The sequence below is a fragment of the Protopterus annectens genome, chromosome 10.part0 (genome assembly GCF_019279795.1).
Source record: "Protopterus annectens isolate FY-2018-M chromosome 10.part0, PAN1.0, whole genome shotgun sequence".
In the NCBI taxonomy this organism is placed as follows: Eukaryota; Metazoa; Chordata; order Ceratodontiformes; family Protopteridae; genus Protopterus; species Protopterus annectens.
Window position 1 is genome coordinate 1,366,757,715 of NC_056744.1, and position 72,089 is coordinate 1,366,829,803.

Genomic DNA, 72,089 nt, shown 5'->3' on the forward strand with positions numbered 1-72,089 from the left:
ACAACACTGTGACAACAATTGCCCATAGGTCATGGCCATTCACATCATCACATACACAGATGGCTGACATTTGTCTGTGTGGTATGGGCTACAATGCGGGTGGGGTACAACACATTAACCCTGGTTTACTGTAGCTGACACCGTGTGATATGCACATGTCACTGTAGCACCTTTGGTAGTTGTGAGTCTGTCAACAGGCCACTAGTAGAACACTCCTGTGACATACACAGGCATCTGTAGCCAAACATCCATACTGTCTTGTACATCTGTACTGCTAACATCTACATTGATAATGGTTCATGGACTTGTAGACCATACCCGGCAGTGTTCTGATGCGGTGCCACCAATCATGACTGTTGTCAACACTTGTGGGTTGATATTATACAACACCCTATCTGTAATGTATGGGCATGCTCAGCACTTGTTCAGATCTTCTTGGCACATTATGAGCTACTGCTTAGTTTAGCACCCATTTCACACCAGTCCTCACAGGTACACTGTCTGTCCATACATTTCCAGCTTGATAACTGTACAACAGCTGTCGTACACACATCACTCACATACCTCGTGAGACATGGTGGTTTCTACGGCCTGTCCACCTGTCATGTACCACTTATATACAAGCATGTCCAACTGGCATGTACCAGTGCTATTGCCTGTCACTATGATGACTATGTTGTACATGTGGCAATAGAGCTATTCTCATGTACACAGTCAATGCACACCTCCCAACATACAACAGTACAGCCTGTGGGGGATGCACATATGCAGCCCTGGTGGGGGTTATACTGTCACCAACCCTGACTGCACCTGACAGTCATGTGGGGTTGTGCAACACTGGCAACGCACCCCTCACATCACATAATCCCACATGATCTCCACCACAGGCCACACATACGGAGACACCTTGTACAGTACCCCTCCATACTCTGTGTGGGCACCGATGATAGCCCACATCACCAAACACAACCACACCAACCTATAGCCCACAGACATGTGTGCCCATCACATACAGCCAATAGGGTGTCATAACATATACAACACATCTGTCTTAGGTGACTGTCAGCAGTCGCACTGCTGTTCCACTCAGCAGGCTACACAAGGCAATAGTCACTTACATCCTGCTGTCCAGTAACTGGTTCTGCAACATAACCTATGCACACATGCCACAAGTCAGCAGGTATGATGTGACTCCCCTTCCATGTTTGTGTGACTGAAGTTGTCACTCAGGGCACAGACTACATGTGCAGGGACATGCAATAGCCTACCAGTGTTGTCGCCCTGATGGTGTGGTCCACGCCCTGGGAAGCATTTTGCAGTCATCCGGACCTGTTACCACTATACTATGAAAGACTGTGTCACTCCCAACAGTTGTCCATGCTTCTGCTGTCATTCCACAGGCATCTAGTATACGTCCACTTTGACAGACCCGGACAAACAACATGATGCTGTGGCACAGTTGACCTGCACCTGTCAGCCCTGGGAGTACGGATCACATGTTGGACTCTTGCTGCTTTTATACTGTCTGCCTTGTACAGTGCCCAATAACAGTCACCACCAGAATGGGAACTGGCTAGCGAAGCATGTGGTCATGTCACACAATGCTTGACATCATCCTCCATGACGCACGCAGGCAAGGCACACCTGATACTGCACCACTGCAATATCTCTGCAGTGACTGGGACCTGCCTCTTGGCTCTGCAGAGCACACCTGCAATGACTGGTTATAGACAGACCGTACCTCTCAGGCATGTACCTGGACTGGCACACCCACAGCTGAGGTGTCGCCATATTCCACTATGTTGTACACACATCCCAGCTGGTTACTTCGCACAATACATCACAGGTGCTCCACGTGCATATAACTGTGTCTGGAACTACTGCTGCTACTAATGTGAGACTGACAGTAACCCACACTTAACTGTGATAGCCGCACATGTACTGACACATTAGGCATACACTGTGCGTGAGTCATAACCTCCGCTCAGCTGGTTCGACCCATACACCACCTCCAAGACCAACAATATCCTTGACATGGACACTACCAACATGTGACTGCTGTTCCACACCTGCGGTTATCCCCTCATTGGTGGAGTCCGAACATCTGCTACCCACCCTTGTTAGCCACATACCGGCACCACACACTTCATGGCATACACAGTAGATGAATACTACAACACCAACTACAGATGTCGTATGACAGCGGTAGTTGTTGTCGTGACACACGTGCAGGTGGACAATGCACATGCAAATGCTGAGACATACCCCAGTGCACTTCAATAGCATGTACATGACAATGTGGTTCATGCTCTTCCACACAGAGCCATGATGCTACACACCAGAATACAGATGACATTCTGGGGGTGCGGTCCCACGGACATACTTTACAACAACAGGTGGGGGCTGTTACACAGTGGTGTACATTCCCATGGGTGGGGTCACTCACTGGTCAGCCTCGGTAGGGCCACAGGATCCCTCATCACATACTCCATAACTAGCTACGTACACATTACTGCGACACATTCCGAGATGTACCACAAGGCATTATGGTGGTATGTCAGTAGTCGTATACAATACCCACATCTTCTCACACATACAACTGTCACTCTGGAACATGACAGTAACCGGTGATGTTGGCAACATGCTGTCTGATGGCTTAATTGCTAACATTACACCCTCTCATTCCCTGTAGGGCCACATTCCTTGCAGGTATATTGCAGTGTACCTGCAGTCACACCTACACAGTACAGACCTGCACTCTATATGTCCTAGGACACAGGCCCCTTGTCACCCTGCAATATCCCAGGCTGTGATGTCCATAGAACTCTGAACAGCATGTCTCCCCACTGGGACACCATATTCAGTAATAGCCTTGTACCAGACATTGTGGCCCCTGACTGGCACACAGCAACAGTAACACTCCACAGAGGTGGCGCCACACTGCACGACTGGGACTATTGCCCTACACACCTCACTGGACTGTTATGCACGGCTATAGGGCACATCATCATGGACATCATTCGCTGAGTCTTTGTTGTGCTCCAGTCCTTTGATGCCAGCTGGGTTGGTCTTGTTGGGGTCACAGCATGCCTCCTACACCTGTTGAACACCTTTCCTACAGTCGCCAGAGTAGTTGATGACGACACGGGTGTCCACACAGCCTGCATTGTCCTCTCGCTGCCATTCAGCACCGTTCTCCATTCTGGTATTGACTACATACACATCCACCTGCACATCACAACATATGTCTCCAGATGTTATGCAATGTGGCTAATGGATGGGACACACACACTGAGGGTGGCATACCATATCACATACTGCAATCCAGTTACACTTGGCTTACCACAGTCCTCAGTCATGGGGCCCTCATGTTCGGTATATGCTTCCCTGAGGTACATGCTACCACTGAGGGGACTTCCCTGCCTAGCTTTACAGACGACTGCATACCCAGCACCATTGTTGCTCCACCAGCTGATACAGACCCCATCCATATGGGTGTCACTGTGACAGATACCGATATGAACATCATGGCCTCTACCTGCATGACACTTGGTGTGAACATCACCTTTGCAGTACACCATCCACCCACTGGTTATCACATAGGTGTTAGTCCCCTGCATACATGTTGCATTGTACATGTTTGTAAGACACATGTATGTCGCACACACTCCTATGATTACCACATTGCCACTGTGGCATGGATATCCTTCTACATGTTCACACATGTCTGTACTGGGTGTGTAGCTGGTACATAGGCACCCATTGTACCTCTGAACACTGGACGTATACACACATCCATGGGTACAACACCCCACGTAGGGTGTACCTTACACAACAGCTTTACATAACCCAACATTAAAACGCCATGGTGTTTATTGAGTTACAACTGTTAATGTATGCGGCTTATGTATAGACACCACATCTGTACACATTTGCAGACTACATATTCAGGGGTGACGTCTGCTGCAAAGACAGGGCCCATGTCTGCAAATATGTTTATGGATATACTCCGCATACACGACATACACAATAGCCACTATGACCATGATGCTCATGGATATGTGCACACACGCGACAGTGTGTGGCATGTGCTTGGGGGTTGTATTCCCAGACCGGACACTCACCATACTTTGGGACATGATTCCTATGTACATCACGCATGGACAGTCAGTAGCAGTGTTCATGTGATACCTCGCTTGGTGGATGGTGGACACATGTATGCCAGGGATCAATGCAGTGGCTGTACTGTGCAGTGATGCAGGTTACACATGGCTCTTCTGTTCACAGGACACTACCCTGGAGAGGTGCCACTGGTGTGCACACTGTAGTTGTTGTTACACTTTGACTTGCCAGACTGCATGGTACCCCACTATGAACCTGTGCAGCTATTACATGTCCTTTGTGCATGGTTACTGGTATAGCCCTTCCAGTTAGATTGGCTGTCATGGTATTACAATGTCCTGTGACTACGGGCCACATGTATACTGTTATTGTACACACCAATCATGTTCATGTTTGTCTGTCACATCTCTTCTGCTATTCTAGTATGGGAGTAATGTTTGCGTCCTTTGCAAATGCACAGAGTGGAGTACATAGTTATTTCATCATAACTGTTTATACAGATCTTAATTACATACTACTCACATCACTATATGATACCTTTGTTATGCATCATATGCCTGTTCTCCTGTGTAACATATCTGATGTATTAATCTACTGTACTATACATTACACATGTTTTACATGGCATCCCATAATTCAACCATTACTTGCACAGAGGGTCCATCTTAAACATGTCATTGACGTTATATGCCCATACACATGCGTACTGTTACAGTATATCTACATATACTATCCCCTGCTATGGCATGTACTTATTGGACATACCCTGCCACTGACGGAGGGTCGTATGACATTGTTCTGTTTAATGCCGTCATGTTGCATCCCTTGTGGTGTCTGTGCTGTTTACCATGTGGCCCACTGCTGGACGCACATCTTCTACAAGCATTAGTACGATCAGCGAGACATCACTACATAAATACCATTCCCCACTTTATGCATGGCGGACACTTTTAATTACTGCAAACCAGGCTATGCATACACTGACATTACATAATACAGAACATACTATACATACAGTTAGTGTTATACATACCTTGATATCGTTCTGGTGTTTCGTCTCTATCTCGCTCTTCTGTATCACTCTTTCAACTGTTATACGGTATGAGCATACAGTTTGCATATCTGGCAAGTCATCCTTATATACGTCTATATCTGCAACATGTGGTTTACTGCCGTCAATTGGTGGTCCGGTGTGACTAATTACATGCACTTCAGCTGTGTAGCTACTCCATTCACCAATTACGTGGCAGCAGTGGGGTATAACTGAATTCTCCACCTGGGCATTGGCCATTTGCCTTGCCTTCGGGGAGACGGCCTGTATTATGTTTTGTTGTGTGTAATTGCAACTGCTTTGTGTAGAGCCAAGTCTATTTTGGGGTCATGTCCCCCGTGGATTGTGTGTGACGGCTTGAGTATGTGGTTCTACCTGTGACTGTACCTGTCATCCCACCCGTCTGATAAAGGACTATTGCAAAAACCTGTAACATCGCCATTTGTTTCGTTATACGACGGACAGAATTTCGCATGGTGCCTTTAAATGTCTCTCACAAGGTATGTCAATGGTTCAGCAGATGTAATTGACTAACTAGATGTTTGGGCTGTGGTTACAGTCTGTATTGCTATTGTTTACAGTGTGGGGGATGTAGGTGGGTGTACATAGCATATACGGTTTTGTGGGGCTTGCATTTCTACGTAGTCTATATATATGTGTGTGGGCCCCTTCCCTATTTACAGTGCTATCGCTTAATAGACTTCTGTTATGGGAATGTACTTTGGACCGTTGTTAATTGGTTTCTATATGGTATGCAGGTGCGGTTGATACTTCCACACCTCCAGATGTATGGCGATATGTGCAGGGATATTTGTAAATGAACGCTATCCCGTGTATGTCTGTCCCAGATATTTGCAGTCATTGCAGTGATGTTGATGTCAGACCCTCTGTCACATGGCTTGCCACCTTGTCATATGGCCATAGTTGGACACTGCAGGTCACACAGTGGTGTTTACAGGCTGACATATGGCCACGGTCAGTACACAGGATAGCACATACTTTTATCCTCATTACATACCTATTGTTCTTGGTCCTTCACTACTTATCGGTTTGCATGTAACATTTCCGTTTCTTGCATACAGGCATGAATATTTCCTTCAACTATTGCATATTATGTGGGACATAGCCCTTTCTAATGTTTCATGTCAGGACACACCTGCCCAGGAGGGGCTGTCCCTCCCAATGTGGGACAGGTGTTTACCGCATGCCTACGGCTAGCTATACCCGCACCTACCGTAATCATCTACCTCCGAGTTGCCACCTACAGACACACTATGCGGACACACACACACACACTTTAGTCACACAGGAACACACATGACACCCTCAACACACACATACACAAGCTACATCACTCACAACCACAGTTGTACATGGTACCTACGTGGACCACACCGCCGACAGCGGTGACTACATGTCCTTACTATTGTCCTATTGCTCACGGTTCTACTGTTCCAGTACTGTGTTCTTTCTGTCTTTCATCCTCCTGATTACACGTGTCGGTGTGTGACACGTTCCATAGTTGGCGGTATCCTGTTTATTTGTACCTCAAAGGTGTTTAGAATGTCGTCGACCTATCTATATATTTGCAGATGCCAGTGACCCCTTGTATATCGACATATATCACACTATCGCCCTTTCTATCTGTATTATATATGTGTAGATATATATATATATATATATATATATATATATATATATATATATATATATATATATATATATACACACATATCTCGGACAGGGGTGGTGACAGGCACGCTATGCCTTTCATTGTGTGTTTGTCAGTGTATACTGTGTTTCCTGGACTCCGCACGTTTATGTCTGTACCTGTCACATTACACACCTGCCATAGGTTAAGATTACCTCCCATTCCACTTTGCGAGGGACAGTCCCTCTTTGTGCAGTTGTGTCCTGCGAAATATTTGTGAACATAGCAAATGCCCTGCGACTTTGGGACAAACATATTCCCTATAGTTTATGTCATAGTTGCATGACACACTTATACTGTATCTGACCCGCCTACATGTTACAGGACACGGAACACATACCTGCGACCATTACTAGACTAAGCTTTTTATCTATGCAAAACACTGTTGTTCTGGTTTTTGTCCTGGCCGGGTGTGTGTCGTCCTGCTGACATCTGGCGTATGTCCCACATTGGTCATTTGAACTGTGGCAACCCTACCATACGTACATCTTGCCTAGCAATAGTGTTGGGTGATTGTGTACATGACTGCCTATTCCACTCCTGGCAGTGGTTGTTTTACCCTTCAGAGCAGGCGCTATTTGTTCAGGGGTGACTAATGCTGGTGTCACCTGTTCTGCACATCATTGACCATGATCTGCGAAGTGGTCGGTGACACTTAGCCCTGTTTTGTGCATATCCGTATAGTCGTATTTAAACATCGCTTACCATCTGTGGGCACAGCTTATTCCCGCTAACGTGTGCTACACATATTCTGATGACCTGCATCCGGAATGCATTACCCATGCCGTCGGGATTATGTTACATCCCTTGCGGGATGTGGGACCGGGAACATGCACGACAGTCACTGCATGTACCACTTGGACATCTGGGGGTTGTACACGAATTATGTCAATTTGTATGTGCAGTACACTACAGCAGTTACTCCACACTACACTCACATGGATGACTCCATTAATTTACAACTTGATGGGTCCAGTTAATGGTATGTCCATGTGATGTTTACTGGCTGTACTCCGGCACTGGGTATGTATATCACAATTAGGTACACCTGATAATTTGCTACACTTTCATACGACCGTGGATGCAGCATGCTGGGGTGACTAATGCCTGTCATGGGTACATCCCCTGCCTTGACAAAACATCCATGATTACATTTTGTGGAGCCCCTCAGTAACGCAGCGGGTAATCCATAATGACTGTGTGTAGGACAGTGCTTACACACATGTGCTCTCATGATTGCCTCTGCTCCAGTACGCGACAGTTGCTTACTCGATGTTGTGGCGACAGGTGTCACTGTTTGCCCCGTTTGGTGTTTTGCCTCAGACAATCGGGCGTGTACCTACCGATGTACCTGGGAACCTATACACACAGCTCCGACAGATGCTGATGGGCGCATCTACAGTTCAGGTGTTGACAGTTCCGTGTTCCCATGGCTGTTGCATGTACAATGTTTGAGGGCCGCCTATGTAGAATTCCACAGTGGGCCACCTATACATCACAATTTACAGGTAGTCATGTTTGTGTGCCATCCATGTTACTGTGTGTGCAGGTGGGGAGGGGTGTCAGTCCGTGGGAGCCTACACTGTCAGGATATACACTATACGTTCCCTCTTTGCCAAGGTGTAGGCATATAGGGCATGCATCCATCTGCCTACTGGGGCTGGCACAGTGTGTCCGTGGTCTGGATCCCTCTGTGCCTGTGTTGGCCTTGGCACTTGTGTGTGGGCTGTGAGGCCCTCCTCCATTTTGACCCTGCTGCAGCTGTTTCCACAGGATCATATTATGTAGCATGGCACATACTATGAAGATGTGGGCACACGTGCCTGGAGAGTACTGCAAGGCTCCACCAGATGTGTCCAGTCACCGGAACCATGATTTCAGCATCCCAAACACATGCTTTATGATGATTCTGGTTTGTGCGTGTGCCTCATTATGGCGTTCTTGCATTGGTGTGTGTGCATTTCTGATGGGGATCATCATCCATGGCTCCTTTGCATAGCCAGCATCCCCCACAAGGTGACCTTGTGGGATGTCCCCCCTGACAAATACCTGATACAGCTGTGAGACATGCCAGATATTGGAGTCGTGGTAGGTTCCAGGGCTGCCAGCACACACGTCAATGATAATGCCCTGGGCATTGCACACAACCTGGCAGTTGATGGAGTGGAATCCCTTGCGGTTTATGTAGTGCCTACCATACTCACCAGGTGGTGACTTAATTTGTATGTGCGTGCAGTCTATCGCACCCAGTACTTCTGGGTAGTTTGCCACACGGTGGAAGTTTCGCCTATTGCTGGCCAACTCCTCCTGAGTTCGGGGGAAGTGTATATGCTCATTGGCATGTGGTAACATGGCATCCAGGAACTGGTGTAGTACCCTGGATGCCGATGCCTGTGAGATCCCCATTACATCTCCAGTTGGCCTTTGAAAGGTACCTGTGGCTAGTATTCGCAAGCTTACACATACCTTCGTGTCCACTGGGATGGGTTCCCCTCTGTTGTTTCTGGTTTTCAGGCATGGCTGGCACAGCTCTACTATTTGCTGTAAGATGTCCCTGTCCACCCTGTAATGCTCTACTATCTCCAGATCATGTAGCCCCTGGTAGGTTACCCTTGGTCTGAACAGTCTTCTCCTCCTCCGAGGCCTACGGTGGTTGTCGGCATCATCCTCTACAACACCGTTGGTCTGTAACACATGCTGATGAATCACAGCTATGGCAGCTCCCAACATGTACATTTTAAAAGTTCCCCATCTATTTACACCTATGGTGCGGTGTTTGGGAATACTCAGGTGTGTGTTGGGTGCTTTCACACTTTATACTGTTTTGCTGTGAACACTGATGATGTCATAGGGTGTGTATGTACGATCGTGGCTACAGGGTATCTTCTGTGTTTTATTTACAAAACCACTATTGTGCTGCCTTTGGTGTTGCATTACATTTGGATGCCGTGAATTACCTCCTGCCCTTCCATTTACATTTGTGCACATTACACCTACCATTTGCCGGCATGCATCCAGCTGCCTGCTTTCATTTGTACTTTACTAGACCTGGCTTATCTTGCGTAATGTGTGCTATTGCTGATCTACTGTGGGTTTGCTTTGCTCTGCTGTGACAGTTCTCCTATCTTTGCATTCCAGGTCCTTCCCACCTTTCTTTGCAATCCTACGCCTCCCCTATCCTGTTTTGCAGGTTTCTGCATGCAGGCTTGTCTACTGCCGTCCATTGGCCGCTGTGAGTTGATTGGTGCTAATTGCTCATTAGTACGCCAATTACCCTGCTTTGGCATTTCCTTCTTTTATTCCCCTGGCCTTCCTGTTTGTGCTATTGTTCACAGCACGTGCATCCACTTAACGGGTTTTGGGCACGAGTTCATCCCCGTACACATGTGCTTTCGGGCACTATGTGTGCTCTCAGCTAAATGGTTCTATACCCTCCTCCCCACCCCTGTCCTTCAGCTTTGTTTAGCAATGGCCAGGCCAGATTTGCATTGCTCCAATGTGCTTACTGATACGGTGGCACACCCCTCTGCTGATGTCATGTATCACCTTTGATACACTCCTCGCTGTTATAGCGCTGCACCGTCAGGTACATCCTGCGGGACATTTGCGATTCAGTATTACCTGCCTCATTTGCATGGCATTGGCTACTAATTCATAGTTACAGCGCCGAACACTGTTGCGGGCCCCTGTCAACCCTTGCGCCTTTCTTGTGGTGTGCCATGCCAACCATTGCATATTATGGTGCAATCCTAATTTGTCTTTCATTGCGATTTTCTGCCATTTTTATATATTTCCTTTGTATTCCTGTTTGCACACACATGCCCTGCGGTTGTACTGTGCGTTACTGTGGACATGACATTAAATGTTGTTTTTTAGGTGTTGTGCATCTTTTCTTGTGCCATTGGCTGTGTATTTGTCCATTGGCATATGTTAACTTTGTAATACATGCGTATGGTCTGCTTCCATAACTCCGATGTTCTGTTTGGGAAAATGTAAACCATGTTTTTTGGTTTACATTTCCATGGGCTTGCGCTACGCCTGCAGCACTTTGTGAATCTCTGTATGCCTTCATTAGCATGGTGCGACACTGCACATGGGGTGATTTGCATACCTATGCCGAGGGCTGCGTAGCTCTGGCATACGCCGTTAGTGCACGTGGGATTGGTTCGTACCTGAATCGCTCGGCAGACATATTTGGCATTATGCCGTCTACGCTATGCCTGCACCTGGCGCAAGCTTCATGAATCCGGGGGTATATATTTAATTTAAAAAAGAGCAAATGTAATATGTATGTTAGATAAACATAGCCTAAATCACCCTAAATCTCAGCAGTAATGGTGTCCTGAATAACAACAAACAAAAAGCAACAAACTTTAATTAAATCACTGCTTTTTGTGAATTTAACCCTGAAATTAGACACCTTTGGTCAAAAATATTCATAACCTAGAAAACTCTAAAAGCCCTACATGCTCTTTCTGTACTGAAATACTAAGGAATTCTTAGAAATTCAGTTAAAAAAACAGTATTTCACAGGGTAATTAACCAGGTGCCCAACAAGGGGAAATTGCCATTTTCCCTACTGTAGTGCAATCCTGGAGTTGGTATATTTAGTTAGGAGGTGTGGGGGGTACAGCCCCCCACATTGGGTGTGTGTGGAGCATAATCCCCACCTGGGTGGGTTTGAGTTAGTGCAGTGTGTTTTATTATTGGATGGTGGCCAGTTGGATACTTACCCTGTGAACTCTTTCCGCATTCTGGTTATTCGTGAAAGTGAAGTTTCGGCAATGTCATCTCATTCATTTTGTTTTGAGTAATGTGGTCTTTAATTCTTTTGAAGTAGACTCACACACATTACATCCAAGCTGCTGCCACTCTGTTAGCTCCCTATAATTCATTCACCGCCCTGAAAGCAGCATGCAGTCTGATAGCTCTGATAGACAATTACAAGCAGAAGTTCATCACAGTAATTCTATTATTTATTTGATATCTATTGATACTGTTGGACAATTTCTGCTTAAACTAAAAACAATTTCTCGAGCTTCTGACAATATCCCTCCAGAATATACACAACTTTCTGAAAAAATGTTGCCTACCCAATTGCTATACTAATAAACGGATTTATGAAAGAATAACGCAAGCCAGCCTTATGGATGCAAACTTGCATTATTCTGATCTACAAAAGAAGCCATAACAGTGTTTCAAACTACAGACCAATACCTAATCTGTTCCCATCTCTAAGATATTTGAAAAGTGCATAATAAGCAGTCCTTACAAAAGCTATTCTGCTCACTCAAAATCATCTCTTCCTACACTTCTATCCTTTTTAAAAATATTCTATATGCATCCAAGACAAGCTTTCCTTACTGCCGCAATCTTCTTAGACATCTTTAAAAACATTAATGTTTAACCAAAGGTATTCTAAAAATGAGGCTTCCTGACTTAAACCTCAGTTGCTGTACACTGAACTGGTTAAAAAGTTACCTGTCTGGGTACTCTCAGTCTATTGAATAGAAAGAGACCTAATCCTCATTTATGATAAATACTGTATGAGATCCACAGGGATTCATCTGGAGACCATGACTGATCAATATCGTCATCAAAAACATGTACAAGGGTCCTAAAAAGGGCACTATCATCCAGAATGTTGACAACGCTAAGTCAGTCTTTTCTACTAAATCAGCCTCCAAACTAAACCCTCATTTAAGGTAATAATAAAAAATCTAAAACCTTACCTGACATACCTTGCCTTTACCCCCAAATACTACTTTTTAAACAAATTTTTTTTTTTACTTTAAACAATACCCTTTCTGCTCAGAATGAGACTTATCTCATTTAACTAAAGGTGCAGTCTTAGAAGAAAAACCTCTAATGCCCTTGTCTTCTAACCCCAACTACGAGAATTCATTCTACTGATCACATTTTCTTTGTTCTTCACCCTTAACTTTGGAAATCACTACCACACCACCTTACTGACTTCACAGATACAAATACGTTGGACCTCAGTTCAAAAATGACCTCTTTGAAAATTTTAAATGCAAATTTCAATATTCAGACCAGATCACCTAGCTTTATATTCCTCCTATTACTTGTTTCAATGTCAGAGTATCTGAAACCTGACACACTGAAAAAGTTAGTTCATTTGTGCAAATTGCTCGCAAGAAGACGAACATGTTTTAAGAATGGCATAGTATACTTCAGAGATTAAGCCTAATATGTCAGACATAACTGCACCTCTTAAACAATTGTTGCTTGGGAAAATAATTAGAACTAAGAAAAATATTTTAAATGCTGAAGAAGCTGGTTGCATATGATGTGAATAAGCCAGGGGTGTTGTAAGTAGATGCCATTCATAATCACACTGATGCAGTAATAAACTACCAAAGGGATCTGGCTGACTAAGTTTGCAGATGACTGCAAGTTAGGAGTGGTCATTGAATCTCCAAGTAATTAACCATCCTGCAGCAAAGTTTGTCTCAAATAAATAACTAGTTCCAAAATCATGGATTGAAATTAAACAACAAAAAAATGCATTGTTGTGTCATTTGGGAAGTCATCTAGCCCAAGGAACTATTACATTGACAATATGACCCTAAGAGTTGACCCAGTGGGGATGACATTGCCCCACTTTACTCAGCCCTCATTGAAAATAATGCCACCTTTAACATATATCTGTCCAGATGGTTACACTTTAAAATCTCAAAATACTGAAATGTCAAATTTCAGTATTTCGAGACTATAAAGCTGAAAGTGCAGTTATGCAAAACTGCATAATAGTGAATGCAGAAATGTTGCATTTGCCATGTGTTCACATACATAACGTGCAGTGCGGTTTGTGTATTTAGCTGGGGTTTGAGGTAAGTGGTGTTTTTGTAAGGGTATTGAGTAGGGATTTTAGTGTGTGTGCGTGTGTATAGTGGTGAGTTTTATGTGTTTATGTGTTTATTGCAACCTTGGAGTTAGTATATATAAGTGGGGGGGTGGGGGCACAGCCCCCCACATGGGGGGTGCAAGGGGGCTTGCACCCCTTTTTTTAGGAAGACTGTGTGTGTGTTAGTTTTGTTGTGTTTGTGTGTGTTGGTTTATTTTTTTGTAGTGTCGGCAGGTAGGTATATTTGTGTTTGTGTGGTGTAGTGTTTTGTTTGAGTTATGTTTGTGGTTTGAATGTTCGCAGTTTTCATGCTTCAGGTTTTTGATTTTTCGGGTTTATAGTCTCAAGATACTGAAATTCGATATTTCAGTATTTCGAGGTTATAAAGTGAATCCATCCAGACATATGCAACAACTGTAACACACACACAGATACCTTACAAAAAGGATATAAGGCCTAAACAACACGTCCTACATGGGCTGACTTAAAGCCCTGTCACTCTTTTTATTTATTTTATCTTACATTTGTTGACCGGGCTAGTCTAACTGGATACATGTGCATTTTCAGTAGAGGCCCAGGGAGAAAAGCTCCGAGGAAGCACAAAAATATAATCACATATACAAAGATTAATTTCATGTTAAAGACTAGGAATAATCGAGTTCCATGGAGATAAGCTCTGAGGAAGCATGAATATAATAACATATACAAGATTAAATTCATGTTAAACATTGCTAGAAAAAAGACAAGGAATAATCTCAGTGGTCGTTTGTTCTTATCCTAGTGTTAAGTTAAAAACACAACATGAATACAGCTGTAGTTGCAATATAGCATTTAAAGGATAGCAGCTGAGTTAGATAAGTTATTAGTAGGCAGGTTGGCATAAAGAAGGACAACAAAAGTATGAGGTGCAATATTCAGAATATGTGTTAAAAACAGGTTTAATTAAAGAAGTTTTGAGGAGAAAATAAGAAAAGATCTAGAAAGGAATAAGTGTGTTGTTTGTAAGAAAAGGAACAAGAATATAGAAAAGAGGAGCGTAGGTAGATCCAAGGAAGAAAGGTAATATATCAGTCAGGTTTAGTACAAGGGTATAACCAGTGTGTTCTGAGAAAAGGTTTCAGTTTGTTTTTGAAGAGTGATAATGAGGGAACAGAGGGAAGTTCAGTAGGAAGACGGTTCCAGGATTTTCCAGCAGTATTACAGAAGAGAGTCTCCAGCCCTGTTGTTAGATTTACAAATATTTACCAGCAGTCTTTGTGACGAACGTAAGGTCTTAAGATTGTTGTAGGGGACAATGAGGGTAGATAGTATAGGGGTATCTGTAGGATGGTAAAGGGTTTCGTGGACAATGGTAAGTTGGTGGAATTTAAGCTGATTTTGTAATTCAAGCCATCCTAGTTGCTTTAGGTTGATACAGTGGTGGGTTCTGAAAGGGTTTCCAGTGGCAAATCTGGCTATGCTATTGTAGGCACTTTCCATTTTATTAAGGTTGATTTTAGAGAGGTTAGTGTATATGGGTGAGGCATAGAAGAGAGTAGAAATTAGGTGAGTATGAGCAATAGTTGTTCTTGCTGCAGGAGAGAGAAAGGGTTTGATTCTGTAGAGAGAGCCCAGTTTTCTGTTAACAGATTTTACGGTATTATTAATATGGGTATCAAAGTTAAGGTTGTTATCTATGGTGATACCAAGTAGTTTGGTAGTTGAGTCTGGGGATATAAGAGTATTGCTATTGGATGTTACTGTGAGGTTTAATGGGGGGGACTTACTAGTAGGAGTGAAAAGAAGGAGTTCAGTTTTTTTGGGGTTAAGTAGGAGACAGCGTTGAGTAAACCGTAGTTCAACTGTGTTAAAGACCTTTTGGGTGAGGGAGTAAAGCTCAGGTATGGATGTGGCTGAGCATATAAGTGTCAAATCATCTGCATATTGTATGCATGTAGCTTGGGGGATTGCTAGGTGAAGGTCGTTGATAAATATAGAAAATAGGAGTGGTCCTAATATGGACCCTTGGGGGACCCCTATGTTAATGGGTAGATGGGTAGATAGAATATTATGCCAAAGCATGGCCTGTTGTGTCTGTTTACTAGATAGGATTGGAATCATTTTATAGCAGACACATCTAGTGACAGAGATTTGAGGATATTTATAAGTATTTGGTGATTTACCATATCGAATGCCTTGGATAGATCTATAAACAGTGCAAAGGAAAGCCTATTACGGTTACGGTTTTTGTTGATACAGTGAGTGAAGGAAAGAAGGGCAGTAGTAGTACTGTGTGAGGGTCTGAAACCATGTTGTGAGATGGAAAGTAAGTTATATTGGATTAGGTGGTCTAGCAATTGTTTATGGATGCATTTTTCCATGATTTTAGCTAGGGGAGACAGAAGGGCAATGGGAAGATAGTTGGAGAGTTCAGTGGAGTTACCTCCCTTATGAAGGGGAATAATATGGGAGACCTTCCATATGCTTGGGATGTGTCCTTCAGTGATAGTTCTATTAATAAGAATGGAAATGGGGTATGCTATAGATATGGCTGCCTTTTGTAAGTATTCAACGGGAATCTTGTCAGCTGAAGGAGTGCATGGTTTGAGCTTTTGGATGAGGGCTAGAATGTATGTAGTTACTGGTTGGAAGAGAAAAGGAGTGGGTGGGTTAGTGTTATGGTTGGATATAGGTAAGTCCTGAGTAGATAGCTGATTAGTAAGATTTTGTATGGCCTCAGTGAAATAGGTATTAACGGTATTAGCAGTCTGTTTCGGATTCTCTTGGTCTGTGTCTTGTGGGTGTGGTGTGATGGATTGACCTGGGTGTAATAATTGATTAATACTTGCCCAGAACTTTTGTGGTTGATTATGCTGGGTCTGTTGGAATTGTAAGTAGTAGTTTATTTTGTCAGACTGCACTGCTTTTTTAGTTTTGTTTCTTAGTTGTCTGAAGTTTTGTTGATCTACTGGGTTTTTAGTTGATCTTGATTTGTTCCAGTATTTATTTCTGAGCTTGATTTTTTGCCTGGTTTCTTTTGAAAGCCATGGAGCAGATTTTGTTCTCATTCTTATAGAGCGAGTTGGGGCATGGTGGTCTAGAATGGATAAGAAATTAGAGTTAAAGTAATTGACAGCTTCCTCCAGTGGGAGGTGTTTTAAGGGAGACCAGTTGCATGTTCTTAGTTCACTTTGGAAGAGATCAGGGTTAAAGTTTTTCTTAGTTGTAATTGTTCTAGATATGGCTGGGTTGGGTAGGTTGGTTTTATGCCTCTTCTCAGTATCCTATAGACTACTAAGTGGTGACCGGTTTCTGTCATACAAGGCATCCTCTCACCGATTGCTGATGAATTTACTGCACATAAGCAAGTGAAATTGAATCAGAATTACTCAGTCTAGGGATCTAGACCTCTTCTGCAATGTCAGCATAATGGTTTGGAGGGACAGGTATATCTCACAGAGGATACCACCGTTGTGGAACAGACTCCTCATCCACATAAAACAAACTTCATCCCTGTCCATATTCTAGCACAACTTAGATCCATATTGTGAAACAGAAGATTTACCTTAAGACTGCCCTGTATTTGTAATTTATTAATATCTTATGTTATATTACAGTATTGATTTTCTGGTCAAGTTTAGACAGCTGCATTTCCATTTTTTTGTTATTATAAGGTGCTTAAGATATAAGAACTTGAATAAACATGAAAACAAATTTGTGTATGTGTGTGTGTGTGTGTGTGTGTGTGTGTGTGTGTGTGTGTTTGTGTGTGTGTGTGTGTGTAAAATAGGAGATTTGCTGCATTAGAAGTTATAGAAAGGAACAGAAAAATGATTCCTTCCACTGATACAACATTCATAAGTGGAGCTATAGCAGGATACATGGTATATGGGGCTGCTGCCACCAAGAGCAGACCTTTTAGCTTATGTAGGTTTAGGACCAGTAGGTGAACTGTAAAAAGCCACTACCAGCAATTTCATCTAAACTTCTATTTAAATTGCATTCCACTTGTATGGTAGAGGCTGCACTTGATGCAGCAAAACTGCATTTTTTGAGGTGAATGAATGTAGCTCCATTTTAGATGTGTAAAGAGATAAGAGCATAAGTGAATAGGCATTACAGGCAGCTCCTGAGGGAAACAGTTATAAACGTCTATAGGTGCTGACTATTTTAACACTGGTATTACTGCTATAGGGTCCAGTATAGTGATGGGATGGCAGAAGTGAGACTATCAGATAAGCTAAGAAAGAAATATATAGCAACATGGTTGTGAATGTCAACAAGCACTACTATGTAATACCCGGCTGAGTGCAGTAAAACAATATTAGTTGTACCAAGATAATGTACCAGTAAAAAGATCATTGAGAAACAGCATTTAGTACTCTGGTTCTCACTGTCTCATCTGTTCTGTGATACCTAATGTCAAGAAGTGATGCAATAACCAAATACAAGCAAGACATATATTTCAGTTTGTTTTACATTTTTGCAGATTTCATGTTGCTCACTGTTTATAAGCAACATGCAACAGCATGGTCTTAATTCCTTGGCAGGCTTTATTCTGTGATACCTGATGCTAACAAGTTTTAGCCAAATAAAAGTTATAGGGCTGTTTAATATTTTTGCAGATATCTTTTTGAGCACTATTTAGAGGAAACATATATGAAGTTGTCTTGTCACTTGGACAAGTGCTGATACCTGATTGGAGGGCAGTAAAATACTATATATACTGTGTCTTAATTCAAATACAGCACTATGCTAGGGAAAAAAAGGTAATTGTGTAGAACTATAAACAACAACATGGTCTTGATTGTTTGATAAGCACTGTTGTTTACCAGATCTCACAATATTGCAATATAAGTAAGAGAAATATTTCACTTCATTTTACACTTGCCAAATACCACATGGTACATTTCTAACAGAGAAGCAGCGTACAGCCGTATGGTTGTGCTAGGAGCCATGTACACCATGCAGTTAATGGAAATGCCATTCCGTCTGTGCAAGACTGAATTAATCAATTCTTACGTACTAAATGTATTTAGCTGGGCACAGATTAGCTTAGCATCTGAAGACTGTATTAATTTTATCTATCAAGAAAGAGATACAACACAGAGAAATATGGTCTTCATAACCTGGCAAGCATTATTCTAGCTGTATATGATTAAATTAATGCATTCTGCATGTCTTATCATCTGAAGGCTGTATTACTTCTAGAAGACTGGTGTCTGATAAGATGCTTTTGCAGTATGTTGCTAAGATGACTTTTTGGCTTGTTGCTTTTGAGAGCTGCAGACTTGCGGATGTCTTATCTGTAAGTGCAGCAGACGTGATTTAACCTGTATCAAGGCATAGAACATTGTCAGTCAACTTCATAACATCTTCCTTAGTGTTTTATAAGCATTTATATTGCTCTTATGTGTTTGTATATTTATAACCGACTGATTTATTTTTCTGTGTATCTATGGCATATATCTTTTTGTTTTTTTGTATATTTTCCAGGAATGGTCCCTTTTTGCCAATAGTTGCTTAGTAATCTTTGTTAGCCAGGGTGCTGGGATGGATTTAACTCTTTATTTCTCCCTGGAGTTTGTTCAGTATGGTAAGGAAGATAAGGTTAAAGTGAATAATTGCTTCATCTGGTGGTAAGGTTTTTTAGGTAGTTCCAACTTATTGCTTTAGAGTATTTGCAAAGAGTTCGGGGTTAAAATTCTGTAAGTTTCAAACCTGTTTGCATGTTACTTGCCTCTGAATGTTTAGCCAATGTCTAATAGCATTGCTAGGTAGATGGCCACTAATACTATTTGTAAAGTTCTGTGGTCACTGATGTTGTGAGGCTTGTTTGTAAGAATCCAATCCAGTGTGATTTATTTACTTGGTTTTTGTGTGTGTGTGTGTGTGTGTGTGTGTGTGTGTGTGTGCGCACACGCACCCTGGTGGTAATGTATATTAGTTGTGAGAATTCAAATAAGTTTAAGTCAGGTGCTGTATTAGTTATTTCTTTCCAGTCAATGTTTACATCATCTAAGATTATTGTCTCTTTATTTATATTTTTGTGTATACACTGTAGACATTCTTTGATTGTAGGTAGATTAATTCCTGGGGGATGTTAAGTCCTATCAGGCAAATGGTTTTACTATTATTGAGTTTGAGGTGAGTAATAAGAATTTTGGCATTTTTAAATTTTGGAGTATTTTGAGTGTGTTGGGTTAGTCCTAGGGTGTTAAAGATTATTGCTATTCAATCTCCTAATTTTGCTAGTTTGTCTGTTCAAATTATTTTGTATCCAGAGGGGATTATTTTGCTTTTAGTTTTTTTCTGGCCTTAGCCATGTATCAATTTCAACAACTATGTTAAGGTTATAATGTGAGAAGGATTTGTTCCATATGCTTTGAAAATGTATGTTGGTAAAAATAGATTTTGGTCTGATCTATGGTTTGGGAAAGGAGTTGTGTTGTGAGATGGAGGGGCTGGTTTTGGTTGAGTATTACTATGTGTGCCAGGGTTGGGGTGCATGTCAGCATTTTAGAAAAGTTTAGCTGTAATATGCAGATATGAGTAGAACTATTTAGACTTTTGTAGTGTATATAGGTTGGCAGGTTATGACGCCTTATTGGTTTTATGTGTTTAAAGATGTGTATATTTAGTAGTGTATATAGAAACGGTTCAGGAAATATTTTTGAAAGATGTGATGTTGTAAAGGATTGATGTGTTTGAGGCCTTGTGGGAGGGAAATGAAGAGATTGTATTTGGGATTCTAAGGTTGTGATGTACATGAATAAGGGAAGAATAGCTATGGTGGTTGGATAAGAAAGATGTTTTCTAGAATGGAATGTGAGATATGGTAGGTATTTCAGAGCAGTGGAAACAGGTGGGGGTGTGGACTAGGATTTGATAACATGTAAATACAGCATTTTTGAATGAGAATGTAGTAGTTGTTGGATCATTCCTGTAGTCTGTTTGTAGCTTATAGTTGGTAAGTAGTGGTGTGGGGTTTGCGGTAGGAGGAGGATTTGGTGTAGGCCTAGAGCTGGTATAAGAAGGTATTAGTGATATGGATTTTGAAAATGTGGATAGCATTGAAAGCTTTGGTGATTTATGGGGAGATAAGAGGTAGGACTGTAGGTTGCTTTTATGGGTAGGTGGGGATTTACTGGACGATGATTGACTAGAAAGTGTGGTGGATTCTGCTAGAAGAGTATAAAAGTCGATGCAGTGAGGATGGTTGGAATTGGGGGTAGGGTAGTGGAGCCCTAGTGTAGTGAAGACAGAACAAAGTGTGCTGAAATATGCAGTGGGGGATCTTGAAGCTTAAAAAACTATTCAAAATCTTCAGATTAATGCAGGTAAGGAGAAGAACACTCTGCGGCCTCTGAAGCTCTTTCTACACAGAGAAAACGCTTGGTTTAAAATTGCTATTGGTATATGTGAGACATTATTTATTATGTATTTATTTACTTTTGATTTCTAAGGAGAGATGAAGGAAAATATATACTTATAAGTGAATGTGGGATGAATTAAGCAGAGAGAAAACTTTGCTCAATCTGTCATACTAATCCCTGTGCTTGTCATGTACAGATTATACTGGTAACATGCACAGCGACTATAGTAGGGATGGTTTTAATAAAATATCTTGGAGGGTGGGAGGTATTAACATAGGAGGTTGGAGTCCTCTAGTAGTGTACACATTACCAAATAAGTTGAGTTAAGCATTGGATGCGACACTCTTACAGGCTATTGCAAGCAGATATATGTATCACACATAGTTTTTAACGCAGTCCTTTGAGAGTGGGGGTTCTTGATTGTTATTACTTATTTTTGCCAGCAATGTTATATTTTCAGTTAGCTTCAGGATGAGTGGAAGTTCCAGTGGTACTTTGTATTAGTTAAAAAAATGGTGTAAATGCAGGAAGATAAAAGAAGTAGTAGTTTAATATATAGATACTGGATAGCAGTATAAGTGGCACTTCCATATGGGTGAAGTTTTCACATTCGCAGGAATAGTCTGTCTGATATATAGCATCACCAAAAGTACCACTCTTCCACTGAAAAACTTTTGGCAGTTGTATGGAATGCATAGGAAAGGAATTCATGCACAGTGGATAGGCTTGGCTTTTTATTTTAGCATTTAGATGTGGACCACATGAGAAGAATAACAGATACAGTAGAGAAAGCTCCATTAATATGTATTCTTCATCATACAAAGGTCATAGCCTAATGGATGCCATGGACACAATGCAATGAAAACCTTTTACAGTTTTAAACTACATAAACAACGCACTACATTAGCAAAATGCTTAACACACATATATTTGCAGTAAATATAGCTGATGTGCAAATGTTTCTTTGGATATAAATGTTTAATTGCAGCAAAAAAAGCTTTACAGCTCTGTTCTGTTAAATTATATGGTATTTGCCATATTCTGTACTTTTCCGTTATCTGGGCAGCAGGTCTAATGAGCTGTTGGAAGGTTAGCACGCGGTCGCAAAGATCGCTCTGCTGCTGCTGATGTGGGAACAGCCTTCACTTTTTCTGACGAGAGACTCCAACTTCAAATTGTGGACAAAAAAAGGAATAATGGCACTTTTCCAGAGACTGTATTCCATTGGCATTCTAAAAGACAAACTCCCTTACTCTTGCAAGACATCGGCAAAAGTTTTAGACGGACATCAGCAAAGGTGACTTGTTTTTCATAAATCAGGCAGTTTAACATTGCCTCAGTAAAAACTTAAATGAAACTCAGCAATTAGACTACAGGAATAATCCAAACACCAAAATGTCTTTACTAGTTTAATGAAGCACTTTTCGTCACCTCCAATGGGGTAACTTCTTCAGATTACATTCTCACAAAAAACGAGATCATTATATAATACAGCAAAGAATCACATGATCTATCTGCAAGGTGCATTGATTCACAGGTTGTAGTACCCGTTAAATAAAAAAGTACTTGTTAATAAAATTCATAAAAATACCATTTAGATCACCCATATAAAAGTAACTATTTAAACATAAACAGTGAAAACACATGGTCACAACAATTAAACTTAATTGTACTAATTCTGAGCTTGCTAAAATTACAGTTTTAATAAAATTGTACAGTTCTTATAATACTCATGCTAAGGTCAAATCTATTACTATATTAAATTCAAGTTGAGTATTATATGTATGAAGTTTTTAGGATACTATAATTGCTATCTTTTCAAACTTTTTAGTTTAAGGAGACATGAAATGTTACAATGGTCGTTCAATCCTGGTTCAGTAAAGGCATTAAGCCTTATTTGCCATGCTAGTTCACATTCTTCCAGTAATAGGTTCAACAGGCCACCTCAGATATTGTATTGAATCTGATCTATTGCTTTAAAGGTAAAATTGTGTCCTGCATGTGTGGCAATATGTCTAGCAAAAGCATTTTCCATTTTACTTGTTCCCATTGCATAAGTGTGCTCATAAATTCTGTCTCGGAGGCTTCGCTCCGTTTTACCGATGTAATATGCTTGACATGAGCAACACATAGCAATGTAAACTATCATTTTTGAATTGTAGTTTAAGTTGTTTTTAATTTGATACTTCCTACCATTAACTGTAAAAGTTCTACCTGTATTGATAAACTTGCACATGTTACAACATCCACAGGTAGACATACCAATGTTTCTATGAACAACCTTATGTCTATGAAGTTCCAATAAACTTTTCAAGTTTGTTCCTCTCCTAAAAATAATATTAGGAACAATATATAATTTATCTAAAAGGGTTTTATCTCATTTGATAAGCTCCCAATTTTTGTGTAGAATAGTCTTAATTAACACACTGTCACCACTAAATGTAGTGACAAAACTAAGCTCAAACCCACTATTGGGTTTACTAGTTACTGATGTATCTACAAGTTGAGTTGTAGTACTGGTATTGGGGCTACACAATGTGAGGTCTTGTGTCTCAAACAATACATTGTTGCCCGATGTTAAAGCAAATTGTACTCACCTTCATCATCTAAAATGTTACTTAGTGTACCATTAGCCTCTTGGTTCCCCAATATGCTGTCTATAGTTAAAGTACTACATGTCTGTACTTCTCGAAGCTCATTTCTATACAAGATCGGGCTAATTATACCATTAGTCCTTTTTGTATATACTTCATTAAATATATTATCTATTAAAGACGGTGGGTAAGCCCTTTGTCAAAACATATTCCCAAGCAAGTTACACTCATCCAAAAAGTCTTGATTTAAGGATACCATTCTCTCAGCTCTAATTATTTGGCCTTTTACTATAGACCGTTTTTGCTGTACAGGATGTGACTTGTATTTTCTCAACCCCTATTTGGTATCATAGTGAAAAGATTCCTAACATCAAGTGTTACCAAAATGTACTGCTCATCAGTACCTGAAAAAGTGTTTTTATTCAAAATGATGGTGTCACCATGGGCACTGCATGCGCGAACAGTTATGCAAATATTTTTATGGCAAGTTGGGAAGAGGAATTTTTGTTTCCTCTGGATAGTTTTAAGAAGAATGTGAGGTTCTATAAACATTTTGTAGACGATTTGTTTTTCATCTGGGGTGGAGATGATTGTAGTCTAATAGAATTTGTTGATTCTATCAACACTTTGACTGACTACTTGCAGTTTACTTCAACTTCTTCAAGGGAGAGTATATCATTTTTGGACGTCTGTACTGAAAGATTAAGTAATGGCCTCTTGAATACTGGTGTTCATAGAAAGGCCTGCTATAGGAACACTCTATTACACAGGACTAGCACTCACCCTCACTATGTGTTTGACAATGTGATGAAAGGTCAAGCAATTAGGGCATCCAGACTCAACCCACGGGATGAGAAATATGAGAGGGAACTCAATGACCTTAGGAACAGGTTAATAGAGAGGAGATATAGTTATCATGAAGTCGATAGAGTGCTTACTGGGACTAGATCTCTTAGGACTACCAGGGGAACTCCTTACTTCTCTGGTCCCAACAATTTGACTGTTCCTAATAATTTAACTACTCCTATGTTAGACAAGCATGTAGGTTGTCTTAAGGTACCTATGTTTTTTACTTTAGACACACCATCTATTAAAAACTTGGTACAACGACACTGGGGTACACTCCTCCTGGATGATAATATTAAAGGGATAGTTGGAGAGAGCCCAAGGTTCTTTTTTAAGAACAGAAAAAATATAAAACAATTATTATGCCATAGGTCTTTTGCTTTGAATGAAGCCAATGGTGAGATTGAAAGTTTAGTAACAGGTACGACCCCGTGTAGAAGATGCAAACAGTGTGTGTTTATAGATGAAAGGACTAGTTTTTTGCATCCTTCTCTACATCGGGAATTCCTACTCAAAGCAGTCGCCAATTGCCAAACGGAGTCTGTTATTTATCTTGCCAGGTGTGTATTATGCCAGGCATTTTATATAGGCAAGACTACTAGGAGACTGCGTGAGAGAATTCACGAGCATGTTTATCATATTCATATTGGTCATGAAGTTAATGCCCTGGCTAAACATAATATGACTGCAGGACCTCAGCACACATTTAAGTTCTCAGCCTTACAGGTACTTAATGCTAGTATGAGGGGAGGTGATTTCAATAATTTTATTGAGGAATGTGAACTCAAGTGGATAGTGAGATGTAGGGCTGACAAGCCACCGGGCTTGAATGATAAGGTGCATCTAAAGCTGGTTCTTAGGAACAGAAGGCTTAAAGTGTTGAAACCCTGATATTTTATAGTTCTATGTGTTTTTGTTTTGCGTGGTTTTACATTTCATGCACTTTACACCATTTACGATGGCATAATTTGCAATTGCATTTTTATGAGTTTGTTTCCTGGGAGGTAGTGATTGTTAGCAATCCCTTTTGGGAAGACATACACAATGTATGTAGTCAAGGCCTTTGAGCTTGTTTTATGAATTTCAGTATTTTATGCTTTTTAATGTTGAGTTTTTTATATATACCTAATGTCTATCTATTTGAGTTGTATATTCTACTGTTAAATGTTTATATTCTATTTTTGTCTTGAGTTTGATATGTGATGATGTCACCATTGATGCAAACCAATCGTTAGATCTGCAGCAGTATTTAAATATCTGTGTCTTTTGGGTTACGTAAAGGTTGAAGAAGCCAGTATGGTGAAAGCGCTCGCTGTATAATAAACTCATTTATTACGTTCGTGCATTACGTTCATTTACTACTTTTATACGTGTAATATATTTGTGTACTGCCTTAGACGGAGTTTGATTAACTTGTGGTTTGCCCTGTGAATGATTTACACTTGGCGTATTTCTTGTTTTATTTACCTCACCATTCACAGGAGCATTTACTCTCTGGTTGTGCTTTTTTGCTTTTACGTTTATTACTATGATAACTTATTAAATTGTTGTTTTCCTATTTTTTTGGGGGGGGCTGTTTTCATTGGCCTTCAGATTTGGCAGATTTAGCAGGGGTGATGTCTCTTGGCATGTAATTATCCTTTTGGGACAATTTTTACTGGACTGCGATTCTATTTGTAGGCAGAACAAGAAGAGTTTCTCTCTGCAATGCTTGACTGCCACACTTTTTACAGTCTGCATTTAATTGTGACATTACCAGAGCAGATTGTTCTGCTTCTTCTTCTTTCATGATTTTTAGTATTTACGCAAACATCTGCAGTTCCTCCTACAAGACTTTCCATCGTTATGAATGTCATATGACTTAGCTCAACTACTTCAGCTTCAATCTGTAAAGTTTCACAACGGTTTTGTATTCTTACTTCATTTCTTTGTGGTTCCCATTCTAACCCGAAAGTAAGAAGCTTTAGTTACATCTGATTGATTGCTACCATTTCCTTCACTTTTTAATGATCCTCATGAAACAGTAATGCTGTTGAAGAAGAAAAGGTGATTTTCAGATTTCTGTCTAGTAACAAGTGAACTGGTAAGAGGCCGAATCCCTATAATGGAGTAGTTCTTTATTCAAAAACTATGAGATGACAGCCTCCTCAACTATTTCTCTTTCTCATTACATTATTGACTATTTCAATAGTACTCTCCAGCTGTTCATTTATGTAGTATAGACTGCGCGTTGTGTGTCTGAATTAGCATTCTAATGCATGTCCACTGAACTCTTGACTATTTTGTTGCTGACTGTTTCTATAAATTACATTAGTTATACAATATGTTCAGAATGCAGTCTGCAAAGAAAAACTCCTGTATGAACCTCCAGTTTATTATGCTTTGATATTCTGTTGTATACTAAAACATGGATGCACAAGCCAGTGCATTTCTTTGTGCCGGTCCCAAGCCTGGATAAATGGGGAGGGTTGCATCAGGAAGGGCATCAGGCGTAAAACTTCGCCAAAACTTTTCATGCAGTCACCAGTTACCATTTACATACCGGATTGGTCAAGGCCTGGGTTAACAATGACCGCCACCAGTACTGTTAGCCAACAGGGTGCTGGCAGAAATTGGGCTACTGTTGGCCGAAGGAGGAGAACAGGTGGAAGGCATGGCCGAAGGCAGGAAGAGAGGAGAAAGTCTAGGACTGTGGTAGTGAGGGTCGGAACTTTGAATGTTGGTAGTATGACTGGTATAGGGAGAGAGCTAGCTGATATGATGGACAGAACGAAGGTTGGTATATTGTGTGTGCAAGAGACCAGATGGAAGGGGAGTAAGGCTAGGTGTATCGACGGTGGGTTCAAATTGTTTTATCATGGTGGGGATGGGAGGAGAAATGGCGTAGGATTTATTCTGAAGGAACAGTATGCAAAAAGTGTTTTGGAGGTGAAAAGAGTGTCGGATAAAGTGATGTTTATGAAGATGGAAATTGATGGTGTAATGATGAATGTTGTTAGTGCATATGCTCCACAAGCTGTGTGTGCAATGGATGAGAAAGAAAAATTTTGGAGTGAATTGGATGAAGTGGTGATGACTGTACCCAAGGGTGAGAGAGTGGTGATTGGAGCAGATTTCAATGGGCATGTTGGTGAATGGAACAGAGGGGATGGGAAAGTGATGGGTAGGCATGGTGTTAAACAAAGGAATACAGAAGGTCAGATGGTAGTGGATTTTGTGAAAAGGATGGACATGGCTGTGTTGAATACATATTTTAACAAGAGGGAGGAGCATAGGGTGACATACAAGAGTGGAGGAAGATGCACACAGATGGATTATATCTTATGTAGGAGGGCCAGTTTGAAGGAGATTGGAGACTGTAAAGTGGTGACTGGAGAAAGTGTAGTTAGGCAGCATAGGATGGTGGTTTGTAGGATGATGTTGGTGATCAAGAAGAGGAGGAGGAGTGTGAGGGCAGCACCAAGGATCAAATGGTGGAAACTGAAAAAGGGTAATTGTGAAGTGGAGTTCAGGGATGAGTTAAGGCAGGCACTGCGTGGCAGTGAAGAGTTACCAAATAGTTGGGTAACTACAGCAGAGCTAGTAAGGGAGACGGCTAGAAAGGTACTTGGTATCACATCTGGACAGAGGAAGGATGACAAGGAGACATGGTGGTGGAATGAGGAAGAACAGGAGAGTACACAGAGAAAGAGGTTGGCAAAGAAGAAGTGGGATTGTCAGAGAGATGAAGAAAGTAGACAGGAGTATAAGGAGATGAGGTGCATGGCAAAGAGAGAGGTGGCGAAGGCTAAGGATAAGGCATATGAAGAGTTGTATGAAAGGTTGGACACTATGGAGGGAGAAAAGGACCTGTACCAATTGGCTAGCCAGAGGGACCGAGTTAGGAAAGATGTGCAGCAGGTAAAGGTGATAAAGGATAATGAGGGAAACATACTCACAAGCGAGGAGTGTGTGTTGAGGAGATGGAAAGAGTACTTTGAGGGGTTGATGAATGAAGAGAATGAGAGGGAGAGAAGGTTGGATGATGTAGGGATAGTGAATTATGAAGTGCAATGGATTAGCAAGGAGGAAGTAAGGATAGCTATGAAGAGAATGAAGAATGGTAAGGCTGTTGGCCCAGATGACATACCTGTGGAAGCATGGAGGTGTTTAGGTGAAATGGCAGTGGAGTTTTTAACCAGATTGTTTAATGAAATCCTGGAAAGTGAGAGGATGCCTGAGGAATGGAGAAAAAGTGTTTTGGTACCGATATTTAAGAATAAAGGTGATGTGCAGAGCTGTAGTAACTACAGAGGGATTAAATTGATCAGACACAGCATGAAGTTATGGGAAAGAGTAGTGGAAGCAAGGTTAAGAAGGGACGTGATGATTAGTGATCAGCAGTATGGTTTCATGCTGGGAAAGAGCACTACAGATGCGATCTTTGCTCTGAGAGTGTTGATGGAGAAGTACAGAGAATGTCAGAAGGAGTTGCATTGTGTGTTTGTAGACTTAGAGAAAGCATATGACAGGGTGCCTAGAGTGGAGTTGTGGTATTGTATGAGGAAGTCAGGAGTGTCAGAAAAGTATATAAGAGTGGCACAGGATATATACAAGGGTAGTGTGACAGCGATGAGGTCTGCGGTAGGAGTGACAGATGCATTTAAGGTGGAGGTGGCGTTACATCAAGGATCAGCTCTGAGCCCTTTCTTATTTGCAATGGTGATGGACAGGTTGACAGACGAGATCAGACAAGAGTCTCCGTGGACTATGATGTTTGCAGATGACATTGTGATCTGTAGTGAGAGTAGGGAACAGGTGGAGGAGACCCTGGAGAGGTGGAGATATGCTCTAGAGAGAAGAGGAATGAAGGTCAGCAGGACTAAGACAGAATATATGTGTGTGAATGAGAGGGAGGATGGAGGAATGGTGAGGATGCAAGGAGTAGAGGTGGCAAAGGTGGATGAGTTTAAATACTTGGGGTCAATAGTTCAGAGTAACGGTGAGTGTGGAAGAGAGGTGAAGAAGAGAGTACAGGCAGGATGGAGTGGGTGGAGAAGAGTGTCAGGAGTGATTTGTGACAGACGAGTACATGTAAGAGTGAAAGGGAAGGTCTACAAGAGGGTAGTGAGACCAGCTATATTATATGGGTTGGAGACAGTGGCATTAACAAAAGGCAGGAGTTTGAGCTGGATGTGGCAGAATTAAAGATGTTAAGATTTGCACTGGGTGTGACGAGGGTGGACAGGATTAGGAATAAGTATATTAGAGAGTCAGCCCAGGTTGGAAAGTTTGGAGACAAAGCCAGAGAGGCACAATTATGTTGGTTTGGACATGTGCTGAGGAGGGATGCTGAGTATATTGGGAAAAAGATGCTAAGGATGAAGCTACCAGGTAACAGGAAAAGAGGAAGGCCTAAGATAAGTTTTATGAATGTGGTGACAGAGGACATGCAGATGGTTGGTGTGACAGAGCAAGATGCAGAGGACAGGAAGAAATGGAAACAGATGATCTGCTGTGGTGACCCCTAATGGGAATCTGCCGAAAGAAGATGATGATGATGACTAAAACATGAGAATCATTCAAAGTGTTTCGTATTATAATTTCTTATACTCTGAACTCAACATCATGAGATCTGACATACTGATATGATTTTGCTTTTCTATCTTTTTATTACAGTGATGTTTAGATCCTCTTTATAAGACATATGCTTCAGTTATTAAATCAGTCTTTTCTTTCAATTAGACACAGTGGCACTGTTACGAGTCATGGATTTCTTGGGTCTGGGATATAATTTTTTTTTTAACAGAATGGCCCTGATTTGTGCTGGTACCTGTTTATTTGTATGAAAGTCCGACTAGACAATAATCCATTTCGAGGGAGGTCTAGGTAAAAAAGCTCCGACATATTACATGAAAGCAAAAACAGTAGAATATGGGGTACTTTTCTGTTATTGGGGCAACAGGTCTAATGAGCTGTTGGAAGGTTAGCACGCAGTCACAATAATCCATAAAATAAGGCTTTCCTCTGTTAAACAGAGGAAGATGATTTGCGCACTTAATGTATCAGGAAATGTATTGCATAAAACGTACCTAATGTTGTTAATGCTTCTGCCTACAGACTTTACCAGGCACCATGGTATTAGCACTGTTGCCAGTAACAGTAAATATGCAAGGTAAGAATATTTTGTAAAATATTAACTGGAAAGTAGTACTTGTCATTATCAACACCAGGATCATTAAATACAGCATTAGGATAACCACCCACTCTGAAACCATGCAGCGCAAGTATATGGAGACAAATTTTATGCTGTCACAGGTCGGTTCAATATGACTTCAAAACCTTCCACCTTTGTAACTGCAATTACCAAGACAAAATGGTATGTATGTGTTTTGTGTTTGCTAATGTCGTCCATGTTTTATCTGAGAAAGAAAGTACAATGGATTTAGGCAGTTAGCTTGAACTCTGGGAGGGTATTATTAAAAAGGAGTCAAGGGTTACAAACTGCTGGCAATGTTAAACTAAACTCAGCAATTAGACTACAGGAATAATCTATCTATGATCGAACATAAAAACATTGTTAGCCAAAACAGTTTCCAAAAATAATGCTAGCAAATCAATCACTTTAGTTTGCAAAGAGGTATATTTGGATAAATAAACTTGTATTTTCATAGAAAGGCCTGCTATAGGAACACCCTATTATATAGGACTAGCATGCACCTTCACTATGTGTTTGACAATGTGATGAAAGGTCAAGCAATTAGGGAATCGAGACTCAATCCACGGGATGAGGGATATGAGAGGGAACTCAATGACCTTAGGAACATGTTAATAAAGAGGAGATATAGTTATCATGAAGTCGATAGAGTGCTCACTGGGACTAGATCTCTTAGGACTACCAGAGGAACTCCTTACTTCTCTGGTCCCACCGATTTGACTGTTCCTAATAGTTTAACTACTCCTATGTTAGACAAGCATGTAGGTTGTCTTAAGGAACCTATGTTTTTTACTTTAGACACACCATCTATTAAAAAGTTGGTACAACGACACTGGGGTACACTCCTCCTGGATGATAATATTAAAGGGTTAGTTGGAGAGAGCTCAAGGTTCTTTTTTAAGAACAGAAAAAATATAAAACAATTGTTATGCCATAGGTATTTTGCTTTGAATGAAGCCAATGGTGAGATTGAAAGTTTAGTAACAGGTACGACCCCGTGTAGAAGATGCAAACAGTGTGTGTTTATAGATGAAAGGACTAGTTTTTTGCATCCTTCTCTACATCGGGAATTCCTACTCAAAGCAGTCGCCAATTGCCAAATGGAGTCTGTTATTTATCTTGCCAGGTGTGTATTATGCCAGGCATTTTATATAGGCAAGACTACTAGGAGACTGCGTGAGAGAATTCACGAGCATGTTTATCATATTCGTATTGGTCATGAAGTTAATGCCCTGGCTAAACATAATATGACTGCAGGACCTCAGCACACATTTAAGTTCTCAGCCTTACAGGTACTTAATGCTAGTATGAGGGGAGGTGATTTCAATAATTTTATTGAGGAATGTGAACTCAAGTGGATAGTGAGATGTAGGGCTGACAAGCCACCGGGCTTGAATGATAAGGTGCACCTAAAGCCGGTTCTTAGGAACAGAAGGCTTAAAGTGTTGAAACCCTGATATTTTATAGTTCTATGTGTTTTTGTTTTGCGTGGTTTTACATTTCATGCACTTTACACCATCTACGATGGCATAATTTGCAATTGCATTTTTATGAGTTTGTTTCCTGGGAGGTAGTGATTGTTAGCAATCCCTTTTGGGAAGACATACGCAATGTATGTAGTCAAGGTCTTTGAGCTTGTTTTATGAATTTCAGTATTTTATGCTTTTTAATGTTGAGTTTTTTATATATACCTAATGTCTATCTATTTGAGTTGTATATTCTACTGTTAAATGTTTATATTCTATTTCTGTCTTGAGTTTGATATGTGATGATGTCACCATTGATGCAAACCAATTGTTAGATCTGCAGCAGTATTTAAATATCTGTGTTTTTTGGGTTACGTAAAGCTTGAAGAAGCCAGTATGGTGAAAGCGCTCACTGTTCAATAAACTCATTTATTTATTACGTTTGTGCATTACGTTCATTTACTACTTTTATACGTGTAATACATTTGTGTACTGCCTTTGACGGAGTTTGACTAAGTTGTGGTTTGCCCTGTGAATGATTTATACACTTGGCGTATTTCTTGCTTTATTTATCATAGTAATAAAGACTAAAACAGTTTAATTTATTGACATGTTTATTGATATGAGCAAATTATACAGTGTTGATAAAAATAGCATGTGACATGCTCAGCATAAAGTTAAGGATAATTTGAAAGGATCAATGTAAGTAACACACAACTCCTCACAGAGTGTATATAAAATATATGTTTTAGAACTAGAAACATGGTGATAGATCATACAGGGGTAGATGCCACTAAATATGCTAATGCCTATATGGAGTTGCATGACATGCAGTTTATTTTGTTTAAGAAGCAGTCAGAATAATGGTCTCATGGAAGATGGAAGCATATTCATTCTGTCTGTGTTGTTTGTTAAGTATCTTGACAAACATCCAAATCTAACAACCCCAGGCCAGAGCTTAGATGATTGTGTCCAGCCGAGCAGACTTACTCATGGTAATCCTGCTTATCAAGTTGTGCTTGAGGCAAAAATACTTGGAGATGATGCATACTGAGGACCAGACTGTTGAAGCAAAATGTCTGCAATTCTTGAACAAAAGACTGGAGACAGACACTTCTCTGATGCATCAGGTTTTGATCACAGCATTTGCTAAAGAATGGCTGGCTAACACATAGTATAAAGCACTGCAGCTGGAAATCAACTACAAAACTGTCTGCTTGCCAAATGTAAGTCCTCTACTTCCTGTAGCAGAGATGTAGAACATCTGGTCCTCCTGCCTAAATCAATGCAATATTCTAATTTAAACTCCGTGATGTTTCTCCTCTAATGTCTGCCAGTCCAAAAGAAAACTAGTAGATACATGGAATAATTTAGAGGAAACCTCCAGAGCCACCTATTGGAGGAGTGCGGGTTCATTCTATGGGAAAACCCTATCATTGGGGATACCCTATCAATGATTGACTTCAACAATTGGCTAAGCTTCTGGTGTCATTCTAAGGGGATCCAGTATCTGTCTGCCTGGGACAACATGGTCGACAGGCCATGATGCTTTGCTAGAGATGGCCTGCGCCTGTCGCTCCTGGGATTCCGGATACTGGCTAAGGCTCTTGCCACCCCTATAGTGCCTTTTTTAGGCAAGGTCCAAATGACAAACCCACCACCATAGCAGCTACAGGCAAACAAAAACTGAGGGTAGTGCTACTCAACGCTAGATGTCTATACCTCAAAAAGCACTCACTCGAGGCACTCCTTAAAATGGAGAACATCTATATTGGTGCTGTGACTGAAACCTGGTTCAAGGCTCTGGAGAGCACCCCATGCATTACCAGACTATAACTCATACCATACCTTTTGGCCATCTAACCTGGACCAGAACACTAAAGGCATAGGTGTGTCCATATTCATTAAGGATATCCACACATCCAGGCTAGTTTCACAACATAATGCATCCGAAATTCTCCAAGTGCAACTAACTCTGGGCAAAGCTGCAATCCAAATTGTTGCTTGCTACAGATCCCCTACCATGCCCCAGGACTCCCACTCCTCTTTTCTTGATATACTGGAAAATATTAGGGTCCAACCAAACACTCTAATAATGAATGATTTCAACTACCCCACCATTAACTAGGAAAACTACTCATGCACCAACTCCTTCACTCAACGCTTTCTAGACTTCATAAACTCCAATGCCCTGGATTAACTTATCCACTCCCCCACCAGGGGCAACAATATCCTAGACCTAGTCATTACCAACATGAGTGACCGGTGTTCCACACCTGAAGTAAACTCCTCGTTGGTCAGATCCGACCATAAGCTAATCACCATAGATATCCACCCCCCCCATTAAGGAAACCATTGTAAAAATTTCTCCAAAGCAAACTTCATGCTTCTTAAGACAGAAGTGGCAAACTTCATGGCATCCATGCAGATGGGCAATGAAATTAGGACTGCAGAATCCTACACAAATGAACTCCATAAACACTTACACAAATGCATGGATATTGCTATCCGTAACAGAACTAAGATGCTATCCCCCAAAAAAGGAAGCTAATCTGGTGGTCTCCCACTATAAACAAACTCTACAACAGAAGGAAGAAACTGTTGCAGAGGAGAGTAAAATAATATGAGTGGAGGAGCTTCCTGGTCAGCCTCAGTAAGAAACTGAGATCCCTCATAAAATCCTCCAAAGCTAGCTATGAAAACAAGATTGCCTCTGATTCTAAGGACAACCACAAAACATTGTATAGCTATGTCAAGAATCTCAGTGGCAACACCCAGGTCTGCTCTGAGTTACAGCACAATGGCATGAAAATTACAGAACCAACTGATATCTCCAACATCCTGGCTGATAGGTTCAGTGCTAACTTTACTCACCTCTCACCCCCTAAAGGGCCCATATCTATACCAGAAGAATGCAGAGCCCTTGCAATCAAAACTGCACAGGTAAAAACTGCACTTTTCAAAGCCAAGAATACAGCTTCCATGGGACAGGACAACATCCCAAGCACTATTCTACTTGAACTTCAGAACAAACTGCCCCCCCCCCACACCTAAGCACTATGTTCAATCATAGCCTGATGTTAGGCTTTGTACCCACTGAATGGCGCATAGACCATGGACCCCGGGAACTATTGCCCTATTAGCCTGATGAACCTGGTCTGCAAGGCCATGGAACGCATCATCATGGAACTCATAAACAAAGACATAGGTAACCTCCAAACTCTGGACCCCACCCAGTTCAGGTTTGTGAAAAGCAGATCATGCCTCCTGAACCTGATTGACTTCTTTAAAACAGTCACCAAAGCCACAGACAAGGGTAAGGCAGTTCACACAGCCTATCTTGACCTCACCAAGGCTTTTGACACCATCCCCCATTCTGGAATTAAAGATAAGCTCACTAAACTGGGTATAAGTCCATACATCACAAGATGAGTTACCAACTGGCTGACTGACAGAACCCACACTGTAAAAGTTGCAGACTCCAAATCTGACCTCAAACCAGTGAGGAGTGGAGTACCACATGGTTCAGTCCTGGGTCCTCTCCTGTTTGGTATCTACTTCTCTGAAGTAAGGGCTAACACAGAAGGCCTCTGGCTGATGAAGTTCACAGATAACTGCAAACAAGGTCGCATAGTCGCGTCCCCAAATGATGTGGACATCCTATAGAAGGGCCTCACTGAGACAGATGCCTGGTGTAAGAACCATAGCCTCAAGCTAAATGCCAAAAAGTGTATTACCATCCCCTTTGGTAAAAACTCTGTTCCCATGAACTACCACATAGGCGGCAGTCCTCTTAACACTGAAGATGTGATAAGAGACCTTGGGACTCAGGTGGACAGTAGTCTCTCCTTTGATAATCACATCGCCACAGTAGTCAGGAAATTCTTCTACGTGGCACACCTCATCACAAAAGGATTCTCAACCAGGAACGAGGTCATTGTTCCCCTCTACTCATCACTCATTAGACCTATTATTGACTACAACGCCCCTTTTGGAATGTACCTCACAAGACATCTGCAACAGCTGGAAAGGCCACAGAAGTACCTCACCAAGAGGATTACGGGCCTCAACCACTGACCGTCTCAAAACTCTAGCTTTACTCCGTAGCATATCGCCTATTCCAAGGTGATCTCTGCCTAACATACAAAGGTATGTCAAACCCAGAGCTGTTGGACATGCTACATCTAATGAAATCCCAATCCCTCTAGGATACATGCTCTAGGGACCTAAACCTTGTTACTACAATAAATAGAACATGCTGGAGGGATAGATTCCTGTACCAGAGACTTCCCATACTCTGGAACAATCTACCTATCTATGTCAAGCAAAATTCCTCATTAGCACTCTTCAAGAAAAATCTTGATGAATGGATGGGCATTAGGAAATTCACCCCGGGGATCACTTCTGTGGCTCTGCTCGACAGGGGCACAGGAAAATAACTTTCTTGGGTGGCAAAAGCCAGGGAACCGTATTGGCCAGGCTTACATAGACCCTAGGGCCGATAGCCTAGTACCTACCTATGAACCTATAAACCTATGAAACTATGAACCATTGTGAAAGAGCAGTAAGGTTCCTTACAAATAAAGGTCTGAAAGTCTGAGAGTCATTATGAGATTATGGTCACCAAAACATCTTCCAAGAAATGAACTTGTGCAAAGGGATAAACCCTGACTATGACCCACATAACATGAGTTTGATAAGTTTATAGAACACTAGATGGAGCCAGTAGGAAGAAGGATAATGAAGGAGTGGTGACTGGTCATCTCTACCTGGGGATACAGAAGGGATGGGGTCATACCTCTCAACCTGGAAACATCAAAATTCTGGACAAAGGCCCATGAAAAATAGGTACAAATCTGTATGCTGATTAACATGAAATGTGCATACATCATTATGTAACCCCCACCTACTCCCATGGAATTGTGGGATATCAACTTTCAAATGCAAGCCGAAGAACAGACAGCTAAAATATGGCCCCAGACACCCAGACCCTGTAGTAAATGGTAACCATTTTCTTTTAAATATGTAGCAATGATGTTCACTGGAAAGAGACGAGAGAATGAACCTCAGGATTTGTTTTCAGTGACTTGCAGTATGTGGATTTTATGGTAAAAGTAGGGCATTTAATGGTAGGCAATATTCTAATCATAGCAAAAGAATATTATATTTTGCTAGGATGTCCAAAAGTCATTTTCCATGGCCTACTGACCAGTGGCATAGCTGCAGTTTGTGCCGCCCAGGGCTGTATTTGAGTTTGCTGCCCTTCCCCCTGACAAAATCATGGTCGAGTGTGACCTCCCCCCTGCAGCCATTCCAATGTCCCATTACTTGGCTATTTCACCCCATTTACCATGAACACTGTAATGTGCATGCTGCTTTACTTCTACGATGATTTGGATTTCATTTAAAAGTTTTATTTTACATTTTACAGCACAGACACTACTGAGGGTGGGGTGGTCAGGGAGCACACATGTACAGCTTCCTCTGATGTAGACTTAGAAATCTGTCTGCCATGCCACACTGTGCATGGATATGAACTGTCCTGCTGGCTTACAGCCATTGCAGAGGCAATGAGCAGCTCAGTATTGATGCCTTCTGCATGTCTCACTTACAGAAAGTCTTAGCTAAGCAAGCCGATGGAAAGGGGAGGAACAATAGTAGGTCACTACTTTGGTTATTAAGCTGGTCTGCTTCCTATTACTTGTGTCTTGCCAGCAGGAGAATCAATAGGTTAATTAAGGTCCCCAGGCAGGAACAAATGAGTCACATGACTCTTGACCAGACTAGAAAAACTGTCTCTTGTCCTTGACAGAAAATGGCCCAATTGGGTGCAAATAGAGGGGCCAATAGGCAGCTCCAGGGGAGGAAAAAAGCTAGCAGGATCAAATGGTGGACAAACAGCCAGTCCTGTTAGCCATGAAGTTCAAGAACCAATAAGAGTTATAATTTACACTGAAGAATGAAGTACTCCATTAAGGAACTGCTTGGTCAGCTAGTGCTAGGCCAAATTTTTGCCCTTCTCAAGGTCAAAATTGAAAGAATAGCTAAGTCATGCATGAAGTAAAACACAGCAAGATCACATAAGCCCTTGACATACATGAGAACCACCTGTTAAATAATAACATGTTATGAGAGCCAGGTACTACTGTGCTCAAACTGAGAACCCTTTCCATTCAGAAACACTCAAGTAGAAGGATTCTTTCACCCTAAATTACCTTCGACACCTTACCGTGTAAGTCCAATAAAATAAGAGAAACTATCTTAAGAAGTAAGCCTGACCTAGAACTGGTTATTTCCCAAACTGATGGTGATATTGTTGACTAAGACTGGGTACCATTAAGACCTCTTAGGTCTGAAATCTTCCCATTTTCAATAATCAGGTGCTAATCAGAATGCGTTTAAGCTTTCTTTCATGAACCTGGTCATGAGGCATGGCATCATCTACCACTTCTTCCTCTTGCCTTGTGAAATGAGCAGTCAGAGCAAAGGACTACTGTGTCCCAGGTGGCAAGCAGGGAAATCTCCAGACTGTTCTACTTTTGGAAAATCTAGATCAGGCATGTAGTGCTCTGGAACAGGGCTGAAGACTTATCTCAGAAAAATCTGGAAACTATTCACTTTCTTAAGGATGTGAGCTGCTAAGGGAAGTATGTTCCTAAAAATTTTGAAAGAAAGATTATGTACCCTACTAAGTTTTTTTCTGAGCATGTGAATTTGTTTGAAAGGTACATAGATGATTTTTTTTTGTATATAAGGGTGGTGAGAGTCAAATTTTTATCAGTTATGTAACGGTTTGAATGAGAATCCCCATGGACTCAAATTTGTATGGGCGTTAAGAAATGTATCAACTACTTAGATGTTACATTATATGTGGATGGGGAGAATGTTATTAAATATAAACCATATAGAAAAATTATGTTTTATATGCAACCAGCATGCATCCATCTCACTTGGTTGACTCATTATCTTATTTTGAATTCAGGAGAATTTTTAATAATACATCAGATTAAATTCTAAGGGAGAAGGAGTTAATTTGGGTTGGGAACAAGCTCAAAAATCTGGGATATTTGGAAATACAAATTAATAAAGCTAAAAGAAGACTTTTAGAAGGTAGAGAGAAAAGAATATATAGTGAAGGATGAGACAACTGGGCTGCTCATAGAAGTATAGAAAGAAGTAAAGAAAAAAAACTGTTTTTTTTGAGTCAAACTATTCACTTTTCTCCTTTGTTTGGCAGAGTATTATTAGGGACCATTGGCATGCAATTTGTAATGATGTAGTGGTAGGTAAACCATTTATTACATTTGTTACTTTCGTTTACAACATGTATAATAATTAAAAATAAATTTTGAATTATGGCCAAGGGCAAAGAACTCAGTCATCAGATATAACGGGTATGTTTGCTTGGGTCTATATTATATCATTGAACGCTTAAAAAAGTGAACGCTGATTGATCGACCTAATTTAAGCGAAAGCTTACAATCTCGAACTGTCAGATCAGCGATTTTTTTCCCAGGGAAAAAATCACTGATCCAAAACACATACACACAACACAAGCACACCAAACAAACAGAAATCCACACACATACACCTAAAATCTGATACCTAACCCTACACTAAACTATGCACACACCACTAACTACCCACTTACCTTAACCCAAACCCTAACCCTAAGGCCCATCACTATCGCACACTCACCTCACCTGCTCCCTAACCCTAACTCACCTAAATCACCCTAACACTCACATCCACACAATCGTACACTTACCTGAATCTGACTGGTAACTTTCCACCATAACACTGAAAATACTGAAGCAACAGAAACAGACAACCGAATTCTTTCCCTAGGAAAAAAAAAATGAGTTTCTGCTGCTTCGATATTTTGCAGTTTCGGGAAGATAAGTTTGATCAATCAGTGTTCGCTTTTTTAAGCGTTTGAGGATATAATATAGACCCTGTTTTCTTGTGGGCATTGTAAAGTATGCTCTAAAGTTAAAAATCTTACTGTAGCAAAAATAAATGGAAGACAGTACATTTCTAACAGTAAGTTTAGTTTTGACTCCAGGGGGCTGGTATATATTATTGGATGTGATGGAGGTTTTCCAGCCTGGTATGTGAGTCAAAGCAAACATAAAGTTAAAGTGTGCATCATGGAACATGTGGCTGATATAAGGAATCATAATATGAAAAGTCCAGTGGCAGGGAAGTTCATTTATGTTTTTGAATGTATTTAAATATGAGAACTCTTCTTTGAAGGTATTTTAAAGAAATGTAGCTATTTTAGTATATACATGTATTAATATACTTATACTGGTTTAAATTGATTGATTGTCCAATAGAGCTCTTTTAAGTGTGTACCTTTAACTCCCAGTGGGTGTGGCTTCAGTCTTTAAAAAATTAAGTTATCACCTCACAGTTCTACTAAATACTAATTGACAGAGCTCATATATGAATACAGTTGTGCTTGCCATCATGTATGCTTCAAGATAAAATATTCTGATACCTTGTGTGTAGCATGGTTTTGGAATTATTAATGCAAGTATGAACAAGTAATATTTGATGCCTAGAGGAGCAGTAGGAGGTAACTGCAGAAATGCCTGGAGATGTCACTCGGCTGTAATGAGTTAATTCATTAATTAACTGGGTTCCTACCTGTAAAAAACAGCTATTAAATGTTTTGATATCATATCTTGAGAGGGTGAACAGTCCAGGTACCAGATTGGTAATAAAGTTGTATTCTTGCAGAACAGCTTGAATCTTATTTTTTTAAAATGTCCTGCCAGATGTGCAACACTTATCTGCTCAGGAAGTAGAACCTTTGCCCTTTGCCTCTTATTTGGTACAGACCATGCAATAGAGTGGCTGTTTAATTAAATGATGAGAATGCCTGGAAGCAATAGTTTCTCCAAGAACATAAATGTCAAGAGCATTAATCTAATCTTCAAATGTTTGAGATGAAACTCTTTCTCCACCGCATACCATACTGTCTGTACCATGTGACAGCCCAAATCGGTGCAGCAGCCCACCAGCAAAATGACCAGTATCAAGGTCTGCAATGGGTTCATCTACAAAGAGACAAACCAAATATTCATTCAACATATTTATTGAACTCTATTAACAACTGCAGAGTGACTTTACCAGTCCTAATATAGTGACAGGAATTCTGTCTGATACTATACTTAATGTCATAAGTGATAGATTTTAACAGGTAGTCTTAGCTGATCTCATGAAAGCCTCTGATGCAAATCACCCATGACAATTTACTTCTTTAAGTCTATTCTTTGGTCTGGAACATTTGTCTGATTTGTAAGCTATGGCAATAAGACACTTTTTTAAGTTAGAACTGTATTTTCTCCTCCTGTATAGATGGGGATAGCTCGGGAATATGTTTTTCACCCGTTATTCCTTTTCGTTTACATTAACTCTCACCTTGTTGATCTATCAGACTTGTATCCCAACATCAGTGTTGATGCCCTAGTGGTATTAAGATCAGATTTTTCAAACCAGAAGATCTATGCTCTCTATCAAGCTAATGTAGCACATTTACTGAACTGATTTAATAGCAAACAATTGCTGATAAGCCTAATGAAGACAAAAGATATACTCTGGAACTTTGCAGAGGCTAAAGTATCACCTTAAGCTTTCTCCTCTTTCATGTACATGGGTGAGCAGCTGTATCATACACTGATCTTTGAATCTGATATCAAATATCTGAATTCCCAAATCAATAAGATATTTTGCTGCAGTAGGAAAATGTCTAGAATCTTATCACTTGCAGCAGAAATGGCTATAAAAAAATACATTTTGATGCCACAATTATTATATGATTCCCACTCAGAGCAAATACCTCTGCTCATATCCCTTCACCCTTCATTTCATATCACTTCACTCTTTTACTTCAAGCCTGTGCCCATTTCCTACATCAAATCTCTACTGCTCAAACTCAAACCATGCTCCCCCTCCACTGACAAATTACCTCCGACCTTCCTTAAACTCGCAGCTGACTCTATCGCCTACCCAGTAACAATATTAATAAATAGATCTATGCAAGAATCTACTGTTCCTATCCTTTGGAAATCCTTATACACTATCCCTCTCCACAAAGGAGGTAACTCCACTGACCCTTCAAACTACCGACCCATTGCCATTCTGTCCCCCATCTAAGATACTAGAAAAATGCATCCACACTCAACTTATGGATCACCTTCTCAATCAAAACTTACTCACCCCTACCCAACACGGCTTTCTCCCCTGTCACAGCACAACTACTGCTCTACTCTCCTTCACTCACACCATTGCAGAATCTCTGGACAACAATAAACTTACTTCCTGTCTCTTTCTTGACCTATCCAAAGCTTTTGATACAGTGTCTCATCCACTACTACTATCCAAACTCACTAACTTTCACCTCTCCACCTCCATCCTCAAATGGTTTGCTAGCTATCTGTCTGAACGCAAACAATCAGTTAAATGGCTCTCTTCATAGTTTCATAGTTTCATAGTTTAGTACTAGGCTATCTGCCCTGGGGCATTTGTAAGCCTAGCCATAGTGATGTGGCTTTCGCCACCCCATGAAATGGTACAAAAATGCACAGAATAGATTTAGAATACTGTGCCTCTGTCTAGTAGTGACACAGTGAAGGCCCCCTTATATAATAGAATTAGTTTACTGTGTCCCTGTCTAGCAGTGACACAGATGTGACCCCTGGGGTAAACTTACGATCTCCCATCCACTCATCAAGATTTCTCTTGAAGAGAGTCAGTGAGGGGCTCTGCCTAACATGAACTGGGATCTTGTTCCAAAGCATGGGAAGCCTCTGGGTTATGAATCTATCCCTCCAGCATGTCCTATTCATACTTGTGCCGAGGTTTAAGTATTTAGCTTTGGATTTTTTGAGGTGTAGCATGTCCATCAGATCCTGATTGGACATGGCCTTGTACGTCAGGCAGAGATCACCTCTGAGCAAGCGGTATGCTACTGAATAGAGCTGGAGATTCTTTAGTCTGGCAGAATAACACATATGTTGGAGACCCTTGATCCTCTTGGTGAGGTACTTTTGTGGTCTCTCCAGCTGTTGCAAATGCCGGGTGAGGGTACATACCAAATGGGGCATTGTACTCAATCATGGGTCTGATGAGGGAGGAGTATAGGGGTACAATGACATCCTTGGATCTGGATGTGAATCCCTTCATGATGAGGTGTGCAAGGTAGAATGTTTTTCTAACCACTTTGGCAATGTGGGTGTCAAATGAGAGGTTGCTGTCGACTTGGGTCCCTAGGTCTCTGATTACTTTTTCCGTACTCAGTAGGTTGCTGGCTATGTGATAATTTGTGGGTACTTTGTTTTTCCCAAAGGGGATGACTATACATTTTTTGGCATTTAGTTTAAGGCCGTGACTCCGGCACCAGTTGTCCATTTCTGTGAGGCCTTTTTGTAGAATGTATGTGTCCGCTGGTGTATCAACTATGGTGCCTAGTTTGCAGTCATCTGCGAACTTTGTCAGCCACAACCCTCCCATGTTTGCTTTAACATCTGAGAAATAAATGCCGAACAAGAGGGGTCCCAGGACAGATCCCTGTGGGACACCACTTGTGACTGGCTTTGAGTCTGACATTGCTCCAGCGATTTTAACTTTATGGGTTCTGTCCTTTAGCCAGTTTGCAACCCATCTAGTGACATAAGGGTTTACGTTTAAGCTGGTGAGCTTATCTATGATGCCTGAGTGGGGTATTGTGTCAAAGGCCTTAGCCAAGTCCAGGTAGGCTGTATGGACTGCTTTGCCCTCATCAATGGCTCTAGTGACTGTTTTGAAAAAGTCAACCAGGTTCAAAAGGCAGGATCTGTCCTTTACAAAACCGAACTGGGTGGGGTCAAGTGTCTGTAGGTCCCCTATGTCTCTGTTTATGAGTTCCATAATGATTCTTTCCATAGCTTTGCAGACCAGGCTGGTTAAGCTTATGGGGCGGTAGTTCCCAGGGTCTGTAGAGGTACCCCCTTTGTGGAGTGGGACCACTGTTGCTGTACGCCAGTGTTCAGGTACATATCCTGTAGTAAGGCTAAGGTTAAATAGCATTTTTATGTGCGGGTTTAGCTCCTCTTGGAGTTCACATAGCACGCATCCTGGGATACCGTCGGGTCCCATTGATGCTGTGTTTTTAGCTTTGTTGAGGGCGGTTCTCACTTGGACATCTGAGATGACAGGGAGAATACATTCAGCTGGGATAAGTATTTCTTCTTTTGGGGGTGAGGGAGGGGAGAAATTTGCACTGTACCTATCAGCCAGAATGTTGGCAATATCTGTGGGTTCAGTGTATTTATTGTTGTTGTGAACTAACTCTGAGCATATCTGAGGGTTTCCACCCAGGTTTCTAACATAGCTGAAGAAGGCTTTGTGGTTATCTTTAGTGTCTTTAGCGATTTTTCTCTCAAAGTTGGCCTTGGATGTTTTTATGAGAGAATTTAGTTTTCTGCTAATGTTGATCAGAGATGTCTTCCCTTTATGGGATTTTGCTCTGTCGTGCAGTAGCTTCCTTCTTTTGTTATACAATTTGTTAATGGCTGAGGTCCACCAGACAGGATGCTTGCGTTTGGTGGAGAGGGACTTGGGTTTATTTGGGATTGCATGATCCATGCATTCTTGGAGATGTCCATAGAAAGCATTTGTGAAGGATTCGGCATTGTGGGATGTGGTATCCACTGGCACAGTGGGCTTAAAGGATACCATCTCAGTCTTAAGAAGAATGAAGTCTGCTTTTGAGAAGTTTTTCACTGTGGTCTTTTGTGCTGGGGGTGGAGGTGGGATATGTATATCCAGGGTGATTAGTTTGTGGTCAGATCTCACTAGTGAGGGGTATACCTCCGGTGTGGAGCATTTTGTCCCCATGTTTGTGATGATCAAGTCTAGTATATTATCTCCCCTAGTGGGAGAGGTGACTAGTTGTTCCAGTGCATTTGAATTTATGAATTCCAGGAACCTTTGGGCTAGGGTGTTAGGGCTAGAATAATGTACCCAATCTATGTTTGGGTAGTTGAAGTCTCCCAGTATGATGGTATTTTGTGATAAATTCATATCCTCCAATGTCTTCATGAAGGCTGAGTGGGGTTCCTGAGATTGGGAGGGTGGTCTGTAACATGCTACCAGTTGTATAGCAGTTTTGCCTATGGTTAGTTGCACCTGTATGGTCCCTGATGCTTCATGTGTTGCTACTAACCTGGAGGTGTGGGTGTCCTTGATGAATATGGACACTCCCCCTCCCTTTGTGGTTCGGCCTGGGTTTTGGGGCCGAAAAGCATGATACGAGGTATAGCCTGGTAGCACTGGGGTGCTCTCAGGAGCCTTGAACCAGGTTTCAGTTACTGCACAGACGTCGATGTTCTCCATACTGAGGAGTGCATCGAGTGCCTGCATCTTGAGATTTAGACTTCTGGCATTGAGCAGCATTACCCTTAGTTTTTTTTCATTTTTGTTTTCTAAGGAGGTGGGTTTGTCTTTTGAACCTTGCCTAAAAAAGGCACTATGGGGGTGGCAAGAGCCTTGGCCAATATCCGGAAGCCCAGTGGTGACAGGTGCAAGCCATCCCTTGTGAAGCAGCGTGGCTTGTCCAACATGTCATCCCAGGCAGACAGACATTGGATCCCCTTAGAATGACACCAGTACTTGAGCCAATTATTAAAGCTGATCATCTTGTCTTTGTATTGTGGCATCATTCTTGGTGAGGACAAGATGCTGCTCAGGGTCAGGGTCATACCAGCCTGGGCTACATAATCAGAGAGCTCCTCTATGTCTCTTTTCATGTAGTCCAGGGAGGTACGTCTCAAGTCATTCACGCCAGCATGGACAATGACGGAGTCATATTTGTACTTGTTTTGGAGTGACCTGAGTGCATGTGTTATGTGGCAGATCCTAGCTCCCGATAGGCAGCTCACAGTCACCCTCTCCTTGTTCGGCCTGGTAAGCGGGACATCAGTGTGTCTGACTATAGAGTCACCTATTACTAGTGTATTAGGCATGGTGTTTGGCCTTAAGGGCTGTGATTGGTTGACACACTGATTTATTGAAGTATGTGTTGCATGTGTTTTGTTTTGAGGTGGTGGATTTTTGGATGTCTGCTTTGGGAGCCTCTGTTGTTTTGGTAAGTTTTTTATTAGAGCCTCTGAGTATGTCTTTGTGTTTTTATGTGTTTGGTTTGCAGTTGTGGTAGGTCTATGTGAGACTGGGTTTGTTGTGTGTGTGGTTACCATCTCCTCCTGTCTGGTCATGCCAGCCCTGAGTTGATAGAGTTCAGCCTCCAGTTTGGCTATATAGTTGCATCTCTCACATGTATTTGTGTTTGTTGGGAGGAGGAGAGGGTTGTCTGTGTACATGAGACAATTGTAGCATTGTCTCAAGATACCCAGATTAACCAGTTGAACTGGAGAGGACGCCAGCAATCTACCACTTGACATGCTAGAGCAATATAAGGGAGTGTTGTGCCTTTAAGGGAAGTGGATATTCACAGGGGTGGTAGGTGGATGTAGTGCTTACTTAGTACGAGAGTGCTTACTTAGTAGAGAAGCTTTGAGAACAAGTGCTAGGCTTATAATACAGAGAGTAGTCTGATTATACTAAGAGTAGAGCTTCCTTAAGGGAAAATTTACCTCTCTCTGCTGGTGTTCCACAAGGTTCCATCTTGGGTCCCCTCTTATTCAACATCTTCACCAATGACCTTTTCACCTCATGCCATCAGTCCTCACTTATACAATATGCAGACGACTCCGCAATCATTTCTACAGCCAACAACATCTCCGACCTACATTCACTAGCCCAGACAGTTCTACTTTCCACTGAACAATGGCTTTCAGAGAACTTACTGAGTCTCAATCCTATTAAAACCAAACTCTTATTCTTCCTACCCCACTCTCTTAATCATCATAAATCCTCCTTTGTCATTAAGTCTTGCAATAACACAGCTATCCTACCTGACACCCACACAAAACTCCTTGGAGTCATTATCGACGACAAATTAAAATTCAATTAACACATACAGTAATGTATAAAGAAAACACATCAGAAATTAGGTCTATTATACCGAAACAAAAAATATCTCAGTCCCGAAGCTAGACTCACCCTAGGACAAGCACTCCTCCTCCCCTCACTCCTCTATGCTGCTCCAGTTCTCACAAATATCCAAAAAACTACCCTGAATAAATTCCAACAATCCTACCACAAAATAGCCAGATTCATCCCCAACTCCCCAAACAACACACACCACTGTATTGCTTTGAAGTTTCTACAATGGCTAGAACTCCCACAACTACTACATCTCTATCAATTTCACATGTTGCACTCTATGCTCTTTAAACCATCCTACTGTCCATCCTTATCTCTCCTTGTCTCTGTCTACACCCCATCTCGACACCTCCGCACCTCTAATCAACAATTGCTTGATATTTACCACCCAAATAAGTCAGTAGGTAAGCTACTCTACAAACACTCTGTGGCCCAAGCCTGGAACAAACTACCCTTTGACATTCGCTCAATCTCTCACACCCCACTATTTAAAAGAAAACTAAAGACTCATTTACTCAATTCTAGAATTTGCCCCTGCTATGACTCTCTCCTCCCCCTACATTGGAATCACTCCATCTATCCTTGTCATGCTTCTGAACTCTATCCCCACTAGTTTTATTTCTATTGTTTGCTGTGCTTGTATACTACTGTAGTGTTTTTTTTTTATTGTACTATCTGGAGCTTTTCTCCTCGGGTCTCCACTGAAAATGGGACAAAATCCCAGTTGGACTAACCCAGTCAACAGATGTCAATAAATAAATAAATAATAAATAAATAATATCTCTTAACTCTCTAGATTTTCACAGAATGTCCAGATTTTTGCCTCATGTTTTTGGTCTATCCCTCATAACATTTGTAGTTTTCTGGCAAATCTCTGGGATGAGCTTAGGATTTAAGTCACTAAATAATTGCATACATTAGAGTTTTAGACGTCATATCCTTCAGAAAATGCATCCTAACACAAAACCTGTTATTCTAGCAACTTTCTATGTTTATAAGAGCAATATTTAAATTTTGTCCCTGTTTTTGGACCTTTGTCTTCCTATTATTTCAGACTTTGTCCAAATGTCTTGCACTAGAGTTTGAGAGGTATGCCTCTGTTAAAATTTTCATGCTTTACAAATATTCTCAAATATAATACGTAGGTATCTTTTCTTATCTCTAAAATCTGTTCATAATGTGGGGACAGTAAACTGAACGCCTGTGAAAGATATGGCAGGCCTGCTGTTCTCCATCCTCTGACTTACAATGAAACATATTGCTAATTACCTTCAATTTATAAGCTTAAGTAAAAATAAATAACATCCAGCAACCACCACAGCAATGAGCATACAAAATGTATTCAGGACATAAAACTGGATAAGCGCTTTCACACGGTACATGCTTCATCAGATCCATGCAGCAACTAAAATAACCAAGTTTAAATCACATAAAATGATAAAAAACAGCCAATGAAAAAATGATCAATTAACTCACTGATGGGATCTCCGTTTCTTCAGAGCAGATTTAAAGGCATAGTAGCATTAATCCCTGGTGTTTTATCTGCTTGCATCCTTGCTAGCCATTCCATCTCTGCTAATTCCATTCTATTGTTTAACCACCTCCCTTCTTACTCATTGAAACTAACTGCAGCACTGTAAACTCAAACATATGCCCCTCATTAACAGAAATATGCTTAGCTAAAGCATTAAGGGAGTTGCCATTCCTAATATCACATAAATGCTGAAGGATGCACTCCTTGAGCATCCGAATGGTCTTTTCTATATAAAACGAGGCACATGATCTGGAGTTTGCCAGGTAAACTAAATTCTTAGATTTACAGTCAGCATAAAAGCTGAAAGAGAATGTTTGATTATTTAGGGGATGCGTAAAAGTATTTGTCTTAGAGATATAAAAACATGCCCTACAGTTCCTGCATGGAAATGGACCTTGCCTAGCAGATACCTCACAAGTAGCATGCCTGGTAGTATAACAAATTTGCCTTTTCAAAGACAAATTATTCTTGAATGTAAATCTGGGATTGTTACCTACAATAGTTCTGATCTGATCATTAGATGCTAGAATAGGCCAATATTTGTTCACTATATCACATACCTTATGGGTATTACTACTGTAAGTGAGCGGTAATCTCAGGCTATCTCTCTGTTCTGGTTTGTGTATCATCCTTATGCCATATTCTTCAGCTGTTCTATGGAAAAATGGTTTGCCTATGGTGCCACGCAAGTCATTAACTTCTGATATAGCTCTACTTAGATCATGCTGTTTGTACCCTCTCATCACCAACTCATTGGTCAGGTTAAAAGATGGATCCCTATAGTCCTGGTCCTATGAATGAAGTGTGGACATCCTTAAGAACTGACCCTTAGCTATATTATTGAAAACATGTTTAGGATGTATAGTGGAGCAGTGTAAAAGTGCATTCTTCCTAAGCTCTTCCTAAATAAGGAATTCTGAATCATACCATTAAGAAAAACAACCTTGGCATCTAAAAATGCAATACATTGACTAGATGAATTCAAAACAAACCTAAAACAATCATTACTACACTCAAGATATTCAACAAAACTTTGCAGCTCCTCATGTGTACCTCGCCACAGAACAGAGATATCATCCATGAATCTTTTGTAGTGTAGCAAATGCGGAATGAAAGCATGATCAGATAGGACCACCCTGCTCTCCCAGTCAGCCACCAGGTTGTCATAACTGTTCGTGCTGGGGGGTCCCCATGGCTACACCAAGTTTCTGCATGTAAATAGCATCATTGAACATAAAGATGTTATTTTCTAAGACTAACTCAGGTAGCATGGCTAGTAATTCTTAAGTTCTTAAGGATGTCCAGAGTATAAATGCAATGTGTTGCAGAAAGGTCTATCTTTCATACCTGCCAGTAAGTCCGATTTTACTGATGTTATTTATGATGTCAAAATGTTTGCAAGGAATTTAACACTTAAATTGTTGCATAATGATGTAAACAAGGATGCAACTGATGTCAATAATAGTGTTTTTTTCGAAACCAAGTGGCTTTATACGTAAACCAAATTCATTAGTGACTGCATTTGAAAAGTTGTGTATACAAGATATATATGACATGAAGTTTGACAAAACAGTCTCATATAGAAATAAGAAAGATTTTAATTTAACTAAAAAAGAGAATGAGGCTCTTAGAAGTTTAGAAAATAATATGGACGTAGTTATTAGGCCTGTCGATAAAGGCGGGCCTTTTGTAGTGTTGGACAAGGCTAGGTATGTGGACAAGATGATTGACAAGCTTAATGAAGAGGAATTTTATGAGATAATATCTCATACACAGGTGAATAACACTATCTATGATGTGCATATATTGATGCAATGTTTATTGGAACTGAATTTGATAGACAATAAGCTTTTCAGTTATTTGTTTGTTGATAAATCTACAGTTCCATTTATACAAGGATTACCAAAACTGCATAAGAACAGTGTGGACCCACCCATGAGACCTATTGTCTTGGGCAGGAATTGGTACACTGAACCTGCTTTGATATTTATAGAGAAACATTTAAGGCCTGTGTTGGATCACTTGATGCATGTATTGAGAGATAGTGAGCATTGTTTGAATGAATTATATAGTTATGTCTCTATGAGTGCTTGTGAAGATTATCTGCTTGTCACCATGGACATAGTTTCTTTATTTACGGTGATACCCAATACTGAGGGTATTGCTAGTATCACTACATTCTTAGAGCAAGATGCTGGTTATGATGAACACATGGTTAACTTGATTGTAAAATTATTAGAAATTGTGCTTGAGCACAATATTTTTGTGTTTGGACAACAGGCATATAAACAATGCAATGGCATAGCTATGGGCACATCTTGTGCCAATAGCTACGCCAATGCAGTTATGACAATTTGGGAAATGGGGCATGTACTAAATGGACCATTTAGTAGTTACATTTTTTTTCTGTAGGTTTGTAGATTACCTTTTTATTTTGTGTGTGGGGGGGTGACGTTGGAACTTTTTTAAGTTTCAAGATTATGTTAATGCTAGTACTTCTTTTTTTAATTTACATTTAAATCAGCACCCCATGAGATTGAGTTTTTGGATGTGGTGGTTGCAAGGAATGATGATGGAGAACATTTTACCAAGCTCCATAGGAAAGAATGTTATGTGACCCACTTGTTGCATAGAGACAGTTTACATCCTCCCTATGTTTTTAAAAATGTGGTATGTAATAACATTTACAAAGCATCTAGACTGAATGTTAGGCAGGAGGATTTTCACACATAGGTAGATGTCGCTGTCAATAACCTGAGAGAGAGTGGCTATAATGAACAGTTTATTTCTACAAGTGTTAATAAGGTGATAGCATTGAGGCATGCCCAGGCCAAACCCTATTTTTTGGATGGAAGGGTCAAGATAGACAAGACAAAAGGTGGTCATGGCAAAGATATGAAGCTAAGAATCCCCCTGAATTACACTAGTGATGTCTTTCAATATGTAGATATTATTCAGAAGCACTGGAAGGTTTTTGTTACTGATACTGAGATAGCAAGGCTTACTGATGATGAACCCAAAATTCAGTTTAGGAATACTAAATCTTTAAAAAAAAGACTATGCTATCCTAGGCAGACTTCAACTCAGTACAGTGATTTTGGTACTAGACCATGTGGCCACTGTAACTTTTGTGTTTACATTGACAACAATGCTGAATTTTAACATCCTGACCAGAAAAAAACATATACATTTAAAGTACATGCTACATGTCACACTAAGCATGTTGTATATCTTGCTCATTGTGAAAAATGATTGAAATTCTACATAGGGAAGACTAACAGAACACTCAAAGAACGTATGAAGGAACACATATACAATATAAGCAGGCAGAATAAGGTTAATGCACTTGCCAAGCATGTTATAAATACTGATTCCATGCAAATGTTTAAGTTCTTGGTTATTGGTAGAATAGTAGAGACTGTTAGGGTAGGTGATGTGTGCAATAAGACTAAAGATCTGGAATCTACATGGATTGTCAGGATGAGAGACGATTCGGGGCATGGCCTCAACAAATCCGTACCCCTTAGACCCTGACTTAAAAGCAGACCTCTTAGGAGATAATTTTGACTTTGTCAGTGAACTATGGTTCTATTATAAATATGCTTGAATTTTTATGTAATAAAAAACTTTTATATGTATCTTTATGTGTTGATGAAATATATGCTATGTACTTTTAAATTTTGATTGGAGTGTATCATGTGACTGTGACTTTAGTGCTATTTAAGTGCTGTGTTTTACTGTGCTGTTTATACACCTGATGAAGCTAATGTAGTGAAAGTGCTTGTGTTTTGTGCACATACAGTAAAGTTTCTGAACAAGACAAATACTTTTACACATCTCCTTAATAATTAAAAATTCTCTTTCAGTTTGTATGCTGACTATAAATCTGCGAATTTAGTTTACTTGGCAAACTGTAGATCATGCACCTCATTTTATATGGGAAAGACCATTTGGATGCTCAAGGAGTGCATCCTTCAGCATTTATGTGATATTAGGAATGGCAACTCCCTTAATGCTTTAGCTAAGCATATTTCTGTTAATGAGGGGCATATGTTTGAGTTTACAGTGCTGCAGTTAGTTTCAATGAGTAAGAAGGGAGGTGGTTAAACAATAGAATGGAATTAGCTGAGATGGAATGGCTAGCAATGATGCAAGCAGATAAAACACCAGGAATTAATGCTAATATGCCTTTAAAACCTTCTCTGAAGAAACGTAGACCTCATCAGTGAGTTAATTGATCATTTTTTACTGATTGTTTTTTATCATTTTATGTGGTTTAAACTTGGTTATTTTAGTTGTTGCATGGATCTGATGAAGCATGTACTGTGTGAAAGTGCTTATCCAGTTTTATCTCTTGAATAAATTTTGTATGCTCAATGCTGTGGTGGTCGCTGGATGTTATTTTTACTTTTGCATTTTATTCATCTGAGTGACCTTTGGCTGCTGATGATTTCATTTTTTATTCAATTTATAAACTTAGTACAAAAAATATTCCACTACTTGTTCAGATCATAGGCTAATGGTTCTATAGTGCAAAGAGAATTTACAGTAACTAATCAAAATTACCAATCAACTGGGAACATTGCAAAAATAAAGTCAACACCAGGAAAGTTGGCTTATGCCCAAAATACAAGCAAAAACATTTTTTTTTCAGAGAAGTAACCCGTTTCTCTAAAAATACTAACTCTTTAATTACTCAGCCTTGGAATTATATAGAAAACTTCCTTGCCTCCAAAGTTCCATAATCTCAAATCAGTGATGCCACAGTTTGTATTTCAAGAAGTTTCATCTAACAGCAGCTGGCTATTCCCATTTCAATTAAAGTTGCATTCATATAACTATGCTTCCTATACAAAGGCATACAAACAAGCTGCAGGATAGTTAGTAATTATTTTCAGTTCTTAGACCCATGATTTGGGAAGAGCTACTTGCTACACCCAGACAACCTGCTTATGTCAAGCTTTTTAGATTGCTTTTGATCACTGATCAGAAAAGAGCAGCATGCATTTTCCTCATCCCCGATTACTTAACAGTACTTATCAAATGCCCCACTCTACAATTCACTTTATTTATTTATCTATTTATTTATTTATCATGAGTTACCATGATAGTGCACTAATCAGGGCTGGCCAAGTGATAAGGGTAAGGATCATAGGATCATTGGAGATTACTAGGCTGTCAACCAGGAGGTCATTTTAAGCACAGGCATTTCAACCCAATATAATACGATAGAACTACTAGTCAATACACAAGATTGTATTTAGTGATGAGTGATTATGTTCAGGAGAATTGTGAGCACTATCCCTAGTAAGAATTTATAGTGCCCCATTCACTCGTCCAAGTTCCTCTTGAACAGTGTCATAGAGGTGCTCTGTTTCATATGAATTGGTAGCTTGTTCCAAAGACATGGCAATCACTGGGAGATAAATCTGTCCCTCCAGCATGTCCTATTTAAGTCACAGGCCATATTTAAGTCCCTGGAATGGGTAGTCCTAGACCCATTTGATTTATGGATATGCAGTAAGTTCATTAGGTTTGCATCTTGGGTTGCTGTGTAGGCCAGGCATAAGTTTCTCCTAAGAAGTCTATAAGATATGAAGTACAGTGACAGGGACTTTAGTCAGTCCATGTAAGGCATGTGCTGGAGGCCCTTGATCTTCTTTGTTAAAAAACTTCTGAGGTCTCTCTAATTGCTGCTTAGTACAGTCCATATCAAATGGGGCATTATACTCAATTATGGGCCGAATAAGTGCTGAGTATAGGGGGAGTTATAACTTCTTTTGCTCTCAAGGTGATGCCTTTACTAATCAAGTGAGCTACATGGAAAGTTTTTCTTACAATGGTAGACACATGGTGGTCAAAGTTAAGGTCATGGTTAATCAGTAATCCCTTGTCCCCTACCACTTCATGGGTACTTAGGGTTGTTGTTGTTTGTCTTTCAGCTTTTCCCGGTTAGGGGTCGCCACAGCGGAACTCCACTCTGCTAATGATTGGCAGTAGACTTTCACAAACACAGAGGTGCCACCTTGACGTTCATCGTTCAACGAAGACATGCCCATTTACTCATGTCTTTCGAACCTCCACCCAACCGCGGGGAGGACATGCAGACTCCACACAGAAGACACTCCCTGCACTCTAGCCAAGAATCGAATTGGAGAACCTCTTGCTGTGAGGCAAAAATGCTACCACTGCACCACCACGGATGTTTCATGGGTACTTAGGGTATTGTTGATTTAATAGTGTAAAGGGACATTGTTTGTGCCAAATGGAATAATGATGCATTTCTTTGCATTCAGTTTGAGACTGTGACTAATACATCAGTCATTGGTCTGTGTGAGACCCTCCTGGAGTATACGGACATCATTTTGAGATTCAGTGATTTCACCTAGTTTGCAGTCGTCTGCAAACTTGGTCAGCCACAACCTTTTAGTTTTGACCTGAACTTCTGAGAAGTATATACCAAAACAATAGGGGGCCCAGCATTGACCCCTGTAGCACCCCGCTGGTAACAGGTCTGCTGGTTGATATGGAATCACCCACTTTGATAGCGTGTGTCCAGTTTGTGAGCTAGTTGGCAACCCATCATACAACTATGGGGTTTATATTCAGTTTGCTAAGTTTATTGGTAATGCCTGAATGCAGGATTGTATTGAAAGCTTTTACCAAGTCAAGGTATGCTGTGTGCACAGATTTGCCCTCATCAGTGGCCTTGGTCAGGTGAAGGGGAAGCTGAATAATTTTGATGTTATAGAGGGCTAATCCCCCATATCCCCCAAGCAGGCTGCAGCACCTCCTACCTCCCCATACTTACAGGTGCTTCATCCCCAAGTTCTTTTTGCTTATGTAATCAACTCAGAGATTGAAGCACCTTGTGGAAAACAGAATTTTATCTTTCTCAACTGATGTATGTTTCATCCAGCTGTGCATTTGCACACACTTAGTCATCTCTTATATGTGGTACTGCTGCAGAAAGCTTTCTGTATAATGAATACGTATGCAAATAGGAAAATCAGTGTGAGAGGGCTGTTCCAAAGATGCATAAAATGCAAGGGTGCATTCTTGCTATGATTATTTAAGGGATGAGGAGGACATTGTACAATTATGCAATGCCCTAGCTGGGCCTTAAGAGAGAGAGAGTAAGAGAAACAGAGAAAGAGACACTGATGAGTTGCTAAAGATAATGGACAAAATATTGTATACATTGTTCTGACACAATAAATATATCAAGAGTGCATATTTCAGATGTCAGGAGTGACAGACAGGATGAGAATGAGGCCCAGAGTGCATACTACTATGTCAGTCTGGTTGATTGCTCTTCATTAGGAAGGAAAAGGAAGCATAAAAACAAAGCTGGCACACAGAACATGGGCCTATTTGAAGAGAGTTTAGAGAGGATTTCTCAAGATAGGGTAGTGTGACCACACTATTCACTAAATAAAGAGTTGCAGAATGTAGGACTCTAACTGTGTATAAAATGACATAGACAGAGGACTGGATAGTTATGACAAAGAAGGAGGCTTGTCAATAGCATTGAGGCCAACTGTAGACTACAGCTGCATATACTTAACAGCCTTCTTTGCTGATGAAAAGAATGTAAGTTTGCAAGGACAAGATCTGATTGGCTGCAGGTTTGCAAGGCTCTTCCACAGTACCTCCTAAAATTGGAGTAAACAGTATGTTACTTTTCTCATGGTTTTAATAAATTCAAAATCCTGAATGTAAGAAGGAAAGCAGGCCAATACAGCATCAAGTTATTCACTTCATATTGGTGTGAGCTCTCTAAGTTATGCTTATTTTTATGCACTGAGAATAGAAATTTAAAACCTGAGCTCTTGTATTCTGACTGCCTTTAGGTTTAGTTGTAGAGAAAGACAGATGACCACCATTTGATCCCATGAGTTCTGGTATGGTTCTTGAAATCACAGATCACCAAACAATCAAGTAAAGTGGCTGAAAACAATGTCAGCTAACATTTTAAATAATTTATTAGTTTTCAATGCCTACTTGCTCCTGTGTACGCTCATACTGAAGGTAAAGTGAATGGTAATCGTGGGTGTCCCAGGGTACATAGGCATAACACAGAAAACTAACCTTGGATAGGCTCCTATTTCATCACACACACACACACACACACACACACACACACACACACACACACACACACACACACACACACACACACACACACACTTGCACATGGACACAAGGAGAATTTGCAGACTTTATATAGAAGTTAGCTCAACCAGGAGGTGAAATGAAGAGCCAGCCACTATGAGGAACTAATTGAAACACAGACAAAAACGTTTATATAGCATCAGCTATTAACAGCAATCAAACACTCAAACAATTAAATCATTAAAGTTAATTAAAATACAATTCAAACAAATTTAAAGTGCATTCCAGGCAAATCAAATAACACTTCTCCAGCAACAATCTGTATTCAAGCCCCTAGGAATTAGGGTTTCATACTTCAAAATGAAAATAGTTTCTTTTTTTAACAGTGCATTCTTAATCAAATTCTCATTTAGTTCACTTATAAAAACCTGTTCTAAAATGGTTGCTGTTAAACTATCACATTTACCATCATGACATTCATAAAAATGCTGAGCTAAAGGACTCTCTAATTTTTTTACCCTAATATCCCTCAAATGTTCCAATAGTCTCACCTTAAACATTCTCTTCGTTTATGAATGTCATGATGGTAAATGTGATAGTTTAACAGCAACCATTTTAGTACAGGTTTTTATAAGTGAACTAAATGAGAATTTGATTAAGAATGCACTGTTAAAAAAACAAACTATTTTCATTTTGAAGTATGAAACCCTAATTCCTAGGGGCTTGAATACAGATTGTTGCTGGAGAAATGTTATTTGATTTGCCTGGAATGCACTTTAAATTTGTTTGAATTGTATTTTAATTAACATTAATGATTTAATTGTTTGAGTGTTTGATTGCTGTTAATAGCTGATGCTATATAAACGTTTTTGTCTGTGTTATGTGTTACTCCTTGAAGGCTTACTGTGGCCGAGGCGCTAGAGAATAAATACAGAACCTTATTTTTACACTGGCTTTGTTGTTTCAATCTGCGGTGTAGCAACTTGGTCTCCATTTTTGCTGTTGTTCATTTTATCCTTTTTTCTATGGCCAGTGATCCAGCATTGAATATTCTGAGTGTTTTTAGAGAGGATAATCCAGGTACCTCTCAGCGGACTATTTTTGGTTTCTTCAATTCAGAGCGTAATCTTGATCGCTCTGATACGAATGCTGTTGGTGAGAATGTCTCGGGTTTACCATTATGGGAGCATTTTTTAGCTGAAACAAGGAACAAGCGTGCTTCTAATCATTTTGCCAATATTGGAAAACGCTCCGTGGATTACCCGGTAGAGGTAAAGACATTAATCTCTAAACTAAGTAATTTAATGAATAAGGAAATGTTGACTTTCTATAATTACACAAGTCTGCAAAGATACTTAGATCTTGACATCATACCGTGAGGGTTGAGAGCTGTTAAATTTCCTTCTGAGCCATTCATTGGAACTTGTGCAGTTGATAAGGTCTTTCAGCAGAGATGGGAAAAAGCGGCTCATCTCTGCTCAAGGGAATGGCTTAATATTCTGATTGAGAGAGATACCATTAAACTGTCTAACATAAAAAAGGATATTAATATGGTTTGTTCTAACTTAATGTCTGCTTTAGACAGGGCGAAATTTGAGTCCTGTCTTCATGATATTAGAGACAAATTAAACTTACAAGAAAAGAGAGTCCTTGAACAGAAAATGTACAAAATGCAGAGAGATCTCTGTGATTTAGAAAAAGGCGCTGCCTATTTCAGGGGATCCAATCAGCGTTCACGTTCCAAAGCTCGTCATAATGATGCTGGCTGGTTTAAAGAAAGAACTGGTAATAATGTTATTCTGCCTGCGAGCCCAGCAGTCAGACAAGATGTGGATAATATAATGAACCATGATTTTCCACCTTTGCCATCACCGGTGGATGACTTTTATTTCTCTGAACATTTTCGTCCACCAAGGACATATGGTAGGCAACAAAAGAGAAGTTTTTCGGATCAGGAACAGCAAAGGGGAGGGCCCCCATGCCAATGGCGTGATAACAAAAGGACAAAATGGTACTAATTTATGTTCTGGATCTAATATTGTAATTAATTTATCTGGATGTCAGTTAAATGGTAGTATTTATGCTGTATTGAATCATGGATTGAAATTTGTACCCACTGTTTTACCTAAGAAATATGAGTTTAAAATAGAATTGTTCAGATTTGTGTGCAAATTATATTTATGGTATCATTTTCACTGTTTACCTTCTTTGAATGTTGGTGTAGAAACTGCATTGAATGATACACATACTACTGATGATTATGTTTCAGATTTGGACTCAAATGAATCTTTTGTATCCTGTGAGAGTGACTTAAATGCTTATTGTGTTATAGACACTTCAAGAGTAAATACTAAGAGTACTTATATGCCCCCTTCTTCACATGAAGGTATAAAAAGTTTTCATGTGATGGTTGAATTTGAAGTTAATTTGTTGATAAATAATTTAGATTTGACACAGGTTAATTATAATTTATCTAAAAGGGAATGGTCTGAACTAGTTATTTTTCTAAACAGAAGGAATTAATTGTGAAACCATCAGATAAAGGAAATAAAATTATAATCATGCATTATACACAATATTATAAAATGTGCTTAGATTTATTGAGTGATGATACAGTATATTGTGTAGTTACAAAAGATTTTGTTAAACAGGCTAAAAATAAGTATACCTGTCTAATACAGAGAGGTTTGAGACTAGGATATTGGTTGGAAGCTGATGTTAAGAACAAATTAAGTGTGGAGGACTCTGGTCCAGCTTATTTCTACTGCTTACCCAAGATTCACAAAAATAGTAGGAATCCTCCGGCAAGACCTATAGTTTCGGCCAGTAGATACTTTCTACATAATTTGGGAGTTGTTCTGCATCAAGTATTGTTAAAGGAAGCCCAGAAACTTCCGTCTTATATACAAGATTCATTTGATTTTCTTCATAAAATTAAAAATGTTATTTGGGTAGACAGTATGTACTGGCTGACTCTAGAGGTTAAGAGTCTCTATACCAATATTAAACATGCATTTGGAATTGAAGCAGTACATAAACAGATGTGAGATTTTCCTTTAACACATTATGTTTTAGATTTATTAAAGTTTTGTTTAGAAAACAATTATTTTTACTTTGATAATCAAATTTTTCATCAAATCCAAGGTACAGCAATGGGTGCGCCCTTTGCACCAATGTATGCTAACATTTTTATGGGATTAGTTGAAAAAGAATGTATTTATACTAATTGTTTTGTGAAAAATCATGTAAAATTTTATTTTAGATTTATTGATGATTTAATTTTTTTATGTGAAGGGGGTAAGCATTTAGTGAATGATTTTATACAGGATATTCAAATAAATAGGTTTAATATATGTTTTGATGGTATACAGTGTGGATCAACTGTTTCTTTTTTAGATATTAATCTACAGGGTATTTCAGGACAACATGTCATTACTAGCATACATAGAAAATTTGATTTACCAAATGAATTTTTGATGGGCACCAGTTGTCACCCTAAACATACCCTTGAAGCCTTACCATATGGTGAATTTTTGAGAATTTCTCGGTTATGTAATGATGATAATACATTTATGAATGAAATATTATGTACTAGGAATATGTTTGAAAAAAGACAATATGATATAAAGTTGATTGATTTAGATATCAATAAGTTTTTTAATAATAGGTTTAATAAGGGTCATTATGTATAAATAAGTGTAGGAATGATATTAAGAATCATAAAGAAGTGGAAAAGATATTTATGGTTTCTACTTATAATATTTGTAGTGAGAATATCAAAAAATGTATTTTATATTTTTGGGACTTTCTAAAAAATTATTTTGAATTGAAGAGTTTAGTTGAAAAAAAGTTAATGTTCTCTTACAAGAGGGGTAGAAATGTGAAGGATATGATAGTGCACACTAGATTCCATAAACCTGATGAAAAATTGCACTACCAAATTATGAGTAGAGGGATGTTATCATGTGGGAAATGTAGTGTTTGCCCTTATGTAATTAATTTTTTCCCTTATATAAATAATATTGAGTATAGATCAAATGGCCAGTATAGTTGTAGAACTGAGAGAGTGATATATGCCATCAGATGTGGTTGTAATAAGTTTTATATTGGCCAAACAAAGAGAATGTTTAAGGTGAGACTATTGGAACATTTGAGGGATATTAGGGTAAAAAAATTAGAGAGTCCTTTAGCTCAGCATTTTTATGAATGTCATGATGGTAAATGTGATAGTTTAACAGTTTTAGAACAGGTTTTTATAAGTGAACTAAATGAGAATTTGATTAAGAATGCACTATTAAAAAAAGAAACTATTTTAATTTTGAAGTATGAAACCCTAATTCCTAGGGGCTTGAATACAGATTGTTGCTGGAGAAGTGTTATTTGATTTGCCTGGAATGCACTTTAAATTTGTTTGAATTGTATTTTAATTAACTTTAATGATTTAATTGTTTGAGTGTTTGATTGCTGTTAATAGCTGATGCTATATAAACGTTTTTGTCTGTGTTATGTGTTACTCCTTGAAGGCTTACTGTGACCGAGGCGCTAGAAATAAATACAGAACCTTATTTTTACACTGGCTTTGTTGTTTCAATCTGCGGTGTAGCAACTTGGTCTCCATTTTTGCTGTTGTTCGTTTTACTATGAGGAACTAATGCTAATCATTGCACCACTCTGAATTCCAGCTGTCTATTTTTTAAAGCTGTATTTCATGCATGGAAGTAAATACAAAGTTCCTACTGTAAGGTAAAGGATGGTAAGTGCAATCCTCAGCACTGAGTCATTTTAAGTTTGATCATAGAGAAATGTACACTGTCTAAAATTGCTGTTTCTTGGAGAATCCCCTTTTGTCTGAAGTACAGCTATGTCAGAGTTAATATATGTATGTAGTAGGTGTGTGAGGGTGCTGTAGGCCATGTATGTCTCTTGCATTCATTGGTGTGTCTTCTGTTTTATTTTTTTGAGGTTACTGTTGGTATCCATGCATATTTAGCACCATTTGTGGTTTTGGTACATAGCATCAGGAAATGAGTCATTGTTCGCTGTTCATCAGAAAACACTGTGTGATGTTTTTCTTGTCATCCTGTTCACTGCTTAGTTCCACTTGCTGTATTATTAAAAAATCAACTACAGTGAGCAGTTTAATAGCATGAGGAAGCCACGCTGCTGAGAACATGTCTACTTTCATAAGCAGTTTTTCTGTTTCACAAGTTAGTGTCATTGGTAAAGCCTCACATAATTACTGATGGACTATCCTCCACTGCTTGTTGTCACTACATGCTGATCAGGCTGTCCATTCATTATTTAATCATTCATAGTAGAAGTTAGAATTTACTTTAATGATTAGACCAAAAATGTCAGCAGCCTGTTTAAAACATCATCTAATCTTAGCCGGAAGTTCAAGACAATTGCAAGCGCAAGGTAAAACAGTTGAGGTCAGAACTAGGCAAAAAATCTGGATGAAACTTCTCTTTAAACAAACGTGCACACAACAGTTGATTTCACAAAAAGGGTGAATTGTTCATTCTATCAAACTGTCACAGCTGTAACACGGACCTACCCGTGCCCTCATTCCCAGCTATTCTTTATCACAAGTCTGTTTAAATGCAGCATTCGTTTGCTTAGTACTGCCCATTTGTGGAATCCATTTCATTTGTATATGATCCTGTGTGATAAGCCATAATTCCTCCTACCTGAACTTGAGTATGACCACTTTCTTAGGAAGCCACACCCTTTGTTATCCTAGCCATCCCCCTTTTTCTTTAATTTCCTTCGCAGCCCCCTCAGATGGCTTTGCAAGTCATAATCACATCTACCTTCTTCTTTTGTTAAGAGAAAATAGCCTTAGACCAACATTAGTATTCACTTCCATTACTCCAACAATTCTAATTGTCTTCTTACAAATACCTTTATGTCAAATTTCCTTTTATTCAATTTTTGAACATGTAACCAAAAAAAAAAAAGCAACTGGTCTACCAGGTATCCAGAATATATGAGAAAAACTTATACTAGCCAACTGAGAAAAGGATAACCAAATTAAATAATTTTCACAATATTTAAAACAGAAAGCAGCAAGCTCCTCAAAATTGGATGCAACATAAAAATACAGGTCCAGTTTGGGATAGGTCCACAATAATATCCATGTTGCTTTCCAGGCTGTGTTTTTATTTTTGTATGTATTTAAGTACTTTATTATATTTGAAGAAAATCTTCCCTGGGATTCATTAAACTCCATGCAGGAATGGTGCTATTCCTGCATGGAGTAGGTCATGCCAGTGCAGCACAGCAGCGTGCCTTGCATATTCATGAAGGTGCACTGCTGTATAACCTGCACATATGTGCATGATCTGTGAATGAGTACGGCAATTATAAAGCAACTAACAGTGTCCACAGATACTATCACAACATAACAGTGTCAGCAGACAAAATACATTAAAATACACACAGAAGCACAGTTCCCCACAATGGTCCAGCACAGATAATGTCCACAATGGTATGCCAGTGTACAGGCTGGCATACCAAATAAGTAAGCATGTTCTTGAGAGTAACATGTAAAATAATATCCCCTGTATGATGTAGTTGCCCAGATGTCCTGCCCTAAGAGGCAGAAAGCAATGTGCATACCCCTAAAGTAAATATAAATAAAACACGTTTATTTTTTTTTCCATTCTCAATAAAGTTTAAGCATAGCTGAGCGGATGAGTGGGTCGCTCAGCTGTGTATAGCATAGCTTAAACATCCGAAGGAGTTAAATAAAAATATATAGCCAAAATAGTCAAAGTGAAATATCATAGTGGTTAGAGCTTTCACTTAGCATGCAGTCATTCATTTTTATATGTGAAAACATCACTAAATGTATCTTTTTTTATAAACAGGTAGTGAATAAGTGTAGCAGGTCCAAATGTGAAGTGTCAGTGTAGTACAGATGTGAAACCCCCATATAAAGACAAGTGTCCCATACAGTATAGCCACAAAAGAATATAATGTAATGAAAGCACATAGGGGGATGTTATGGAAGGGAAACATACATATCATAAGATGTCATTAAGAAAGAATCAACCTCACAATCCTGATAGTCCATAAAATTAAAGCTGAACAACGCTAAATTGTGCTCAGCTAAGCTTAGCCGGAGTAAGCAGTGCTTAAATGTGTATGCTTAGCAATAATTAGTGTAGCTAAGTGGATTTGCACACTGGTTAGCAGTGCTTAGCATCAACCCCTTTAATCAATGCTTATCTGTGCTAAGTGGGTTTGCCCATCTCTTAACTTAGCTCAGCATACTCAAAATCAGCCAATCGGGCCAAAGAGCGGGAATTCAGACCTATTTAAACCCTGCAGGCAGGAAAACAATCATAACCAGTTGTAGCTGATCACTGCAGGCACTATGGCTGATGTTGGTAAAGGTGTGCGCTTACGGGGGCAGCATTGGGACATTCAAGAGTCCAGGGTCATGGTTGGACTCTTTGTAAAACACCATGAAGGGAGACTGCTGCAGGACCAGTACCAGGCCTCTCAATACAAAGTGGAGGCCTGGGATCATCTCACATGTAACCTCATCAGTACTACTGGTATCCCTCGGACTGGTGAGCAGGTCTGGCACCATTATGCTGACCTGAAGCGTAGAAAGAGGGACCGCTTGGACCAGTGGATCCAAGATGCTCAGACACAGAATGTCCCAGCAGTGTCTAAGTATCACCACTATCAATTATTGTGTAACAAAGTCCAGCCTAAGTATGAGATGGATAGGTATGCATAAATGTTTCTCTATCTCCTGTACAGCTGCAGATGAGCAGGCTACTAAGGCTGTGTCACAAGGCAGGTGAGTACAAATCCAGCTTGTAGTATTTAGCACAAATAAATAGAAAGGAGCAGAATGTCCACCTGTCAGTATTTAAAAATGGGTATGGTTTGTACTGAATAAACGAGACATTAGCAGAGTAATAGTAACATACAGGGTATGTATCAATAAAAGTGTCAGTACCTGTCAATAAAAGTCAAAACCCCGGACTGGTTATGTTTACTTTGGTATGTGGTGGTATGAATCGAAATGTGTACAGTTTCTGCTCAGCAACTATGAAAGTATTAAAGATTTGAAAGCACTAAATAATCAAGGCTCATCTGACAAAGATTGTGGATTTATAAAATAGGAGATTAACTGTATGAAATGTTCCATGCACCAAGATCTGATACCTGAATAGTAATGTTGTGTTAACCAATGTTTTCCAGACTGTGCTATGTCAAAGTATGAATACACAGTATAAGAACTATCTGCCATGCATGAATGTCAGAATTACAAGGTCAGATTTTACAACCAAGAGAGTATTAGGCAGAAAACAGTCAAACAAGAGAGAGCAGTTGCTCAATTGCTCATTCTGATGAAACACAAACTTGTTGTATTTTTTGCACAAACAGGCACGGTTCGAATCCCAGGAGTGGTAGTAAGCTGTATGTAGTGTTAACAGAAATTTCCTCCACAGGTCTGCCAGGTAGGAAAAGGTATATCTTAGCTGTAAGAAGGCTGTACTTATACACTGTGTACAACACCCACTGCCCAACCCCAAGGCTGCAAATGACAGCAAGATAAGTACATACAGCAAGTAGTCTCCTCCAAGAAATGTCCTTCAAGTGTCATGCTGTCACAGCTAGTGGTCACTGCCACCAACACCCAGGGTGATTGATAGAAATCAAGGCAGCATATGGCAGTAGCAAACACACACACACACACACACACACACACACACACACACACACACACACACACACACACACACACACACACACACACACACACACACACAGTATGAGTGCACATATGTAACCCTGACTATGTGAATATGGGTAGAAACAGTCAGGTAGTGTTAACAGAAACTTCCTCCACAGGTCTGTCAGGTAAGAAAAGGTATAAATTAGCTGTAAGAAGGCTGTAATTATACACTGTGTACAAACATACCACTGCCCAACCCAAGGCCATAGGTCAATGTAAAGTGAGGTAATACCTGAACAGTAATGATTATGGCAATGATCATTAAAGTTCTGAGCAACTGAAGCCTATACAGTTGTTAATTGACATCTCTCTCTTTTTCCCACCCTATCTGCACAATTAATCTAAACACATAAATCAATGGGTATGTTTTTCACCAAACAAACTGTTTGGACATGTGCCCTGTTGTTCTACAAATATTTAAACGTTTGACTATTGATGCTCCCTGTTCAAATACTATCATTGGTGGGCTGTTGCTATCAATGTAACCTGCATGCCATTATAATGCTCACTGTGGTTCCATATATGCATGTGTTCTGTTTGCTCAGCAACTGTTTCATATCTGTTGTTTAGGGTTAATGGGAATACCTATGCATACTGTTATAACTAATCCTGGAATGCGTTTTTCATAACTAACCAACATATGTTATAAAACTGCAACACCATAGCATGTTTGGGAAGGCCGATCCCAATGGATCCACCTGTCCCGCCTCAACTGGCCATGGCACTGGGCCCCAGCAAATCTGGGACCCAATGTGGGACCTCCTTGTCCGCTGGTCCTGCACCACCTTCGGGTCAAGCCACCTTAGGGGATGGCCCCCCGGGAGTGGGCGTGGACAAGACAGTGTCCCTCATCATCAGGTCCAGGGATTGGTGTGCAGCAAGCTTTTCTAAGAAGTTCGGGGATCTTGCCACGCCAGCTTGAGGGCTACATGGCGCATCTTGAGAGTCAGCCTGCCCCTCCTGCTCAGCCCCCAGCACAGCCACCTTTGGGGTAATGAAGATGCAGTGGTGACTGCCCATGGGTGGTTCCACTGTATCCATTTGGGGGCTTGTGGTCATCCGATTTCCAACCACCCTCCCCATCCAAGGTGTTTACCCCCACATGTGTCATATACCACCCCTGTCTGCTGTCTTGTCTGTCTTCCTACCAACCTACATTCACAAATATACCTACTAAAAAAAAAAAAAAAAAAGGGCAATCTGTTCTCACAAAAAAATGTTGCCCCATACATAGCTGTCCATTTCGCACACGTGTCCACTGGACACATGTAATCTGATCTAATTGGCTTAACAAAACATTATTGTTGTCCTCACCCCTCTCTCAGAGGTTTGAGTGTCCAAATTCACCTCCAAATTCTTTACACGTGCACAGCTGTTGCTGTATCAGAAATGGACAGCTATGGACCTTCCCTACACCTGTCCTGCACATCCCTAGCTATCTGTCACATTGTTTTTCCCTCTGCATGCCCCCTTTTTCAACACTTTCCTATCACCCCTATTTTCTTTTCTTTTAAGGAAATTAGTGTGGGGGTACGTGGGAGTAAGCTGCAGTAAGCGGCAATAAGTGGCAGTAAACGAGTTTGCTCAATGCTAAGCCATGCATACACAGATTAAGCAGTCTCCCGTTCAACTGTGTGTTGGCATCTCTTACCATAGCACAAACCCATGCAAACCTGCTTACAACTGCTTAAAACAGCCTTAATTACCATCTCTCCATCAGACACTGTTCTGCCAAGCAACAAAATAATCAGCCCTGCCAAGTCTTGAACACAGGACCCTGTACACCATAGTCAGAGCAACTTACCACTACATCATCTGAGATATAATAACAAATGCTGTTTTTTTTTCAAATATATCATTCAGTACAGGTATAGAATTGTAGGGAACAAACACTGTGGAATCAGTCATGTTTAGTATATATAATTATATACCTATAGATGTGTATGGTGATAGAGAAATATTAAAAAGTATATACATCAGATATATGGAGCTATACATATAAAACAAATACGCACAGAATATATACATATGTATTGTTATATAAACATATGTATAGATATCAAAAAAGGAATATATATGTATATATATATATATATATATATATATATATATATATATATATATATCAGTATAAATATATCTAAAAGAAATTATATATATATATATATATATATATATATATATATAAATATATATATATATATATATATATATATACTCATAACATGTAGTGGAGTCATAGAGTCATACCCAGCACCATACCTCTATACCACTTAGTGCAATAATTCTGGACAAAGGCTGTCAAAATGGGTGGACAGTGGCTCAAGAACAGGGGCATAATGTATGTACTGCAATTATAAATATAGAATATTCTTACAGTAACAGGGTTCATGTCAGTATACATGTGCAGAAGAATGTGAGTTCTGAAACTGAAATGTATGCCATCAATTACAGACAGAAATCCTCACATCATCACAGTGATTTACCACAGAAATGAAAATAATGATTCTGTGGAACAGAACACACATGAGCAATAATCCTGGACAGTCTGAACCAATCTGGCCAGTCAAGAGGTATACTCAGAACCCCTTAGTGCAACAAATATGAACCAAGCCAGACCAGGGGGTGTAAAGCCATGAAACTGGGAACATATCCCAAACACTGGAGTAGATAAGGTGACACATTTGATGCACTAACACCCTCCTGTCTGTTGTACCATATATTGACTGGAATAGCCCAAGTCCAAAACCAAATTACTCCCCACTACTCACTGACTTACATCTTCACATCATCCCACTGATGTGGCAGACATACACAACATGTATGGGGGCTAGGCAATAGTACATCTGATAAATATTGAGACATAACATCATAGTAGGGAAACTACACTGAGCTGCTAGGCATGTCACTAAGTACTGTCTAAACTACAGACAGACTGACACAACACATGTAATTGCAAATATATCAGGTGCTACAGGGATGTAACAGCACTGACCAACAGACACCAGCATGAAAGTGCCTACCCAGAACCAACCTCACCACATTCAAAGTGACATACTGGTAAGCCACAGGAACAGTAGAGTATATGGACTGTGTGAACAAAATCATCAGCATGTTTGTCACTCACACACTACCCCTATATATACTGGCCCAATTCACAGTGTAGTCTGATGCCTGACTGTGGTATGGGACATGTCTCAGTCTGCTCCTACAAACATATACAGCTGATAGAGCACCAGAACCTGGAGCAGCATGCAAACTCAGGTAGAAAAAGACCCTCAACACTTACATCTACCCCCTACACATGCCAAATAACACATTCACAATACAATGCTACACAATCCTGACAGTCCATCAACAATTGCCAGAAATACACAGTCCTCTCAACTGTATAGAGTCCCACAGAACATCCAGGCTTTGTCCTCATATATAAGGCATTCTACACGTAACATGTCTGGCAGTCTGATGATATCTGGAATGAAGTCACTATATAATGATATACTACACCTATACACTTCTTACAGCATGACATTTGCACAAAGCCTGACATATTTGGGGGCAGAGGCCCAAACACAGGGGCATTATTGACATATTGCTGTGATAAATTGAGAAAGTTGCTGATGCACCAGGGCTGTTGTAACATATCTGTTCTGAGGGATATGAAGTCAGAAACACACATGGATGTTACCATTTACTGACTGTAATCCTCAGAGTGTGCTACTGAATTTCCAAGGCCATAAATGTGTGAGTAACACACCAGATATAACAGTCCAATCTCTGGCTAGTATGCAGATAGCCCTACATTTGGAAGTTATATCAACCATATAACACTATCCGACATAAATTCATGCAGAGCAGCCATATCCACACAAACTCTGTCAAACTAGCATTAGTTCAACTGTATAACAGTAATACTTACATGCTGTCCCTATGTCTGGAACATTCTCCCCCAGTTTGTTGGGCTGTCTTTACAGTGTTTGTTATAAAAGGCATTCCCAACTACACTCTGTGATGCTGTTTGTCACACACCTCCATGAAGCACTCCTCAAAGGCAAGGAAAAGGCGCAACACTACCATGAAGTACTCCATTATAGGAGTGTGCTTCCATGCTATTGGGTATGAGAATGATGCCACAGCTGTTCCAGATGCAATTAGCAAGTGGGGGACTCCAAGTGGTGCAGAGGCCATCAGCTGCTCATGAGCATTACCTACTAAAGGCAAGATGTTATCTATAAAAACAGATGTGTAGCCTACATCTGTCTCAGAGAGAGAGAGACACACACACGCATACATAAACACACACACACACACATCACACACACACACACACACACACACACACACACACACACACACGCACACACACACACACACACACACACACACACACACACACACACACACACACACACACACACACACACACACAGACAAACAGACAGACACACACACACACTGAGACTGATAGAGTATACCAACTGAACTGAAAACAAATAAACACAGCTATGTCAAACAATCAAGCCTGTAATGTAATGTAGTAGGGGCATGTAAATGTGGAAAATAGGAAGTTCAAACAATATTATGTCTCAACAACTCATGCTGTACTGAAAATCCACACATAGTAACATAAAAACATTCGCAGAGGCTCTCAGTAGTAATCTGTCTAAGCAACAGAGACCTCCAAAGCAGAAATGCAAGCAACCTCCATCCACCAACACACTCCAAATGACACATAGCCCACAGACTCAGTGTGCCACTCAACCACAGCCAATAAGGCAAAACAATGTACCCAACACACTAGTCATAGGTGATTCTATAGTCAGGCACACTGATGTCCCACTCACCAGGCTAAACAAGAAGAAGGTTACTGTCAGCTGCCTGTCGGGTGCCAGGATCTGCCACATAACCCACATACTCAGGTTACTCCACAACAAGTACAAATATGACTCTGTCATTTTCCATGTTGGTGTGAATGACCTGAGGTGTACCTCCCTGGACTACATGAAAAGAGACATGGAAGAGTTCTCTGATCTTGTAGTCCAGGCAGGTATGACCTTAGCCCTGAGTAGCATTCTGCCATCACCCAGAATGATACCACAGTACAGGGACAAAATGATTGACTTCAACAATTGGCTAAGCTTCTTGTGTCATTCTAAGGGGATCCAGTATCTATCTGCTTGGGATGGCATGGTCGACAGACCACCATGCTTTACGACAGATGGCCTGCACCTGTCACCACTGGGATTCCGGATACTGGCTAAGGCTCTTGCTGCCCCTATAGTGCCTTTTTTTAGACAAGGTTCAAGTAACAAATTCACCACCATAACAGGAACAGGCAAGCAAAAACTGAGGGTAATGCTACTCAATGCTAGAAGTCTAAATCTCAAAATGCACTCACTTGAGGCACTCCTTAAAATGGAGAACATAGATATCTGTACAGTGACTGAGACCTGGTTCAAGGCTCCAGAGAGCACCCCTGCACTACCAGGCTATAACTCATACCACACTTTTTGGTCATGTAACCTGGACCGAAACACCAAAGGCGGAGGTGTGTCCATATTCATTAAGGATATCCACACCTCCAGGCTAATTGCTCAGCATAATGCATCCGAGGTTATCCAAGTGCAACTAACTCTGGGCAAAACTGCAATCCAAATTGTAGCTTGCTACAGATCCCCACCATGCTCCAGGATTCCCACTCCTCTTTTCTTGATGTACTGGAAAATATTAGGGTTCAACCCAACACCCTAATAATGGGCGACTTCAACTACCCCACCATTAACTGGGAAAACTACTCATGTACCAACTCCTTAGCTCAATGCTTGCTGGAATTCATAAACTCCAGTGCCCTGAATCAACTTATCCACACCCCCACCAAGGGCAATAATATCCTAGACCTAGTCATTACCAGCATAAGTGACAGGTGTTCCACACCTGACGTCAACTCCTCTTTGGTCCGATCCGACCATAAGCTAATCACCCTTGATATCCACATCCCGCCCCCACCCCCCATTAAGGAAACTACAGTAAAAAGTTTCTCCAAAGTCAACTTCATGCTTCTTAAGATAGAAGTGGTGAACTTCATGACACCAATGCAGATGGACAATACAGTTACAACTGCTGAATCCTACACAAATGCACTCTATAAGCACTTACACGAGTGCATGGATCATGCTATCCCAAACAGAACCAAGATGCTATCCTCCAAAAAAAGGAAGCCAATCTGGTGGTCCCCTACCATAAACAAACTGTACAATAGAAGGAAGAAACTGTTGCAAAAGAGAGTAAAATCCCATGAGTGGAGGAGCTCCCTGGTCAGCCTCAGTAAGAAGCTGAGATCCCTTATAAGATCCTCCAAAGCTAACTACAAAAACAAAATTGCCACTAATTCCAAGGACAATGACAAAGCATTCTATAGC